General features: G+C 34.5%; 1 long non-coding RNA gene across 1 annotated transcript; it reads left to right on the top strand.

The window, feature by feature from the left end:
- Positions 1-23594: 23594 nt before the first annotated feature.
- On the top strand, positions 23595-66221 carry LOC113926400. The gene is made up of 4 exons (XR_003521307.2): positions 23595-23710; positions 23783-23869; positions 35514-35616; positions 66093-66221. It is a non-coding gene; the product is annotated as an uncharacterized LOC113926400 (long non-coding RNA).
- The last annotated feature ends 5868 nt before the right edge of the window (positions 66222-72089 follow it).

The raw sequence follows: 72089 nt of genomic DNA, 5'->3' as shown, positions 1-72089 counted from the left end.
TATCACTACACTGAAACAAATCTAATCTTTATTTAGTAATGCAATAGACAGTTCAGCATATTTCCTCTTCCTCAAGATCATGTTTGTTATGAACTTCAAAATATGGCATGGTGCATAGAAATATAAATGAAGATATTTTTAATTCATTAAGTGTATAATAAACTAAATTTAAATAGAAATTTTAAAGAACACTTTTAACAATTAGCATTTATATCTGTTTACTTATCAAATATTTGGTATATTTTCCTGTTTTAAACATATGCATTATAGGCTACTTTATTGTACTTTGCAAAATATTATGCTTTGTTAAAATAAAGAAACATACAATTATTTTAAAGCTTATAATGCTTATGATGTCTTCTTGCATTGTCTCCGATGATCTCTATAAATAGTATAGCATTCTCAATGAAAAGATTTTGAAATACATACATGTAGAGATGGTACTGTATATATGTATAGCAGATGTATTCACGAGCTATCTTATTAGCACCATTTTTATGCCATTCAGTGTTAGCAAAACATAAAGATAGTCTTATGTTGAACTTCTAAAGCCCATATTAATGTCCCTTAGATATCAAAAGAATAAATGTGAAAATAAATGTGACTCAGATGAACGTGTTACTTTTACAGATTGTCCTACTGTGAGACCATCTTCTGAGTCTTTCCCACTAACGCTAATAATACATAAGGGTGATGCTGGATAGCTAACAGGAAAATTACTAATTCAGGTATGAATAGTACTTTTCTTGAACTATCTTTCTGACAGTATAAGAGTATTTACTATGGGTACAATATGTAGTTAAGTGTCTTTTCTTTGAGTGTCCTAGGTTTTGACTAGACATAACAAAGATAAAGATCCCATAGGGCAATATACCCAAGATCAATTGTTATTTTTGATTAAAGATTTGATGCAGAAAGGGAGTCAAAATAGGGATGAATGTAAGAGTCTGATACACAAATGAATACTCAATATTTCATTTCCTACTTCACCTGTCTTCTAGTTAAAGCAAAGAAGGCATACTAGGAAAAGATAATGACTAATCTGACAGTAAAGGAGAATCTGGAATTAACTGGGTTTAGGAAAGAAACCAAAGCCAAAATTTTCCTTGTTTCTGACTTTTCCTCCACTGAACTGTAAGCTCCCTGAAAGCAAGGGGAAAATGAAAATAAACCTTGACTTCATCTCTAGTACAATATTCAAAGAGATATGAGCTCTACCAATTGTTTTCTCACACGTTTATGCAGCTGTGATCAATGTTTTTATTGTGGTAAAATATGTATAGCATGATATTTATAATTGTAACCACTTGTAAGTATGCAATTCAGTAGCATTAAATACATTCATGATATTGTGTACCGTCATTATTAACTATACCCAAAACTTTTTTATCATCTCCAATATAAACTCTGTACCTGTTAAATAGTCACTCTTCTGCCTCCTACCGTCTTCCCTTCCCCATATTTAGCCTCTGGTAACTTCTATTCTGCTTTCTGTCTTTGTGAATTTCCCTGTTCTAGATACCTCATATATATAAAATCATACAATATTTATCCTCTGTGTTTGACTTATTTCATATAACGCCTTAAAATTCCTTCAGGTCATAGCACATATTAAAATTTCATTCTTTTTAATAGCTCATTAATAGTCCATGCATATATATACCACATTTTGTTTATCTATTGACAGACATTCAGGTTGTTTCAGTCTTTCAGCTAGTTTGAATAATGTTACTACGACATGGGTGTAGAGATCTGTTCTCTGCTTTCAGTTCTTTTGGATATATACCTAATAGTGAAATTTCTGGGTTATATGACTGTTCTATGTTTAACTTTTTGAGAAGCCATGAAACTGTTTTCCACAGGTATTGTACCATTTTACATTTCCACCAGTCATGTACAAATGTTCTAATTTCTCCACATCCTCACCAATGTTTATTATTTTTTATCTTTTAATAATAGCCCTTCTAATAGGTTTGAAGTGTTATCTTATTGTGGTTTTGATTTGCATTTTCCTAATAACTAATGATGTTTAGAATCTTTTCATGTGCTTATTAGCCATTTGTATATCTTCTTTGGAGAACTGTCAATTCAAATCCTTTGTTCATTTTTGAATTTTGTTGTTGAGTTGTAGATGTTCTTTATAAAATCTTGATATTAATCTCTTAATACTTAAATAATTTAAAAATCTTTTTACCATTCTGAAGATTGTCTTTTTACTTTCTTAATAGTGTCCTTTGATGCAGAAAAGTTATTCATTTTGTTAAAGCCCAATTTATTTTTTTCCTGTCTTTAATTTTGGTGTCATCCATGAAATGATTGCCAAAGCCAATGTCATGGAGATTTTCCCATGTTTCCTTCTCAGAATTTTTGGTTTAGCCCTGAAGTTTAGGTCTTTGAACAACTTCAAGTTAATTTTTGTATATGATATAAAGTAAGGGTTCAAGTTCATTCTTGTACATGTGGATATCCATTTTCCCCCACAACATTTGTTGAAAGATTGCCCTTTTCTCCATTGAATGGTCATGGTACCCTTGTAAAAAAATCAGTTCACCATACATGTGAATTTATTTCTAGACTATTTTATTCCATTGGCCTATATGTTTTCTATTATGCCAGTACCATACTGGTTTCAGTATTTAGCCTTGTAAGTTGAAAGTCAAAAAATGATAGTGTTCCAACTTCATTTTTCTTTTTCAAAATTATTGGCTCTTAAAGGGCCTGCCAAAATTCCATATGAATTTTAGAAACTATTTTCTATTTCTGTGAAAAATGCTGTTGAAATTGTCAGATTGCTTTAAATCTGTAAATCACTTTGGGTAGTATGGAAATCTTAATAATATTATGTCTTCTTATCTATGAATATGAATGTCTTTTCATTTAGTTTGAGAGGAATAGGTATTGACTCTTCTTTAAATATTTGGTAGAATTCACTTGTGAAGCCATCTGGTCCTGGACTTTGGTTTGTTGGAAGTCTTTTGATTACTGATTGAATTTCATTGCTGGTAATCAGCCTGCTCAAATTTTCCATTTCACCCTGCTTCAGTTTTGGTAAGTTGTGTTTCTAGGAATTTATCCACTTCTTTTAGGTTTACAATTTGTTGTCATATAATTTCTTATACTATTCTCTTATAATCCTTTGTATATCTGTGTTGTCAGTTGTTATTTCTCCTCTTTCCTTTCTGATTTTGTTTGAGTCCTCTCCCTCTCTCTTTCTATCTCTTTCCCTTTGAGGAGTCTGGTTAAAGGGTAATCAGTTGTGTTGGTCTTTTCACAGAACCAACTCCTGGTTTCATCGATCTTCTCCACTGTGGTTTTTGTTGTGTTGTTGTTGTTCCTATTTCATTTATTTCTGTCCTAATCTTTATTATTTCCTTCCTTTTACTGGTTTGGGAGTTTGCTGTTCTTTCCTATCTCCTTTAGATGTAAGTTTAGGTTGTTTATTTGAGATTTTTCTTACTTCTTGAAGTAGGCATGCATGGCTATAAACTTCCCTCTTAGAACCACTTTAGCTGCATCCTAAAGAATTTGGACCATTGTGTTTTTACTTGCATTTGTCTCCCTGTATTTTTTTATTTACTCATTGATTTCTTGGTCGACCCATTTTTTAGTAACATGTTATTAACTTCCATGTATTTGTGCTCTCTCCAGACTTTTTCTTGTGGTTGATTCCTATTTCATAGTGGTGTGGTCAGAAAAGATGCATGGTATGACTTCAACTTTCTTGAATTTGTTGAGGCTTGTTTTGTGGCCTAATATGTGATCTGTTCTGAAGACTGTTCCATGTGCACTTGAAAAGACTGTATTCTGCTGTTTTAGAATGGGATGTTCTGAATTTATCAGATCCATCTGATCCAATGTGTCATTCAAAGCCACTCTTTCTTTGTTGATTTTCTGTTTGTATGATTTATCCACTGATGAAAGTGGGGTGTTAAAGTCCCCTACTATTATCATATTACTATCAATTACTTCTTTTATGTTTATTAACTATTTTATATATTTGAGTACTCCCATGTTGGGTGCGTACATATTTATAATTGTTATATTTTATTAGATTGTTCCCTTTGTGATTATATAGTGCCCTTTGCTGTCTCTTGGTATAATGTTTGTTTTCCAATCTATTTTATCCAATGTAAGTATTGCTACTCTGGCTTTCTTTTTACATACATTTGCTTGATAAGTGTTCTTCCATCCCTTCACTTTCAATTTACAGGTGCCTTTAGGTATGAAATGAGTCTTTTGTAAGCTGCATATATATATATGTATATATAGGTCTTGCTTTTTTATCCATTCCATCACCCTAGGTCTTTTCATTTGAGCATTTAGGCCATTTATGTTCAAAGTAATTATTAATAGGTATGTACTTATTGCCATTTGTTACTCATTTTATGGTTGTTTCTGTAGTTCTTCTATGTTCCTTTCTTCTCTTGCTTCTCTCATGGTTAGTTGTCTTTTTTTAGTGATATACTTGGATTCCTTTCTCTACTTTTGCATATTTATTAATGGTGCTTGATTTATGGTTACCATTTGGTTTGTATGTAACATCTTCTTTATGTAGCTGTCTATATTAAGTTGATGGTTGCTTATATTTGAACCCATTCTCTTTTTTTAAAGATTTTATTTATTTATTAATTAGAGAGAGAGAGAGAGAGAGATCACAAGTAGGCAGACAGGCAGGCAGAGGGAGAGGGAGAAGCAGGCTCCCTGCTGAGCACAGAGCCCAATGTGGGGCTCGATCCCAGGATGCTGGGATCATGACCTGAGCTGAAGGCAGATGCTTAACCGACTGAGTCTCTCAGGCACCCCTGAACCTATTCTTTACTCTCATCCCCCTACCTGTGTTTTAGGGACATGATGTCATACCTTACAACATTCTTTTATTTTTTGAGTCCCTTGTCTGATAGTTATAGATATATCTCTATTGCTTTTGTGCTTCCTACTTTTCTTACTCCTGCTTCTGATCTGTTCTTTCCATTCTTAGAATCCCTTTTAACATTTCTTATAGGGCTGGTTTAGTGCTCATGAATTCCTTTAACTTTTATTTGTCTAGGAAACTCTTTAACTCTCCTTCTATTCTGAATTATAGCCTTGATGGATAGAGTATTCTTGGCTTGAGTTTGTTTGTTTTTGTTTTGTTTTGTTTTGTTTTGTTTTCCTTTCAGTACTTTCAATGTATCATACCATTCCCTTCTGGCCTGTAAAGTTCTGCTGAAAAATCAGCTCTTAACCTTATGCGGTTTCCTTTGTATGTAACTTCTTTCTTTTCTCTTGCTGCTTTTAAAATTTTCTCTTTATCACTAGTTTTTGCTATTTTAATTACTATGTCTTGATGTGGACCTTCTTGGGTTGATTTTATTGGGGGCTCTATATGTCTTGTAGATATGAATTTCTATTTTCATATTATTCTCTTACAGTTGTTTGTATTTTTGTGGTGTTGGTTATCTGACCTCTCTTATTTGTGATTTTATTTATTTGAGAATTTTCTGTTTTTTTCTTGGTAAGTCTGGCTAGAGGTTCATCGGTTTTATTGATTTTTTTCAAGGAACCAGCCCCTCCTTATTTAATTGCCCTCTTCTATGATTGATTTGTTTGTCTTAGTTTCTATATCATTTATATCTGCACTAATCTTTATTATTTCCTTCCTTTTATGTGTTTGGGGCTTTGTTTATTGTCTCTTTTAGGTTGTTTGAGATTTTTCATCTTGAGGTAAGCCTGAATTGCTATAAACTGCCCTCTTAGAACTGCTTTTGCTATATCCCAAAGGTCCTGGATCATTGTGTTTTCATTCTCATTATTGCCATGTACTTTTAATTACTTCTTTTATTTTCTGGTTGTCTAACTTATTGTTTAGAAGCATGTTATTTAAACTCCATGTATTTGCACTTTCAAAATCTTTTCTTATGGTTGAATTCTAGTTTCATAGTATTGTGGTCAGAAAAGATGCATAGTTTGACTTCAGTCTTTTCGAATGTATTAAGGCTTGTTTTGTGGCCTAATACATGATCTAGTCTAGAGAATGTTCCATGTGCATTTGAAAAGAATCTGTATTCTGTTTTAGGATGGAATATTCTGACTATGTCTGTTGAATCAATATGTTCCAAAGTGTCATTCTAAGTTATTGTTTTCTTGTTGATTTCTGTTTAGATGATCTCTCCATTGATGTAACTGGGGTGTTAAAGTACCGAACTATTATTGTATCATTGTTGATTAGTTCCTTTATTATTTTTTAATTGTTTTATGTCCTTGGGTGCTCCTGTGTTGGGTGTATAATTGTTATCTTCTTATTGGATTGTCCTGTATTATTATAGTGTCCTTCTTTGTGTCTTATTATAGTGTTTGTTTTAAAGTCTATTTTGTCTGATGTAAGTACTGTCACTCCAGCTTTCTTTGAACATCCATTTGCATTATAGATGTCTCCCCATCCCCTTAATTTCAATTTGCAGGTGCTTTTAGGTTTAAAATGAGTCCCTTGTAGGCAGCATATAGATGGGTCTTGTTTTTTTTTTTAATTTTTATTTATTTGACAGAGAGAGAGAGACAGCGAGAGAGGGAACACCAAGCAGGGGGAGAGGGAGAGGACAGGCTTCCCATGGAGCAGGGGGCCCAATGCGGGGCTTGAACCCAGGACCCTGGGAACATGACCTGAGCCGAAGGCAGATGCTTAACGATTGAGCCACCAAGGCGCCCCTTGCTTTGTTTTGTTTTGTTTTTAATCAATTCTGTCACCCTATGTCCTTTGATTGGAGCGTTTAGTCCATTTATATGCATAGTAATTAATAGTAATTATTGATATGTATTGCCATTTTATTACTTGTTTTATAGTTGTTTTTCTGAAAATTTTCTCTGATCCTTTTTTGTTTTCTCTCTTTTATGTTTTGCTGGTTTCCTTTAGTGATATATTTGGATTTCTTTCATTATTCTTTGCATGAAGAATAGTGGTTTCTGATAAGTAGTTACCATTCAGTTTGTATATAACCTCTTCTACATATAGCAGTCTATATTAAGTTGATGGTCATTTAAGTTTGAACCCCTTGTTTTCTCCTCTCCTCCCCACATTTTAGGTCCTTTTTTGTGAGTTCCTTGACTGATTTTTTACAGAAATATTCATTTTTACAGCTTTTGTATTTCTTTTTTTTTTTTTTCAGCTTTTGTATTTCTTACCTTCATACTGTCACGTTTGATCTCTCCTCTCCACTTAATGTGGCCCCTTTAACATTTCCTGCAGGGCTGATTTAGTGGTCATGAACTCTTCTAGTTGCTGTTTGGCTGGGAAAATATCTCTCCTATTCTGAATGATAGCTTTACTGGATAGAGTATTCTTGGCTACAGATTTTTTTCCCTTCAGGGAAAATTTTGAATTTATCATGCCACTCCCTCTGACTTGCAAAGTTTCCATTGAAAACTCTCCAGCTAGCCCTAGGTGTTTTCCTTTATAAGCTATTGACTTTTTTTCTTCTTTTTAAAAATTTATTTATTATTATGTTTTGGCAATTTGATTACAATATGTCTTGGTGTAGGTCTGCCTTTGTTGATTTTGATGCAAGTTCTCTATGCCCCCTGCATCTGGATATCTGTTTCCTTCCCCAGATTAGGGATGTTTTCAGCTATTATTACTTCAAATAAGTTTTCTATCCTCTTTTCTCACTCTTCTTCTTCCAGGACTCTTATAATACAAATGTTCTTATATTTGATGGAGTCACTACTTTCCCTAAGTCTATTCTTATTTTGCATAATTCTTTTTTCATTCTTTTTTTCAGCTTGACTGCTTTCCATCAATCTGTCTTCTAGGTCATTAATTCATTCCTCTGCTTCTTCCAACTTGATGTTCATGCATCAAGCATGTTTCTAATCTTTATTGTCCTCTTCATCTCTGACTGGTCCTTTTTTTATCTGTGTTAAGGGTCTCACCAATGTTTTCCACTCTTCTCAAGACCAGTGAAAATCCTTATGATCATTGCTTTAAATATTCCATCAAGCATGTTACTTATATCTGTTTCACTTAGATCTCTGGCCATGACCTTGTTCTGTTCCTTAATTTGGGACAAATTTCTCTGTCTTCTCCCTTTGTCTAGGTCTCTGTACCTCTTTCTGTGTGTAAAGAAAGTCAGCTATGTCTCCTGTTCTTGAGGGTAATAGCCTCATGAAGAAAAGATCGAGTAGTGCCCTGCTATGTAGTGTCCCCTCTTCCTCAGGGCCTGGTGCTTCTGTGGGTGACCCCATGTGTGCTGCCTGTGCTCTGCTATTTTGTCCTGGCTGATTTATCCTTCAGGCCAGTTGCCTGCAGGGGCTCTCTCTGCCTGTCATGGGCATTGTTTGGTCCCTTGTCTGAATGTGGCATGTTTTAACTAGATGCACTCTGGTTTGCTCATGAAATAAGATCTGTCACCACCACTGCTGGAACCAAGGCTCCACAAAACTCCTGGATGGGAGACATGGTATTGGCAGGGGTTTGGGCCAGTTTTCTAGGGTAGGTGGCCTGACACACTGGGACTAAGGCAAGCATGACTGAGAAGGGTGGCTCCACCTGAGCATTGTGGAGTGGTGCTTGGTGTAAGCAAGTTAGGTAGCATATATAGGTGCTGCATTAGCTCCTACAGGTGGCTCTGTTTATGCTGAGGGGCGGGGCAGGAAAATGCTACCTTCCAGTTCCTCTGTTCCCAGAGGGGTCACTCTATGAATGCTTCCTGTCTGGGACATGCTCTGAGAGGAGTAAATCACCTCCCCAATGTGTGCCCCAGGCACTCTTCAGATCACTGTTTCCACCCTCTGCGTCTGTGGGTTGTTTGCCTGCCTTCTCTCCAGGAGCAGCACAGTGACCTCCAGGCTTTATCTAAGCCAAGCCTGACAACCTTTAGAACTCCAGGCTTTAAACTCTGCTCATTGCCAGAACTCACAAAATTCACCCACTCTTGCTTTCCAAACCAGTTGCTATAGGGATTTGGTTTCCCTGTGCACTCTGCTATGTTAGTCTGTCTTGCACCCTTCTCAGTGACTGTGTCTCCCTCCCCACCAGAGTGGCCATGATTCATTTTTCTTCCAAACCACGTCTCTGCACTTCCTGACTTCTTCAATGTGGCCTCTTCTCTACCTTTAGTTGTGGAGTTTGTTCTATCAGTTTTCAGGTCACTTCTGGAATATTTAGGATGATTTGATAGTTACCTAGTTGTATTTGTGGGACAAGGTGAGCCCAGGGTTTTCCAACTCCACTGCCATCTTCTAAGAAGACGTTTTTCTGTTGTTCTTTGTAAACCTACCTGAAAATTTGTCACTTTTGTTGATTTCTTTTCAAAAACTAACTTTTGGCTTCATTGATTTTTTTTTCTCTATTGTTTTTCTATTCTCTGTCTTCTTTATCTCCACACTAATTTTTTATTGTTGGTTTCTTTTTTCTCCTTTAGCTAGATTCGGGTCTATTCTTTTCCTCTTTTTCTAATTCCTTAAGGTATAAAAGTAAGGTATTGATTTGAGACTTTTTTCTTTAACATAGGTATATGCCACTATGTGAATCTTTGAGTAAGCTACAAAGGTAGATTTAAAAGAAAATAAAAAGATTTCAAGAATTTTAAAGGAAAATATTTTAGAGAGTTTCCTCAAAGAGCATTGTGTAATATTAATATAAGATATTTTGAAAAGTTGCTTTTCTGCTTGAATTTTCTGTAAATATATCATTTTGAGTCACTTTTATGGTTCATGAAGTTATTTTGAAAATAAAAACTTAGATCTAAAATCAGCTGAGGAATGTATAAATATCATCATTATCATTACCCATTCAGTCAAAATGTCAAGGAAGGTACCCTTTTTGGGCTTAGCATGCTGTAAAATTTATTATAGTGAGTGAATGAAAATCAAGGCAAGGATGTGCCAATCACAGAAATTAGAGTTTGAATGGATTGAATTACTGATGGTACTGAGAAACAACACTGATGAAGGGATGAGATTTGGTTGTTGAGGAGCATCAAGTTAGGGACTGAGTGATTAATAAACTGGAGTATGTTTATATTTGGAACCATAACTAGTTCCATAACCTATTTGCATGGGTTGAAAGTGTTCATGCTTTATTGAGGCTGTGATGCACTTTTCTTTTTTTTTTAAGATTTTATTTATTTATTTGACAGAGAGAGCACAAGCAGGAGGAGCAGAGGTAGAGGGAGAAGCAGGCTCTCTCTCGACGCTCGATCCCAGGACCCCAAGATCATGACCTGAGCTGAAGGCAGATGCTTAACCAACTGAGCCACCCAAGTGCCCCTGTGATGCACTTTTCTGAAAAAACAACAACAAAAACAAACAAACAAAAACGAGTATGATGCCATACTGAAAAAAAAGCCATTAGGACCCTGCCAGGAATTAGCCATTTGACCCCATACAAAAATTAAACCTTAAGATTAATTAATGACTACTGTGACTACAATCACTCATCTCAGCTGTTTCCTTTTTCTTTGTCAGTGACTACATCTTTTCCAAATCATTTAATGAGTCAAAGTCACAGGAGGCTTATGACACAGTGAAAAAGTCAGCTGCTCTTAACCATAATCAATGTTCAGAGAATATTTACCTGTGGGGCTCCTGAGTGGCTCAGATGGTTAAGCATCTGCTATTGGCTCAGGTCATGATCCCAGGTTCCTGGGATCGAGCCCCACATCAGTCTCCTGGCTCAGCGGGGGAGCCTGCTTCTCCCTATCCCTCTGCCTCTCCCTCTGCTCGTGCTCTCTCTCTCTCTGTATCTCTGTGTCTCAGATAAATAAACAAAATTTAAAAAAACAATATTTACCTGTTTTCAAGATTAATACCATAATGCCCAGTTAAAATACCTAAGAAGGACGGTGTTATCACAGAATTCTGATGTCTGATATGCATGCTAAGTCTGAAAATGGTATCAACATTAACCTATTACCTTCCTCATCCATGGTTACCCAGTGACCTCTGATATTAGAGTCACTGTTTAAAATCATCACTCGTCTTTTCCACTTCCCAAGTACCTGTCTGCAAAAGAAATGCATTTTGTAAACAAGTCATCCTTTTGTCATTTTCTTAATATGGCAAACTGCCGTACGTAGAGCCAGTTCAATAGCCAAAGCTTCAGAAAGCCACTTGACATGTAAACATATTAAAAATCCTCTAATCTTTGAAATTTCTACATTTTAAGGAGAAACTTCATATATTTCTGCTACTTTGTCACCTTCAAGCAAACACATGATGCATTGTTCCTCAGTTTCCTCCTCTATAAAATGAAGGGTTTAGATTTTATAACATGCTAGACCCCCTTAAATCCTGTATGTTGATGGTTCTTCTCTTTTCTAGTTTCACTGAAGTTTTATTGTTGACTTTGTAAACAAGGAAAGTGATTTAGGACCTAGGCAGCTACTTCAGTTGCTCACATTCACTGAAGAAACAGATTTCCTTAGGTACATACCATAGTTTGGATTTCTGCCTTCCAAAGTTGGTTGAAAAACAATGTATATTTAATATTAAGTATATTCCCAAGGCATCAGACTTACTGATCATGATGTTCTCTTGGTATCAAATTGTTACAAGGCTATTTAAAAAGAAAATACAATGGAATATTATTTAGACTAATTTGAGGAGAAATAAAGGCACCACTTTTAATTAGAAAACTAGCAATTCAACTATGTCATTAAGAAAGATTATAAGCATGGCTTATTGCAATGAGTGGGGATTTAGATTTAGAATGACTATGAAATTTATCTCTGTCTTTTAACGGCTATATAAACTTGAATAGTTTTTTTAAAGATTTTATTTATTTATTTGACAGAGAGAAACACAGGGAGAGAGGGAACACAAGCAGGGGGAGTGGGAGAGGTAGAAGCAGCCTTCCCGCCCAGCAGGGAGCCTGATGTGGGGTTCCATCCCAGGACCCTGGGACTATGACCTGAGCCACCCAGGTGCCCCAGTAGTTTTTTTTTTTTTAATTTGTCTTCTCTAAGCTTTAAATAACTTATCTGTAAAAATGTATAATAATGACTAACATAATGTTTCACACTTTACATAAAAAGATATGTTTATCAATGAGTTTTTGGGGCAAAATCCCAAACAACTCTGAAATCACAATGGCTTAGAAAAACATACCTTGTTCAGGTTACATGAGGGATATAAATCAGCTGTGGCTCTAGTGGACATTGCTGGGCTTCATATATCTCCTCAATCCTGGCCCCATATTGAATGAGTAGCCACTGACAAAGGTAGGTTTTTCTCATGGAGAGGTCAGAAGCAAGAGAGAGAAAATCAACCACATGCACTCCTGCTGGGAGCTGGCATACATCCCACTGCTCACATTTATTGTCCAAAGCAAGATTCATGGCCAAGGACAACGAGGCAGGGATGAGCAGTCAATGTACATAGAAGCATGGCAAGGGTAAAGAAGATTAAATAATTATTAACAAATAATAAATTCTACCATAGGCTACATTCTTGATTATAAAGGTTTACCTTCCTCTCTCACACACACAAAAAATATATTCATCTTCTTCATAAGACACCTCAAAAATGTTATCAAACCAGTGCTTGACTCTCAAAGTCTAGGATCTTGATCTATATAATATTCATAAAATTCAGGTCCTCTTAATTTATGGTGCCCTACATACCCTATATGCAATAGTAGAACAGTAACATAAACAAACAACAACAACAAAACAAGCACTCATTCAGCAAAAGAGGTAATTATTGGTCCTTAGGAGTTCTGAAATCCTATAGTATTGGTTAAAATGACTCCCTATTTTGGCTAAGGGATAATCCTTGATTATACCTCTGACAGTGACTCCCCAGTTCATTGTTCTCTATGGATCTTGCCCTGTCTCTGGGAGGGCCTTCCTTTTCTACTAGCATCTTAGTCCACCTCTATAAATATCTTTGGAGAATATGCCCTCTTTGGTCACTGAGTAGCTTTCACAGCCTGCCTCGTGTCCTTAGAAAGTTGGATGTTCAAGGGTTGTTTTAAATCTCTGTTACATCTTTTAAATCCAAGCTGGCAGTACTTAGGTACTTTTGAAATATTTATTTAATCGATTGCAGTCACCTCAAGGTGTCAATAGCTATACCAATAATTTCCGAGACACATTTGTCTTCCTGGACTATGGCACACATCTTTGAAACTTATCAAGGTTCTGGAAGACACCACCTTGTTCTTTACCCTGAGCTATTTTGTCCAACTATTTTCTGGAGCTACATTAATTTTAGACCTTAATAAAGAATTTGGAGGTTACATCCTTGATTGAACTGTTGCCCTCTAAACATGCCCATAGTTTGGTTTTGTCCTGAGACTATATCACTGAAATTTTTGCTAACTGGGGATGAAAAATAGATGCATCTTTCAAGTCTGAAAAGTCATATAAATTCTAGATTTTCTTTGTGTGTTTCTATTACTGCTTGTAAACAAGCCAATTCTTTTCCTACTAATATCTTTCTTGTAGAAGTATATCAAATTCAACTAATGAGAACCAACTCATTGTAACATTTTTTTCAAGAAAACTGTGTGTTCAAGGCTATAGTTTCATTAGATATATTTTCTATCTTTCAGTTTATTATAGTTTTATCACCATTATACAACATTTACCTCAATTGTCAGTCCAAATCCAGAGATACATATTTTAGATATTTTTATTACATCATCATCCAACTTCCAGTATAAATTTCTATGTTGTTTAGCTTTTTCTGGAACAATAATCAATCCAAATACCAGAGACTTAAAATAAATAGATATTTATTAGTCAGTTTAGATGAGGTCTAATACTTAGCTGAACTCAGCTGAGCCCCATTCATCATCTTACTTTAGAACTCAGGCTTACTGAGGAGTCATCATTATCTAAGACATAACGTTCTCATAGTGGAGAACAGAGGCAAAAGAATTGGAGAAAAAAAACCCACAAATGCATTGTATTCCTCTGTTGGGACATTCATATTGTCATGTTTGGTCCTATTCAATTAGCCAAGCAAGTCATAAGGCAAAGCCCAAGTCATTGAGTAAGAAGGTATATTCTACCAATCGGAAAACATAGCAACAAAGAGGAAGAATTAATAACTGTGATGAATCAAAACAATCTACCACAATGTGCAGTGTAAACCATCTTACTGAAGGGCAGATAACAAGTGTCTAATAAAGGTAACTATTATATTATTAACATTACATTAAGTTTTAATTATTGGTAAAAATGTGGCAAACATACCAAATTCTCAGCAATTACACACTACCCTTGAATCTATAACGTAGAAGTTATTAGTGAAATAACTTGGTATTTAATAAAATATTATTTGGAATGGCTTACTATCAATCTTAAGTACAATCTTTTTCTGTAAATGAATTCATCTTTAAAGATATGGGGCTTAAGAAGTAATCCCTGTACTTTTTAAATTTAAAGAATAACATTCTGGTAACTGTTGGTAATACTTTATTTAGAGGGAATACAATAGAAGGCAGAGAGCAATAACTTTAGGTTTTACATAAGAAATCGGTGCCTCTTTCTTTAAATGCATCAGTAGTCCCCCAACTTATATTTGTGTTTGAGAGATAAGCCAAATGCCATTACTCTGACCTATAGTGGTTTGTATTTTTAGAGAAGATAAAATAACCAACACTTGCATTTTCACATCTATGATATGAACCAATAACCCCATGAAATTGGATGAGCACTAACTTTCTATAAAAAATGATTAGTCTCATGTTCTAAGAAAAAAATAATAAAATATGAAAATATTTGAAGGAAAAGATTTCCTTCTTCTAAGCTGTGAATTAAATTTCTTTGAGAAAATGTTGAAAGGCACACATTTTCCACCAGAAGATGAAAAACTGAAGTTGTCTTATTTATTGTTTTGAACTTAGTAGGGAGTGTTAAAAAATGTTATTACATATTTCCTCCTATAAACAATTGGCTCCCTAGCATTTTATCCCAACCTCTTTCATTGCTATGTACAAAGCCAATAATAGTGCAGAGGCTGAGTGTGCCAATGGTCATGTCAACTACACAGTATGGGTTGATTTAGAAGTGTAGGTGGCATACAAGTCACTGAATTCTAAGAATTGTTGAAACCCAAATCAAATCTGATTTTTCCGAAGCAGTATGTTTCTTTGCCTGAGGAATCAAACATTACAGCATCACATTATTTCCAAAAAGAACATTTGAGGAGAAATATTTTTGAACTTTAATAATGAATGCATGCTCAGAAATTTTAACATAGAAATTCTAATCCTCATGTGTCACAATGTGTAGATGTAGTTTATAATCAAATTTTTCATTCTCATCAAACATATTAATGAATGCTATGACACCTGTTTACTAAGTTAATTTTATGTTGATAAATACAAGACATATGCTCATGAAAGTTTTTAAAAATCCATATCTTCCTATGCTATATACCTCCTGTTCTATTGTGATAGCAGATTATTACAACAAAAATGAGGATGATGCCATAACTATTATGATTTTAGAAATTCTCACTTTTAGAATTTATTTGGCCTCTTGGCTTGTGCAGAAAAATTACTGGACAAAATGTGAAGAAATAATGCTGCAAATTAAGATTATGCAAAATCGCCCCTAGACTCCATAACTTTGGAAAGTGTTTAATGAAATTGTAAATAATATGGCAATATGTCTTATATGTTGGCTTTTTAAGAGCCAAAGTAAAATATAGACAGATTAATAGCTTAATAAAATGTTTAAAATTTCCAATTAAATAGATTAAATACATTTAGTTTATTTATGATGATATAACTATATGCTTAAATGACAAGAATGCTTCTTGAGGAGCCAGCAATATGATTTAAATTTATCAACTCTAAAATGTTGGTCTGAGAGCTTTATTTCTTCTACCTTTTATTAGCTCAAAGGTATTATTCAAGGCTAAGGCCAACATTGGATTTGAGGGCTGGGGATGAATCATACGTAAGAAGAACAAAGAAATCGCAAGCTGTTGTGTTTATGACGCTTTCACAAGGTGTCCCTCAGTGCACCTTTTCAGAGATAGTCTGTGTCTTCCAGCCTTTTTTAGCTGTAATCCACTCTTTTTTTTTTTTTTGCTGCCATAGTGTCTTGCACATACTTTATTTTTTTTTCTTTTCTTTTATTATGTTATGTTAATCACCATACATTACATCATTAATTTTTGATGTATCGTTCCATGATTCACTGTTTGCGTATAACCCCCAGTGCTCCATTCAGTATGTGCCCTTTTTTTAAAATTTTTTATTGTTATGTTAATCACCATACATTACATCATTAGTTTTGGATGTAGTGTTCCATGATTCATTGTTTGCATATAACACCCAGTGCTCCATGCAGAACATGCCCTCTTTAATACCCATCACCAGGCTAACCCATTCCCCCACCCCCTCCCCTCTAGAACCCTCAGTTTGTTTCTCAGAGTCCACAGTCTCTCATGGTTCGTCTCCCCCTCCGATTTCCCCCCTTCATTTTTCCCTTCCTACTTTTTTTTTTTAACATATAATGTATTATTTTTTTCAGAGGTACAGGTCTGTGATTCAGCAGTCTTACACAGTTCACAGCTGTAATCCACTCTTTCTGTACTAGAACCCTGTAAATGACAAGGTGTGTTAGAGAAGAAACACTCTCTAGCCTTTCAATTAAATCTCAAATTTTTTCATTTCTTGTGTTTTGCAAGTGTTTCTTCTTGTATACAGTCCTCCATTCAGTAACACAGACAAGGGGCTGGAGTAAGAGGAAGGCCCTTTCCTCACAGCTCTAAGACAGGGTGCTGGAGAGTAGGCTATTGTTAAGGAGAATGTTTTGAGTGTATTTGATAAGGACTGTTCTTATCTCCCCAGTGCCAGAGCACAAAGAACTCTTTCCTGGATATTTACTTTGAGAATCTAGTGGGATTACTGGAAACTGTGCTTCTCCTAAGACTACATCCACCAGGAGTTTCTCACTGTCACACTAGTCCAGCTTAATTTCCAGTAATTCATCAAAATTATTATATTAGAAAAAAAATTATTATATTAGTGTTCATACCAGTTTACAGCTACAGAGGCTTCTGTTTCAGAAAAGCAAATCTTTGCTTGTGGCTCTCTGGATTCATCTGTCTCACCAAATTTTTGGGTAATTTTTTCTCCTAAAATTCTAGTTCTCTGACACATCAAAAAAAAAAAAAAAGTCATTGATTTCTCAGTATGTCCAGCTTTTTCTTTATGTAAGAATGGGATTTCAACTTCTAAGCTCTTTATATACTGGAGCTGAAGCCAGAGCCACCTCAAAATATCATTTTGAAACTTTAAAAATAATATTTTTTTAGAAACACATGTATGTCTAAATAATATTTGGAAGAATATACATTCACTACACTAGGGTGCATATTATTGCGGTAAGGAAAATAGGTTTAGATGATATAGTATGAAGAGTGAAAATAATAAAGCATGTCATACTTTTTGTTAACTATGGGCTTTAAAGAATGTGGAATTATGATCTTACAAGCATATATTGGAATTGGTTGATACTTGAATTCAAAAAAGTCACTAAAGGTATGGCATTTTAGGTCCCTCCTCTCTGCCATCCTTAGTTCTGGCTCCATACAAAGGCTGGTTTGAACTCTTTATTATTATAAAATATTGCCATTATTAGCACTACACACTCAGAAACATACAGAACACCTCCACTTTATTTTCTTGGCCAGATTTGGTCTCATGGAAATACGTGATACTGAATTATGCAGGAAGAAAAAAAATTAACCTCAATAATTCCCTTAGTGTGTACCAAATAAAAGACATGTACAGAAAAACCCAGGGACTTTATGTATGACATGCTCACTTTTATGCTGTACTATAGTTTCAAACTCATCCTGTTAAGTCTAAACTTATCATCTGATTCCTTAACAAGGTGCCCATGATCCAGTATTTATTTCTGGTACTACTTTTTTTTTTTTAAGATTTAATTTATTTATTTGAGAGAGCACAAGTGAGAGCAGGACTGTGGGGGAGGGGCAGAGGAAGAGGGAGAAGCAGACTCCCCACTGTGTGTGGGGGGGGGCGGCTTGATCCCAGGACCCTGGGATAATGACCTAAGCAGAAGACAGACACTTAACCAACTGAGCCACCCAGGTGCCCCTGGTACTACCTATTTTTCACTCTCTCTTAGCTTTTATTCTATACTGTTTCCACTCTTTCTCATCTTCTATATCCAAAATGTATACATTTTTAATATTTCTCTTAGATGTCCCCCCGACTATTTCCTTTTTATTTTCCTACACCAGACCAGGTCTGCTTTATCTTAATTATAGACCACCATTGCAGTCTCCTAGTAGGTCATGCTTCACATACATTTTACCCTATAATTTCCTCTTTAATTTATCATTTCCTTTTCAAGAGCCTAAAACAACCTCTGATTGCCCCAGTAGCTGGCACAAAGTCCTTTCCTAGCTTTTAACTAATTTTCTACCCTTTCTCAGCATGCAATCCCATAGTATCCCACTACATTTGAAGACAACTTGCTTAATTCTACATTCTGTTCTAGGGTCTTTTGAATGCTTTGCCCCCAGAAGTAATCATGTTTTCATTTTTATCAATCAAAAGCCCACTTTTGTTTAAAAAAAAATCCAAATATTACTTATTTATAAAGATATTTTTGATAGTTCATTATCTTTGCACCTCTCATCTCCTCTTTGTTTACATATAATTGTACTTATAGCCACAGAGAAGGACTGAGATGGGGAGGGGACAGATTTTTATGGATCACAGTTCTAGAATTTACATGTTATCTTATTTAGTCTTAAAAACAGCCTTACATGACATTATGATTATTTTGTATATGAACAAACTACATGATTGTATAGCAAGTAAACATCAGAACCAGGATTCAAATTGTGGTCTGACAGATTCTAAAACTTATCTCTTTCCAAAAAGGAAGGAAGGAAAGAAGGAAGGAAGGGAGGGCAGGAAGGAGGGAGGGGTAGGGAGGAAGAAAGGAAGAAAGAAACTTCTTAGCATATCTTTCTTTCAGTAAAATCTGGTTTCAATTTTAAGTGGTCTCGGGTAATTTCTTCATGTTAGTCTTACTCCTTCAACTAGATTAAGAGGAAGGACATGAAGAACATACCTGATTAATTATACATATCTGATTAATATTCATCATTCTATTTGACAACTAGTTACTTAAATGTCTGCCTCCTCTTCTTGACTGTGATTTCTTTAAGAAATGAACCATAGGGGCGCCTGGGTGGCTCAGTTGTTAAGCATCTGCCTTCGGCTCAGCTCATGATCCCAGGATCCTGGGATCAAGCCCCGCGTCAGGCTGCCTGCTCGGTGGAAAGCCTGCTTCTCCCTCCCCCACTCCCCCTTTGTGTTCCTGCTCTCACTGTCTATCTCTGTCAAATAAATAAAATCTTAAAAAAAAAAAAAAAAGAAATGAACCATAAGTGGGGCACCTGGTTGGCTCAGTCAGTTGAGCATCTGACTTCAGCTCAGGTCATGGTGATGGGGTTCTGGGATTGGCCCCATATGGGGGTCCCCACTGGGTGGGGGGTCTGCTTGTCCCTCTCCCTTTGCCCCCCCGTCCTTGCTCTCTCTCTCTCTCTCTCTCTCAGACAACTAAAAAAAAATCTTAAAGTAAATGTTTTTTCTTTCTCCATTGGTTCTATAAATGAATAAATTTAGCCAAATAATTAAATAATTAATAAAGGATATAATCTTGGGACCGTGAGTGGGTTTTAGAAAAGTACTATTAGCCCGGTGATGGGTATTAAAGAGGGCACGTACTGCATGGAGCACTGGGTGTTATGCACAAACAATGAATCATGGAACACTATATCAAAAACTAATGATATACGGTATGGTGACTAACATAAAAAAAATGCTATTGACCTAGTATTAGGCAATAAATACAGTTAATCATGACTTGGTAGATAAAAATGTAGATACAAAATTAGGTCATATAAGCTAGATGCATTTTTTTTACACTTTAAAAAGTGCTGATAATATTTTAAAATTAAATTCCCATTTTTTAATGTGCCCTTGTATTTACTCCATTCACCTTTCTAACTCCTTTTGAATTTTTGTACTTAATACCTGTCTGCTATAGAAAAGTTATTTGATAAATTTCATGTCATAAAGCTGTTCTGAACTTACCAGCAGCTCACTTAAGAATAATAGCTTATTTTTTTCTTATCACTGCTTATACATACAAGTAGCATCTATAAATACTAGCTCTTTTAAACCAGATTCCAGAATGTATCACCTGATCTCACTGACTGATGACAGTGTAGCATAATATTTCTTTATCCAAACATTGAGAAATAAACCCTTATGTCTCCCTAATATTGATTTCAGAAAAAGTGGCAGACTCAAATTTATGGTAAACTCCTCTCAATCTTGGGAGTTTTGGTTTTAAATCCTCATATTTAGTGAATGGCCACAGTGAGTTTCAGAGGATATTTCTCTGTATGATCCAAATCCATTATTGAAATACGGCATTGCAAAATTTTAAGACTATACAGAAAAAATTAATTCTCTAAAATTACATACTTTCACTACTAGTAATAACATAATAAAACAATATTATTGCAATAGCATGGTTAATATACTTGCATACCAAGGGAAATTAATGACTAATTTTCAAAATGTGTTTTCTTTTTATTAACATAAAGAAGATTTAAAATTGTTCTTAACTTTACCACTTGTGAAGCTGAGTGATAAAGTAACAGTGAAATTATACAACATACACAATCTTAATAACTCCTCCTGAGGCTCAAGGTGACCACCAACCAGCTGTTATTTTGGAAAAAATAAAACACTATATAATAAGAGCAAAAACACACTTTGTTCCATGTCCAGGAATGTATTTGTGCTGTCCTTTGTGAAGACTGCATTAAGGAAACGAAATAATTGTACATATAATATCTAAAGGCCAACATAAATTTTATCATGTACCCCAGAAATATAAAACTATCTTTTCAGTCTTATATTTAAAGTCAAACTTCTTTTGGATTTGAGTAACTTGTGAAAAAATGTTCTTGAATCCTTAATGTTACTTGTTGACATTTAAAGAATTGATATGACTGAAGTTGATAAGGTATACATGTTAAATGGAGAATGTGACTCTAGGTAGCATTTTATCGGTATTAAAGAATAAAAAGTAAAAATTAACTTGTGTGGGACTTTTGGCATTCCACTTGAAATATGCCAGTCTGGAAAGAGCATTGTTCTCACTCTAACAAAGAAAAAAGCAAATAATCTCCAAAGTATAACTTCTCTTGAACCCAATACAGGGTAGGAAACTATGGAATTTTGACCAAAAAGAGTTTTCAGGTAAATTGGACAATTAACATTTGTCACAGCTGGTAAATAGGAACATGAATATTTGTTCAAATATTTGCTATTCTTTTTATATGTTTAAAATAGTTCATGAATAGGGGCGCCTGGGTGACTCAGTCGTTAAGCGTCTGCATTCGGCTCAGGTCATGGTCCCGGGGTCCTGGGATCGAGCCCCGCATCGGGCTCCCTGCTCTGCAGGGAGCCTGCTTCTCCCTCTCCCACTCCCCCTGCTTGTGTTCCCTCTCTTGCTGTGTCTCTCTCTGTCAAATAAATAAATAAAATCTTTAAAAAATAAAAATAAAAAATAGTTCATGAATAAATAAAAATCCTAGGGTTCATTATGACCAGGAATGATTATCAATAGACCCAGAGATGGGACGTTTTGGTCCAGAGTCTGTTATAGGTATGACCTTAGGCATCTTACTTCATTTGTACCACCTTCAGTTAGTTTCCTCTTAGGTCACTTCTCTTTGCTTTGGCAAGTTTTCCATGCTTTCTCTAACTTTTCCTGTTGCTTGAAGATGGCTATAGCAGAAGAAATGTTACCCTGGAATTTAATTTTTATCTTCTTTGTGAAATGTTGATATAACCCTAATTGACGCCTACATCTGAGTGCAATATATTCCAGTTTGAATAACTACTGAATGAAAGGCTTTGGATTTTATAACAGTGTGTTGTATTTGAGGCTTATGTGGAAAATGTACACCTATATATCTTTGTCCAAGTTATACTGACCATATGAGAAAGATATAATAATTAGTATTTAATTGGTAGGGTCAGCCCACATATGAGTATGCATTTTAGCTTATTCTTGTGATGATTCCTCACTGATTTTCACAGAACACTAAACCAATAAAATGTCCCATTGCATGCAATTTTTTAAAAGGAAACAAAGGAAAAAGGAATGTGAATAGAAGTATTGAGCATTTCCTTATGAGGAGCAAGGAAATAGCAATCTGATTAGGAACTATGATGTTGTATACAGCTGCTAGATAATCTGACTTCCTTAAAATACTTTGAAAGTTCTCTTGAATATCCGTATAATTAAGATATAAGTTTTCTCAACTTACATATTTCTTGAAGTTTGCAGGCAGTTTGCCTCAATAGGCAAAGTTTACAACAATCCTTTTATTTTCATAAATTCTAGGCTTGCTTGGGATGAATACTTTTTCTTCAAAACCTGTTTCCTTCTAATAGCTATAAAATATTTGTAGGATTTCACCATTCTCTGTTTGTTCAATAACATTAACCAAAAAGAAAGTGAAACAAGTGCAGCCTCTAAATGCCATTTTTGTTTGTAGGCCACATTTGGAACACTGTCAAAAATTGTAATTCCAACAAACAGCATTCTTTTAAAATAATTCTGCAAACCACTGGGCCAATTGGTGCTTTCATAAAGAATAAATGGATAATAACGCTACTTTATCTGGGAGTTTTCATATTGGAAAATAAGAGAGAGGCTGAAATTACCCCAAAAGTTAAATTCTAAAAAATGTTGATGAAGCCATGTATTTCTAGGGGGTTCTTCCAACCAGCCAGCTATTTCCTGAAGAGAGAATATTCTCTAAACTCTTTCAAATATTCAGTCAACTCTCTATTACTCCAGCAGTGATATTTAATTGATGGACCATTGAAAATTCTAAAAATCACCTTTGCCTCCTACCCCTGATAGTTTTGACTTTTTAGCCATTAGTCCTTTAGAGAGTGTATACGGAACATTGTGTTGGCTTGTTTCTACATATAAAACATAATAGGGCAGGTAAAAATTTCTGAAACGGAATTCAAAAAGCACAAATTATAAAGAAATGATTGAAAAAATTTGACTATGCCAAAATCAAAATTTTTGGCATAATAAAAAAGCCACTTAGAAGAACATTCTGCAATACATAAAAATGGCAGATTATTTATTATAAAATTTCATGGCAAAGCTATACCCCTCCCTTCTAGCATTTTGGTAGGTTTTTTACCTAGCACTTCATCCCACTCCACTTTAGTGTCTCCATTGTAAAGGCTGATGTTAATTTTAAAAATAAAACTGTCAGTTATTTTACCATGAAAAATAGGTTTATTTGGAGAACTGTAATCTGGGTCCAGCACGCTATAGGAAAACAAAAAACAAAACCAAAAAAATAGGCAAGTCTACAGAACAAAGAAGAAGTATACTCTTTTATAGAGGAAAGTGTGAAGTTGGAAAGGCTGTTAGGAACATAAAGCCCATTGGAGTAAACTGGGAGTTTGAGTAAGTATAGTGGCTTTCCATTGGCTGAGTTGTGGCTGTTTCTCATTGGCTGTGCTGTTGCCGTGGTGATGAAGAAAGCCTCTCTTCCTTCTGCTGGGGTAGCAAAATAGTATCCTGTGCAGTGTGCAGCTGTTCCTGTTGGATTTGCAAATAAGGAGGAGTGGTAGGGTAGCGGAACTCCCCCTCTTGAACCTCCTGACTCCATTTTAGTGAGTTTTCTCTTTATTATTTTCCCACTGGCCTTCAACCAGCAATTCACAGTGTTTTTCTTTTGGTTATAGGAAGACGTCACAGAGTCCCAAGCCCAGAGCTGGCTTAGCCCAGGTCTGGCTTCAGAGATGTTTGCTTTTTCCAGCACTTGAACCTAGGTAATTGAGAACAGCTTTTAGGCCCACCCAGTCTCCAAGATTACAGCACTGATCCTGGTTCCAACCCACGGCTTTCAGAGGGGTGTGTGTGTGTGTGTGTGTGTGTGTGTGTGTGTGTGTGTGTGTGTGTGTGTGTGTGTGTGTGTGTGTGTGTGTGTGTGTGTGTGTGTGTGTGTGTGTGTGTGTGTGTGTGTGTGTGTGTGTGTGTGTGTGTGTGTGTGTGTGTGTGTGTGTGTGTGTGTGTGTGTGTGTGTGTAGAGCAGGCCAATTTTAATTTCCATTACCTCTCCAGAAGTTGCATCCCATGATTAGATTAGAATCCATAGTGTGCAACTTTTGATGAAAATATTAAGCTGTTGAGTGTGGTTATGTTATTTATCTTTTAACTTTTTCTTAGTATCTTTGCTATATGTTTTCCTATATATATTTAGAATTTTTTCAGAGGGTATATTGATACTTAATGAGATGTTTACTAAAACTTCAGTCCTTGACGTTTTCCCAAACCATTTCATATCTTAGAAAAAAAAATCATGTCATTATTATTTAGAACATGAACAATTTTAGTGAAAAGACTAACCCTTAATTATAATATTCTTTTAAACTAATATTGAAATAGAAATTTTCAACAGTCTTACCCTCCTTCATTGTCTTCATTTTTTTGAATAAGCATTTGTAGTACTCAGCATGAATTGGCATTTAAAGTGAATAATTTTACTGGGTGTTATGATTCTACTGCTATTTAAAGTAAACAAGTCTTTGTGTCAATGGAATGCAGACCAGAAATCTGTTTGATATTTCTAGCAGGAAACTCTATAGGAAATTTAACATAAAATAATTGATAGTTTCATAAACAGAAAAGGTTTAAGAAACAAAAAGGTTTTGGCTTATTGATTCTGCCTCTTCCACTATACTGTACCAATAATTATAATTCTGTGTTTGACTTTGTAACATTTACAGTAAATATATTTTACAGTGTGCTCATATTTATCACTATTTAGAATCAATGGCATCTTTTGATATTCCTACTATTATCTACTAAGGTATTGGAAAATTTAGTTTTCATCAGTAAATAATATAATATTAAGCTCTCTATATGTAGGGATAGAGGCAATACAACACACTGGTGAAAACTCAATTTAAATCCTGCCTCTATCAATGATCAGCTGCATGGCTTGAGCAAATAACATTACCCTTCCTAACCTATGAAGATCCTTGAGGTAGGCTTAGGGCTCTTTGAGAAGGAAATTCTGGGGTCTCAGATATGCCCACTTAGAGCCTGCACCCCTCCCTATATTAACCATGCTCTGCATATCTCTTTGACCCCATAGGGCACATGCCCTACAGGAAGGGCACAGCCAGAAGAAAGCCAGAAGAGAGATTTCTACAGCTTGGGCCCATGGCAGGAACCCCTCTAGCCCACATCCCAGGGAGGTACTAGATGGAAGGAAGTAGGCAAGTTCATACACTGGTTATTTCAAATAAATTTGAGGAAAGGGGGAGCAATTTGGAAATATTTTCCAGAATCCAACCTGTCAGTTCAACTTCTAGAAATGTATCATCTATATTTAGTTGTAGAAGTGCCCAATGGTGTATGCATAATTACATTCTCTATACACTATAAAATCAAAAAGCTGCAAACAATATGAATATCGACCACGTGAAGAATGGGTAACTAAATTATGGTACACTCATGCACTGAAATATATTTTGCAGCCATTAAATAGGATAGGCTGGTGTGAAATGATCTTCAATATGTATTTTTAAAGATGTATTTATTTTAGAGAGAGGGTGCAAACAGAGGGAGGGGCAGAGGGAGAGAGAGAATCTCCAGCAGACTCCCTGCTGAGTGCAGAGCCCAAAGTGGGAGTGGGGGGGGGGTGGGGGGATTGTAGCTAGGATCAATCTCACGACCCTGGGATCATGACTTGAGCCAATGCTTAACTGACTAAGCCACACAGGGGCCCTTTCAATATATATTTTTTAAGTGAGAAAAGCAAATTAATGATCTGAGGCATAATATGACCTACTGTGTGTGTATGTGTGTGTATTATGCTTATATTTGCTAAAAATTTTTCTAGAAGAAATTACAAGGAACTATGAGGTTACTGCCTCTGGTTAGTAAGAGCAGGGGTTGATGGGGACAGTTTTTACTTTACACCTCCGTCCGTCGAATTTTTTTGTCATAGCAGTTAATATTTTCATAATTAAACAATAACAAAAAAATAACATTACCCTTTCCAGAACTATGTCAGAGAATTAAGTATGAGAGATAAATGTAAAGCACTAGAAAAATATCTTGCACATAGTATGTACGTTATATATAATAGCCATCATTTTTATGGAAATTGTATTTTTAAATTCCCAAATGATCTATTGCACTCCCTTACATATTACAATTGTTCATTAGATTTTATGTCATTAGGTCTTTTTAAACAAATGTTACGACCTTAGACTTTTTCACTTTTGGGTTCTCAAAAATTTCAAATGAAAACTAGAGTAAGACAATCATTAAAATATTATAAAAAGGATACCAATTGTGTTGGAATGGACCTTCTTTTAAAGATGGTGGTACTATGACTATAAGGTGTACAAGTGGTGATAGTTAACATATCTAAAAGTGTGAGCAGCAAATGTCTCTCTTTTGCACTGTGTGCACATAAAACTTTTTTGGTTCTGTTTATTTTGAAATAATTTGAGGGTTTAGTGGTTTGTTTGCTTTCTTCCTTGATTGTTTCTAAGACTCAATATTAGCCAGGATGAATCTTATTTTCTAAGTAGTGAAATAGCGTGACTGTGTTTATTTAGTTCAGTCTTTAAAGAAACCTTTCAACAGTACGTAGAGAAACAGAAAGTTTAAGTAACTTGACAGCTTAAGTTAAGTAACTTCTGAAGAGTACTGCTTCCTTTTCTCGGAATGAATACAAAAATGTTCAGTCACTACAGAAGAAAATGATTTCTATTTTAAAACAGATGAAAGTTCACAAGAACATTAGAATCAGTGTCTATACTTTGCTCTTATCTTGTCTACTTTACCTGAAATTTCAACATTTTAAAAGGAGGTTAATTGAGAGGTTTATTTTCCTGTGATTTTTATCATACTTTCTATAGATATTTTCAGAAACAATTAATTACCTCTTAAAATCAGGTATTTGGGAACTAAATTACTCCCACCTCTGGGGGACTGATTTTTCAGAGTATAGTCATGAGAGTTTTAAAGAAATTATCTTTCAAATCCCTTCTGTCTGTACATATTCTTCCCAAAGATTACTCCCTTTAAAAATATACTTGCAGTCTCATATTTGCTTTGCATGTTTCCATCATTATCTTACTTCACTTTGCAAAAGGATATATACTTCTCACCTCTCTCAAGCCTAAGGAAAATGTACTATTCTATTGGGATATACAATTCTATGGCACTAACAAAGGCACAGATTGGGATACATCATGCTAGAGAGAGTTTAACAAGGTTTGAAAAACAGGGAGGTCTTTTTTTGTGAATTAATAAAGGAGCAACCCCTTATTTATCTGAGGCTTGCTGTATACTCACAGCTAGTCTTCTTGTCTTTCCAATCCATCTATATGACTGTATGTCTCTCTCCATCTCTCAGTGCACATGCTGGAATTAGATTTCAGAAGTGAGATGTCTGTCATTGTGACTCATGAACATGCTTATTTGAATAAAAAAAAAGTAAGCCTAATTTTCCTGAATTCTCTGACAATGAGAACTGGCCTAGCCTACTAGTTATATGGTAGCATTTTCTTTAAATTGAGTGAGTTAAATCCACAATTCCAAAGTCCTAAGGAATATATATATTTAAAATGTGTGTATGTAACTTATCATTTATATATTGATATATATTTATTTCAATCTTTTTAAGGCACTATATATTAGAAAAATCAATATTTCTTATTTATGGTCAATTAGGCCTTTTTTTTTTTTTTTTTGCTGTAAAGCACCATAAACATCCTTGTATATATCCCCCCGTGTACAAATTGAATATAGGGAATACACTTGGAAGAATGCCACAGCATAGTGTTTGAACTTTTCCAATTTATACTAGATATTTCAAATTTGTTTTCAAGCATGGTTATTATCAAGTTATACTGCCACTCCACTAGGGTTTCAGAGTTTCTATTTATTTATGCCCACTTGATGTTTAGTATGCTGGTCATTATGGTTTTGTAGCTCCAAATCCACCTTGTGATGCTGTAGCTGGGACCAACGTCGCATTTCTGCTTTGGTTAAGGGATCCCTGGTAGGCTCTGCTGGCAGGATGTACTAGAAGTAACTGCAAGGATGGAGAAGGAAAGGGCCTTGCTCCTAGTGTGCTACTTGTTTCTGTGGGCATCAAAAAGTGTACCCTGGTGACAGCAACTGGTTCCCATTTAATGTTGATTTTCTAGTCCCCAAACCAGCTGTATCATGCTCCTGTGGTAATAACAGTGCATCAGGAGGTCTGAATGCCAGGTGCTCGGAGCCTCCCTCTGAGATCCTGAAGTCCAGAATCAGCCAGCCTCCTCCCGAGAGGCCTAGGTTCTAGTGCTACCGGAGCCTACCTTCGTGGACACCAAACAGGAGACAGTCCCTCTTCAGAGATTATTCCAGTTTTTTGAAGCTGCCTGCTTCAAATATTAGGTTCTAATACCCTGAAAGTGTTCCATTTGTTTCTCCTATCCTGGAGTGGCAACTGCTTCCAGAAGTTGTTACTTCTATGAAAACTTAATATTTTCCTCTTGCCTTTTAAGCCCTCCAATATCTAACTAACCAAACTTTTATATTAAAATATCTCTGTTAAAGTAATCAGCATATTTTTCTGTGTTTATGATTGGACACTGATAAAAATGATATATTAAAAGCATTCTAATTTCATTTTTAAGTACATCTCTTAAATAATGCAGTTGAGGAAATTTTCATATGAGAATTACTTAATCTGATTTCCTTTTCTATGAATCTCTTGACCAGTTCCTTGCTCATATTTCCTACCGATTTGTTGATCAACTTTATTTGATGGATTCTTTACATTGTGGGAAACCTATCCTTTTTCTTGTATAAATGCTTCACCTGCTGCTTGTTTTTTGAGGCATTGTGAGGAGACAGCATTCTCTGTTTTCATTTTAATGTAGTCAAATTTTGTGTTACTTTCTTTTGTAATTTCTGCTTCTTATTCTTTCTTTCAATATCCTTCCTGAAAATGAATGGTTCTAGTGGGGTGGCAAACCAAGATAATGTAAAAATTCTGGTAGTATAAACATACAGATGCTAAATAATCTATAACAAAAATTATTTTCAATGCATGGTTGAATCCACAAGAAAGAAAAATCTCCAAGATTTAATAACTTAAAAAGAACACAAGGTAGAAAGCTAAGCATGTGGGTTGAAGCTGGGTCCCAAAACAGGCTGTGTTAAACCTGAAAAGATTGTTTTTATATTTTCATTTTAAAACATTATAAAATATTTTAAATAAGTAAAAAGAACAAAATGAATCCCTATGTTCCTATCACCCGGATCAAGAATCATTAGATTTTTTCCACTTTTATTTAATCTCTTTTAAAGAGCAATTTCCAGACATAATGTCATTTCATCCTTCATTCTTCAATAATAATCTCTCAAAAAAGGACAAAGTTCTTGACAGCAAATGTAGAAGCAAAACAGGTGATGGTGAATAAGAGGTACAAACTTGCAGTTGTAAAATAAGTCACAGAGATGAAAAAGTGCAGCATAGGGAATATAGTCAATAATATTGTAATAACATTGTATGGTATAGATGATAACTACACTTATCCTGGCAAGCACAGCATAATGTATAGAATTACACCTGAAACTAATATAATGTTGTATGTCAATTATACTGCAATAAAAAAAAAGAGTAGAGGAAACACAATGGAAAAATAATTTATAACATCTGAGAGAATATAACTATCAGTCTAGAATTTTATAATCAGATTAGCAATTACCTAAGAAAAAGTGAGAAAGACATTTCAGACAGATTTAACACTAAACCACTAACAGACCCTTACTAATAGAAGTCCTATTAAACAATATACATCAAGAAGAAAATAGGAGTTAATTCTTGTTATTTGTAGTAGTTATAGTCTATAAAGTTGCCAGGAACACTGAATGAGCAAAGACTGAATTCTTGCTCCCAGAAGAAATAGAGACTTGGGTTCCTTTGGGCCTCCAGGCACATTATTTTTGTTAATGAAAATGCTGTTTTGGTCATGTAGGTTTATATGTCAATGTCCTCCTGAAACAAGCCATCTCCTGCATATCTTCCATACAACCCTTTCCTGTACAACACGTAGCAGGTATTTTTAAAATTCTTCTGTAGTCTCCTGGTCTGCAGAACCTGCACTACATGCAAGTTTAGTATCTTTCATTCTTCTCATCTTTTGACACAAGAAATGTTTAACATATTTTACCCTCGGTGATGTGGACCTAAATTTTTTTGGCTTTTAGCCTAATAATAGTGCTGTCCACTCTGTTTTTTCATCATCCATCATCCCATGAAACCACACAATGAGCTGTTTCTCATCTTGCCCATAGCTTTATCATGCACCATAGAGGTGACTTTAGCACTTTCTGTAGTGGGCAAACATCCTCCTCCTCCTTCTGGATGGATGGTGTTGTTGATTTATTACCATTGAACTCACATTGGCACTGTAATTCATGCCTAAGGGAAGCTTATCTAATGCAAGTATTTTATCCATGAGGCACAGCACAGCCTTCTAATGCTAAGGAACACCATACAGCACGTCAGCACTATGCTTAGGGGCCATTTTAAACAGTGACACCACCAAAATAATTGCACAAAAATGTAAAAAACAGACCACAAAAAAGAGAGTATGAGAGCGGAACTAAGAAGGCAGAGCATTCCCTTGTCCACCCTCACCTGGGAATGTGTGTGCTGGCAGTTTTGTTTTGTTTTTTTTTAACCACACTGAATCTGCTCATGAATGATTGGAAAAATGCTGTGTTAATTTTGGTATTACAAATTAATTTCAACAAGGAGGCAAATATTGAGGATATATTTGTCTGAAGGGAGGATGTTAAGGAAGGAAAATGTTAACTGAACAATGCAGTTGGTAAATCTAACAAAGCATTGGTTATATTGAACCATAACAATTATGAATAATTTTATATTAAGAAAAAGTTGTAATTAAGATATTGTGAAACAATAGCATATACATGTAATGGGGGAATCAAAATTAATATTTGGTATATTTTCTCGTAGGGTAGTGACATTTAAATAAGAATGTTGAAGTACTGTAATTCCAAAAAAAGGGATACAGAATATTTTACATCCAAAGAATATAGGAAATAAAGGGAAAATAAAACATAATCAACTAATGATAGAAGGGAAAAAGTATGGTAAAGAGAAAGCATAAATAACAAGGTAAAAAATGAATACAAATATAATAAAAGGTTGGAAAATCTATGTGCTATTTATAAATAAATGGCACAAAAGTTAAGAAATAAGGCAAAAAATTATATCAGATAAATTCTAATTAAAAGAAAGCTGGACAACAATATTAATACCAGGCAAAATGAAATGCATAGCAAAATGAATTAATAGTGATATATAATTAAGTCCACCAAGAAGATTAATCATGAACTTGTATTCTCTTAATATAATCTCAGAATTTTTTAATTGACAATGAACTGTTTTTTATTACAAGCTATTGCATGTTTAAAGATAGTTCTGGTTTACAGAAGTAAATAACCTAACCATTCAGTGATTATTTGGTTCAATTGAGGAGGTATTGATGTAAATAAAAAAAGTAGTTATTGTAAGTCTTTAGATTTTTAACAGACCAATAACAGCAATTAAATATCTTGGGTTAATATAAACATTCAATTGTGGCAACAGTGTTTTAAAACTGGACTAATAGTTTTAAAACTCTATTAATGGCATGTATGTGATTAGAGGTAATAACCTGTACATGCATGGGGAATGGAGAAACTAATAGGGAAGAGAACAAATTATTTTAAAATAATTTAAACTGACATAACACTTTCAGATATACAATATAATGATTCAACATTTGTATGCATTGCAAAATGATCACCCACAATAAATCTGTTAACATTCATCACCACACATAAAAATTATTTTTCTTGTGCTGAGAACTTTTATGATTTACTTCCTTAGCAACTTTCGAAGATGCAATACAGTTTTATAAACTGTAGTCACCATGTTGTACATTACATCCCATGACATTTCTTTCATAACTGGAAGTTTGTACCTTTTGACACCATCCATTTTGCTCCCCTTCCCTTGCCTCTTGCACCCATCAATTTGTTCTCTGTATCAATTAGTTCTTTTTTTATTTTATTTTCACATATAAGTGAGATCATATGGCATTTGTCTTTCTCTGACCTATTTCATTTAGCATAATGCCCTCAAGGTCCATCCATGTTGTTGTAAATGACAGGATTTCCTTCTATTATGGCTGCAGAATATTCCATTGTATATATATACCACTTTTTCTCTATACATTTACCCATTGATGCCACTTAAGTTGCTTCTCTGTCAACTCTTGAAAATAACAGTGCAGTGGGAGTGCATGTATCTTTTCAATTCATGTTTTTGCTTCCTATAATCTCAATTTATATAGCAAAGCAACAGAATTTCAAGGGAAAAACAGCAATTTTTTAATACACCTTTACCAGAAGCTGACCTATCAAGCAGACCAAACAAAAACTTGTAGGAAATAGAAGATATGGATAACATGCTAAAAAAGCCATATAAAATATTATATGAAGACCTCTTTACACAACAGTAAGTCAGTATACATTCTGCTCAAACATATGTGGAACTTTTATAATTGATTATATTTCAATTAATTTAGAATTGATAGCAAAAGCTAATTGTTAAATCTTTTTTCTATAAACTTTATTCTAAATTTTATAATTTTACACTTACAGAAAAAATTACAAATACCATATAAAGAACTTTTTCCTATTTTTCTTGTAACAGTTGAGAGCAAGTTGCCAATCTGATGCCACATCACACATGTATATTTTATTGTGTATTTCCTACAAACAATGGTCTCTTACAATACAACCATGGAAATCATGAATTTATGTTAGTACATTATTAATCTGAATTGAGTTTTGCCAGTTGTTACAATAATCTCCTTTAAAGGAAAGGGATCGGGTCTGGAATTATACATGGCATTTAGTCATCATGTCATTATAGTCTTCAATTTTAACAATTATTTTATGACTTTGGCATTTTTGAAGATTTTTAGTTAATTACTTTGTACACTGTCTCTCAGTTTGGTATGTCTGATGTTTCCACATAATTAGATATGGGCTCTACATATTTGACGGGAATATCACAACAATGACGCTATGTTCTCATCACAAACTACTAGGTGGCTAAAGATTTTGTTTGATCACATTACTAATTATTACTTGGATCACTTGATCAATGTGGTGTCAACCAGTCTTCTCCCCCATGAAGCTGCTCTTTTTCCCTTTCATAATTAATAAGCATTTTGTAGGGAAGTAATTTAAATCTCAGAAGGAGTTCATTCTTAGTCAAACTCAATTTATTCATATGTTAACCTATATTGATATGGACTTATATTCCTACTGCCTAAATTCAGTAGATTATATTAGTATCATTGTTTATTTGGATGCTCAAATTCTCTGAAATTTGGTCAGTCGGGGCCCATTCAAGCTGGCTTTTATGCCCTTCTGACATGACCCCATCATTTCCTTGCTTTCTGGTATAGCAAGATGTCCAGGCTCATCTTTGTCTTTTCCCTGATATTGGCTTGAATTCAGTCATTTGAAAGAAACCTGGTTGGTTTTGGAGGATAATGGTATTTATAAGCCATGTTCTGGGAATGGGTTGTTTATTGGTACTTGTCATTTGCTCCTCTGAGGCACTCTTCATGAACAGAGCTGGGAAATATATGTACATATGTGTGTATGCATATATAGCTGACCATAGCGCAAGACAGATTTGAACCGTGAAGGTCCATTAATATGTGGGTTTTTTTAAATAAATACAGAACAATACAGTAAATGTATTTTCTCTTATGATTTTATTTTTTTTTTTTTAATTTTTTATTGTTATGTTAATCACCATATATTACATCATTAGTTTTTGGTGCAGTGTTCCATGATTCATTGTTTGTTCATAACACCCAGTGCTCCATGCAGAACGTGCCCTCCTCAATACCCATCACCAGGCTAACCCATCCCCCTACCCCCCTCCCCTCTAGAACCCTCAGTTTGTTTTTCAGAGTCCATCATCTCTCATGGTTCGTCTCCCCCTCTGACATACTCCCCTTTTCTTCCTCTCCTGTTATCTTCTTCTTTTTCTTTTTTCTTAAAATATGTTGCATTATTTGTTTCAGAAGTACAGATCTGTGATTCAACAGTCTTGCACAATTCACAGCGCTCACCGTAGCACATACCCTCCCCAATGTCCATCACCCAGCCACCCCATCCCTCCCACCCCCCAACCACTCCAGTAACACTCAGTTTCTTTCCTGAGATTAAGAATTCCTCATATCAGTGAGGTCATGTGATACATGTCTTTCTCTGATTGACTTATTTCACTCAGCATAACACCCTCCAGTTCCATCCACGTCGTTGCAAATGGCAAGTTCTCTTATGATTTTAAATAACATTTTCTTTAGCTTTTAAGAATATAGTATATAATATAACATAAAAATATATGTTGGGACACCTGGGTGGCTCAATCGGTTAAGCATCTGCTTTCGGCTCAGGCCATGATCCCAGGGTTCTGGGATCAAGTCCCGAGTCAAGCTCCTTGCTCAGTGGGGAGAGCCTGCTTCTCCCTCTGCCTGCAGCTTCCTCTGCTTGTGCACACGCTCTCTCTCTCAAATAAATAAATAATTTTTTAAAAATGTGTTGACCGACTATTTATGTCAGTATGTCTCCAAGTGAACAGGTTGTTAGTAGTTAACTTTTGGGGAGTCACAAGTTATTAATGGATTTCTCACTGCATAGGGAGTTCAGTGCCCCAACCTCTGTATTATTCAAGGGTCAACTGTTTATATTTAAATCTGTATTTCCAAATCTATTTAGCATCCGTGTCTCCAATTCTAATTCAACATCAGAGGGTTCATTTTAGACTTTTGTGTTTGTAAATACCTTCTTCAAAAGAGAGAAAACTGGATATTCCCTTGTAAAACTACTGATATAATCAATCTCTCTCTATGCAACCAATCTCTGATTACAACTGCCTCCTTATGCTGCCTCTCTATGTGGGCATTCTGCTCAGGCTCTGATACCTGTGCCGGGCTGCCAGAAAGAATAGGCATGTTCTCAGATCTTTGGAGCACTGATTGTTTACATCAGGTCACTCTCATGCAAAAACACCCTACTGCGTCTCCTTGGACTCTGATAGCCTATGGTAACTATCCTCTGAGATGGCTTCAAATGATCTCTGCCTCCTGGTACTTACAGATTTATGTAATCCCTAGTGACATTGTACCAGTGTTAGTATATGTGATGCACAAGTGATGGAATGTCATCTTTTAATATAAGGTTATACAAATTGGGGCATTCTCTGTTAGGAGTATATATTCCTGGTTAATTAGACTACTCTAGGAGAAAGAAAGCTTGCATGTTGTGAGTAGCTATATGCTGATACCCACATAGGGAGGAACTAAAGCCTCTGGCCAACACACAGTGAAGAACAGAGGCCTGCCAACAGCCACATCAGCGAATCTGAAAGTGGACTCTCCAGCTCCAGAGTCTCCAGGTAAGAAGACTCAATGTCAAGTTCATGATTGACTCTAAGTAACAAACACCCACATAAGTTGTTCCAGATTCCTGACTCTCAGAAACTGCATGAAATAATAAGTATGTGTAGTTTTACGATGTAAGTTTTGGGCTAATTTGTTGCATAGGAATGGATAACTGGTAAACATCCCATGTTGGGTGCTACCCTCCAGCCTCCACATGACACCGTTTCTACCTGTCGGGGCTCTGAAACATTACACCAGTCATTAACACATAAGGATAACTTCCTCATCACACTTGGGCTCTGACACACCAGGCTAAGTTGCCCCTTGGCACAGATATTTTACTGGCTGTGCCCCCACCTAAATGCTTTAGAAATGAAAAGATCAAAAATGGAATTAAAGAGGAAAGAGGGAATGGGAGGAAAACAAAAATTTTAATGTATATGGACATTTAAAATAAAAACTAGAAAATACAACAAAGAAACAACAAAATCTCTCCTGTCAAAACCTGTGGTAAGTAAAGTATGTGTGTATAGATATTGTATAGATATATAGAGAGATTTATCCAATAAGTAAAATACAAATGGAAAGGATAAACCCAAATAAAGTAAATGAAAAAATGTTTTTAAAGCCATGCTTTAATGAAGTACAGGGCAAATCAATAAATATAATCAACAAAGCTAAGAGATGGCTCTGTGAAAACACTAATAAAGTGCATTTACTTCAGACAAAGTAGATTAAAAAAGAGAAAGATACAAAACAATAAGAATTTAAATGAGGATTACAGAATTTTTATCCAAGCACAAAAATATAGAAGGTGTGTTACATAGAAACTGAAAATTAATAATTATTAAATTTCAGTAACTTATAAATCTGTATCTCAGAAATGTATACATTTATATATTTTACATAAATGTATTGGTATTTACCAAAGTGATTTAGGAAAATTTGTAAAATTCAAATATATCTATGAAAATAAATTAAAATGATATTTCAGTATCTGTTATACATATATACCACACACACACACCCTTAAAATACCTTGGTGGATTTAAAACTTACAGGCTTTTTTTTCTTACTTTTTTGCAGCTTTGAGGTATAATTGACAAAATTGTGTATATTTGAACGTGAAGATTTTATATGTTGTATACATGGTAATAAATCCATCATCTCACATAGTTACCTTTTTTGTGGTAAACACTATCTTAGCAAATTTTAAGTACACATACAATATTATTAACTAGTACCATGCTGTACACTAGATCTCTAGAAATTATTCATTTTATAAATGGAAGTACATACCCATTGACCAACAAATCCCCATTTCCCCTAACTCCCAGTCCTTAGCAACCACCATTCTACTCTGTTCCTGTGAGTTTGGGTTTTTTTTCTTTAGATTCTACATCACACAGTATTTATCTTTCTCTGACTTATTTCACTTATGTCATATGCCCTCAAGGCTCATCCATGCTGTCACAATGCTTTCCTTCCCTCTTATGGCTGAATACTATTTCATTGTATATATATCTTTACTATTGTGAGTAATGCTGCAATGAACATGAGAGTGTAAATATCTATTGGTGATATTGATTTCATTTCCTTTAGATAAAGACACAAAAGTGGAATTGACAGATCATAGGGTAGCTGTATTGATCCATTCTGGTTCCTATAACAATATGCCACAGACAGGTAGCTTGCAAACAGGAAACATTTATTTCTCACAGTTCTGAAGGCTGGAAGTCTGAGATCAAAGTGCCAACATGGTCAGGTGAGAGCCCTCTTTGGGGATGTAGACTTCTTGTTGTATGCACACAAGGCAGAAGGGGCAAGGGAGCGCTGTGGGGCCTCTTTTATAAGAATACTAATTTCGTTCATGAGGTCTCCACCCTCATGACTTAACTACCTCCTAAAGGCCCCACTTCTGTGTCATCACATTAGAATTAGGATGGATTTGAACATATGAATTTGGGGTGTGGGAGACATGAATCTCTACAAAATAGTTCTATTTTTAATATATTGAGGAATCCCAATATTGTTTTCCATAATACCTGTACCAATTTATGTTCCTACCAGCATTGCACGAGGATTCTCTTCTCTCCATGTCCTCCCTGACGTTTGTTATCTCTTGACTTTTTGATAACAGCCATCCTGACTGATGTGTCAGGTAATAAATATCTCATCGTGGCTTTTATTTGCTTTTCCCCCATGAATATTGAATACCTTTCTTGTACCTGTTGGCCATTTGTAGGTCTTCTTTGGAAAAAATGTTTATTCAGGTCCTCTGACCATTTTTAATTGGATTATTTATTTTCTTGCTATTAACTTGTATGATTTCTTTATATATTTTAGATAATAACCCCTTACCAGATATAAAGTTTGCAAATATTTTCTCCCATTTCACCCTGTTGTTTCCCTCTTTGTGCAGAAGCTTTTTAGTTTGATGTAGTCCCACTTGTCTGTTTTTGCTTTTGTTGTTCATGCTTTCAGTTTCACATCAGAAAATCATTGTGAAACCAATGTTGAAGAGATTTTTTTCCCTATGTTTTATTCTAGTTTTATGGTTTTTAGGTCTTTTTTTTTTTTGTATAGTTTTTAGGTCTTACATTTAAGTCTTTAATCCATTTGAATTAGTTTTTGTGAATTGTATAAGACAGGGGTCCAGATTCATTCTTTTGTACATGGATATCCAGTTTTCCCAACACCATTTATTGAAGAGACTACCCTTTCTCCATTGTGTGTTCTTGAACTCTTATCAAAGATTAGTTTACCATAGATGTGTGGGTTTATTTCTGGGTTTTCTATCTGTTCCTTTAGCCTATATCTGTTTTTATGCAAATACTATGCTGCTTTCATGACTACAGCTTTGTGATATAGTTTGAAATTAGAAATTAGGATGTCTCTAGATTTCTTCTTTCTCAAATTCTCTGTGGCCATGTGGGATCTTTTGTGGTTCTATGCAATTTTACGGTTGTTATTTCTATTTATCTGAAAAATATACCACTGAAATTTCAATAGAGATTGCAGTGAATCTATAGATTGCTTTGGCAAGTATGGAGATGTTAACAGTGCTTCTTCAATTTATGAACATGGAATATCTTTCCATGTATTTGTATCTTCACCAATAGCTTACATATTTTAGTGTAGAGGTCTTTAACCTCATTGGTTGTATATATTCTTAACTATTTTATTGTCTTTGATGCTGTTGTAAATGGGATTGTTTTCTTAATTTTCTTTCAAATAGTCTGTTGTTAGTGTATAAAAATGCAACTAATTCTGTATACTGATTTTGTAGCCTACAAATTTTTTCATTTGTTTATTAGTTATAACAGTTTTTTGGTGAAATCTTTGGGGTTTTCTATATCACATTATCTACAAACAGAGAAAATTCTACTTCTTCCTTTCTGATTTGGATGCTTTTGTTTTTCTTGCCTAATTGATCTGGCTAGGACTTCCCATACTATGTTGAACAAAAGTGGCAAGAGTAGCTATTCTTCTCTTGTTTCTGATCTTAGAGTAAAAGCTTCCTGATTTTTACTGTTGAGTATGATGTTAGTTGTGAGCTGTCATATATGGTCTTTATTATGTTGAGGTACATCCTGTATCAAATTTGTTGAGTTTTTGTTATGAAAGGTTATTAAATTTTGATAAGTGCTTTTTCTGCATCTATTGAAATAATTACATAACTTATTTTTCTTTCTTTTAATGTGATATATTACATCAATTGATGTGCATATGTTGAACCATCCTTGCATCCCAGGAGGAAATTCTCACTTGGTCGTGGTATATAATCTTTTTAATGTCCTGTTAATTTCAGTTTCTTAACATTTTATTGAGGATTTTTGTATTTGTAATCATTAGGAAAAATGGCCTGTAATTTTATTTTCTTATAATGTCTTTATCTGCTTTTGGTATCAGGCGTAATGCTGCCCTCATAAAATGAGTTTGGTAGTGTTTCCTACTCTTCTATTTTTGGAGGATTTTGAGAAGAATTGGTATTAATTCTTCTTTAAGTGTTGGTAAAATTCACCCATGAATCTGTCTGGTCCTAGACTTTTTTTGTTGGCAAGTTTTTGATTACCAATTTATTCTTGTTATTGGTCTGTTTAGATTTTCTATTTCTTCATGGTTGAGTCTTTGTAAATTGTATGATTCTAATAACCTACCTATTTCTTCTAAGTATTCAACTTATTGGCATAATTGTTTATAGTAGTCTTATGATATTTATATTTCTGCAGAATTAGTTATTATGTCTTTCTGATTTTATTTGAATCTTCTCTTTTTTATTGTTAGTCTAACTAATGTTTATAATTTTATTTATCTTTTTAAAAAACAAACTCTTAGGTATAGTGATCTTTTCTACTGTTTTCTAGTCTAATTTATTTCTTCATTGTTCTTTGTTTCCTTCATTCTGCTAATTTGATTCAGAGATTGTTGTTATTTTTCTGGTTCCATGAGGTGTACAGCTAGGTTATTTACCTGAAATCTGTCTTTTTTTTCCCCGCTAATATAAGCATACATCATTATAAACTTCCATCTTAGAACAGTTTTTGCTGCATCTCATAAATTTTTGTACATATATTTCCTTTTCCACTTGTCTCAAAATACTTTTTGTTTTTCCTTTTATGTTTCCAATTTTCCTACAGGAATTAATTTCTAGTTTTATAACATTGTGGTTGAAAAAGATACTTGAGATGATATCATTTTTCTTAAATTTGTTAGAACTTCTTTGTTAAATTTGGTTAGAACCAAATATATGCTTTGTCCTGGAGAATGTTCCAGTTGCACTTGAGAAGAATGTATTTTTCTGCTGCTGTTGAATGGAACAGTCTGTACGTGTTTGTTAAGTACATTCAGTCTTTCATGTTATTCAAGTTTATTTCCTTATTGATTTACTGTTTGGATGTTCTATCTGTTGTTGAAAGTGGGATATTAAAATCCCCTATTATTTTATTGTATATCTCTCCCTTCTTACTCATTAATATTTGCTTAATATATTAGGTGCACCAATGTTTGGTTCATATATGACTATTATATCCTCTTGATGAATTGACCCCTCTATCATTATATAATGATCTATTTTTTTTCTCTTGTTATAGTTTTAGACTTAAGGTCTATTTTTTTTCATATAACTACACCTACCCTGTTTTACATTTCAATTTACATGAGATATCTTTTTCCTCACTTCAATTTTCAACTTAAATGTGTCTTTAGAGCTAAAATGAATCTCTTCTAGGCAGTGTATAGTTGGGTCTTGTTTAATCCATTCAGCCACTATGTCTTTTGATTGGAGTAATTAATACATTTACACTAAAGTAATTATCACTAGGTGAGAGCATAGTATTACCATATTATCTGGCTTAAAAATTTTTTTCATTATTCTTTTCTTCCTCTTTTGCTATCTTTCTTGGTAATTTGATGATTTCTAATGTTAATATGCTTTGACTCTTTTCTCTATCTGCTGTGTACCTCCTATATTATTTGTGGTTACCGTGAGGCTAACATAAAACATTTTATAGTTATAACAGTCTATTTTAACCTGATAACCTCAATTGAAGACAAAATCTATATTCTTCAACCCACATTTTGTTTTTGATGTTACAATTTATATCTTTTTATATAGTTTATTAAAGTAATATAATTATTTTTAATAATTTTGTCTTTTAACCATCTATTAGAATTAAATATATACCAACACTGCAGTATTATTCTGACTATATACTTAGCTCTATATGTGAGTTTTAAAAGTGCTTATATTTTCATGTTCCTAATTAGTGTCCTTTTATATCAACTAAAGAATTCTTGTAGCATTTCTTTTTTTTTTTAAGATTTTATTTATTTATTTGAGAGAGAGAGAATGAGAGATAGAGAGCATGAGAGGGAAGAGGGTCAGAGGGAGAAGCAGACTCCCCGCTGAGCAGGGAGCCCGATGCGGGACTTGATCCCGGGACTCCAGGATCATGACCTGAGCCGAAGGCAGTCGCTTAACCAACTGAGCCACCCAGGCGCCCTCTTGTAGCATTTCTTATAAGGTAGTTCCAGTGATGATGAACTCTCTCAGTTTTGTTTGGGCTAGTATCTCTCCTTCATTTCTGAAGTACAGCTTTGCCAGAAAAACTATTCTTGGTCAGCAGGGTATTTTTTCAACACTTTGAATGTATGTTCCCACCTTCTCCTGGGCTATAAGATATCTGCTGAAAAAAAAATTCATATATAGCATTATGATATTTCTCATGTATGTGATGAGTTTCTCTTGCTGCTGCTTTCAAAATTCTCTCTTTTATTTTTATCTTGGGTTGAATCTGTTTAGAGACTTATGTGCTTCATAAACCTGGATGATCATATTTTCCCCAGATATGAGAAATTAGTCATTTTTTTTAAATAAGCTTTCAATCCCATTCTCTTTCTCTCTTCTCCTTTGAGAAGTTCCATAATACATCTATTACATAGTTTGGGCTGTCTTATAATTCACCTAAGCTTTCTTTGCTCGTTTTTCATTCTTTTTTCACCTTTGATTAGATACTTTTTAAATGACTTGTCTTCAAGTTCACAAATTCTTTTTCTGCTTCATCAAGTCTGTTCTCAATGCTCTCTATTGCAGTTTCTACTTCATTCATTGTATTCCTCAGCTTCAGAATTTCCTTTGGGTTCTTATTCCCTCTTTGGAATGAATTCTTGTAATTTTATGCTTTTTTCTAAATTCTGTAAAGCCAGGCCAGGTGCTCAGAACTTCCAATTTGTCTTCCCTAGCATGATGCCCTGAAATGTTTAAGTTTATTAGCTTTCTCTTAGTTCTACAGATTCAAGTCTGTATGCTCACTAGCCATTGCAAAGGCTTCCGCTTGATGTCTGTGGGAGCATATGCCAAAAGTTGGCCAGAAGTTGGGGATTGAGACACTTGCAGCATTGGGGCTGCCCATGAGCCAGTTGGGAAACTCCGCAGGAGAGGTATCCCCAGAAATTTGTGGGTGAGCTTTCTGATGGAGTCCACAAAGCAATTAATAGTATGAGCTGCAAAGTATATTAGTTACATCCCTTTAATGAGTTCTGAGTCCTGGTTACTGTGTTCCCAGACTCTGCTAACCCTTCAACTGTGCAGATAACCTAAGTATTCTGGGTAGAACAAGAAAGAAGTGGGCTTACTGATTTTCTTGATCTTTTAAAGAGGACAATTTTGGTTTTATTAATTTTCTCTACTGTTTTTCTATTTTTCTTTAATTAGTTTCTGCTATTCTTTTCTGGCTAATTTTTTTTTTCTAATTTCTAAAGATGAAAATGTACCTATTGATTCTACAAAGTTTTTCTAATACAAGCACTGATTTGGTAACTTTTTACAAGTTACATTTTTATTGTTATTTAAACTAGTTTCTTATTTCCTTTGTGGTTTATTCTATATCCATAGAATATAAGTATATTGTTTAATTTAGAACTCTTCAGTGTTTTTCTTGCCACTTCAGCATTTTTATGCTTATTGTTGGCACAGTATATTAGTTTGCTAGAATTGCCATAACAAAATACTCTAGATTGTGACTTAAACAAACAACAGAAATTTATTTTTCTCACAGTGCTAGATGCTGGAAGTCCAAGACAAATGTGGTTGGGTTGGTTTCCTCTAAGACCTCTCTCATTGGCTTGTAGGTGGCTACTCTTTTGCTGCTTCCTCGCTTGAACTTTACTCTGCATTTATTTCCCTGGTGTCCCTTCCTCTTCTTACAAGGACACCAGTTATACAGGATTAAGGCTCCACCCTAAAAATATCATTTTAAGTTAATCACCCCTTTGAAGACCTTATCCCCAAATAGGATTACATTTTTAGGTAGTGGATATTAGAACTTCAACATAGGAATTTGAAAGGCATACAATTCAGTAGGTAAGACATTTTACACTTTTTCACGTTTACTTTGAACTATGTCTTTATAGTTTGAGTGCAAACTACAAACAACATATACTTTGTATTTTTTTTAATGCATTATATTTTTAACTTAATTGCAGTGTTTACTTTCAATTAATGCAATCATTGATATGGTTGGATTTAATCTTCCAATTTTATTAGTTTTCCACTTTTGTATTATTTGATCTTGTATTTCACTATTTCTGATCTTATATGATTTTTTGGGTTCCAGTTTTGATTTTTCTATTTTATTAATTATACAGTTTTTTTTTGTTGCTTAGTGATTAGGAATACAACATCCATCTTTAATTTTTCAGAATTTACTTACAATTCATATTGTACCAATTCACATGAATTATTGAAATCTTGGAAAAGTATAAAGTATAGGTTTTTATCTTCCCATTCTTTATGGAGCTGTGATATAAGTGCTACAAAATTTGGTGTTAAAGAATTAGTTTATAAAACAAGAGGGAAAAACAAAAAATTAGCATCTTTTATATTAACTAGACATTTACTATTTCTGATGTTCTTTATTGTTTTTGGAAAATCTGAGATTCCATTTGTGTCATTTCTCTTAATCCTGAAGAATTGTCTTTCTCAATACTTGTGTATATCTTATTACAAGGAATTCTCCTAGTTTTCCTTCACCTGAAAATATTTTTATTACACTTTCATTTTTGAAGGATATTTTTGCTGGACATCAAATTCTGGTTTTACACTTTTTATTCTTTTTCAGCATTATAAGAATGATCCATTTTATTCTGGTCTTTATGGTTTCTGATAAAAATCCCAGATATTAATTTGATTACTCCTTTTCTTCCTGTAATGTGTCACCTTTCTCTTATAGTTTTCAAGATTAGCTCATAATACTTAGCTTTCAACAATTTGACTTGATGGGGGTTTGTTTTTATTGTACTTGTGTTAAGTATTTTGTATTCTTAAAATTTGATTTTTATCATATTTGGATTACTAAATATTACTACAAATATTTTCTTCCCCATTCTTTCCCTCATCTACTTCTAGGATCCATTTATGTGTATGTTAAACAATGGGATACTATATAACAGGTCCTGAAATCTCTGTTCATTTTCTCAAAATACTATTTTCTTTGCTTCACTTTTAATTCCTCCTGATGATGTATGTTCAAGTTCACTAATTCTTCTATTTTGCAGTTAAGTCAATGGCATTTGTTTTTTATATTTTTAGTGAATATATGTGCTGGTTCTAAGATTTAATTTGATCTTTTTACTTGTTTACATTCTCTATGGAAAGCTTCTCTCTTTTCATTCATTGTGAACATATTTTACCTAGTTTATTTAAACATAATTGCCACTTGAAAATTCTATTTTGCAGGCCTATCATTTAACTAATATCAGTGTTCAATTTTTTTTTGAGAATGTGTCCATTTATAACACTTGAATACTGTGCAAATTTGGATGAAGTTTTGGACAATAAGTTGTGGATAATTGAATTCTGTTTGCTTATTTAATGAGAATTGATTGTTTAGTTTGACTGGACTTGAATTGCAAAACTTTCATAGACAGCAACTCTATTCTCAGGGTCTCTTTAGCTTCTGCATCTATATCTCTGATTCACCTCCAAGGTGAATACATAATTTAGAGATGTCTTCTCTACATCATTCCCTCTTGTAATTCTACTACTCTCTTCAGCATTCATGGTTTCTTTGGCTTTCATTTTCTGGTTCCTTAGGATGGGAAGATTACTGTTTACCCACCATCATTACTGACATGCTTTTCATCAATGCTATTTCTGTCACTGACATGTCATACCAACTATGATTCACTCAGGTTAAAAACTGCCAAGATGAGAATGTATTTGTCTTTCCTCTCAGGGAGTCTGGACTTCCCACCAGAATTTGTCAGTTTCTATTCACTCTCTAATACCTTCAGATAATAGATTTATATTCCAGTTTTGCAGTTTTTTCTGCAGACTGAATGGTTATTTTTAAGGCCTGAGTCCATCATTCTCAAGAGTAGGTGTGTTTAGTATCTACCTTATTTAGATCTTTATTTTCTAGTGACTCTTATTTTTCCCTTATTCTCTTTTAATTATAAGCTAAAAATTTCATAGTTACCACTAAAAAATTAAAAATACATGACTAGCATCTTTGCATGCTTTAATCATTCACTGACTCATACAATCCTGTTTTTTTGATGGTACATAGTTATTTACCAAAACTTTTGCTCACTTTTTTTTGTTGTTATATTATCTTCTTTTCATCTATGTTAATTTCTTCTAGTGGAGGTTTATTCTTTAGGAATTATTTCATTGAGATGGTAAATTCCCTTAGCTTTTATTTCCTCATACTCTGTTTTGATGATAGTTTAACTACTGAAGTCTAGAATGAGAAGTATTTCCCATAAACTCTACTTTTTTAATTAAAAGGAGTTGAATACCAATTTCTGAATTTGCACCATATTTCAATCCCTACTTACTTTGAAATTGGGAACTTAGAGATATTGTTGTATTTTCACTAGAACTCTAGGTTTGTATTTACCTTAAAACTGAGAAGTGAGTATGAAGCATGACAACATAGAGAATTTTTGACTCAAAATGATCTTTGTAAGTCTGCTTTAGTCATACTATATAGGGTGACCATGTGGACATTAATGGAATTTACTTTCCTCTACTGGTTTTCAGACTCCTCTTTCTCAGCTGACTTGGTTTCTTAATGGAGCTGCTCTGGCCCAGTAGATAATAATTCCCTTCCCTAGTTATGCTCTTTTACCCAGTATAACCCATGGGACAGGGTAGGAAATGGTATTGAAAATAAAAAGGAGTTATACATTCATAGGCCTTCTCCTAAGCTCCAGTGTAGCTAATTGATAGAGCCTTCTTACAGTTCCCAAACAAAAGGATTCAATCATGCATTCAGACCCAAGAGCCACCATCCAAGAAGGTAGTTTCCATTAGATTTAATATGTAAAAGTTCCTCAGCTGAAATGAGCCAGCATACATTTAATGGCCACATATACTTTATAAAATCATGTATATGTATTTGGAAACACAAAAAGGTTATTATCACCCAATATTTAAACAAAATAAAATGTCTTTAAAAGACATTTTAATTAAGGTATTTAACTTATTCATAATATTTTTATTGAACAAACTTTTTTGTAGTTATTTCCATTATATATTATGAAAAGGGGAAATATTATATCCCTTTTTCTATCATGAAGAATGACACACACACCTTACTTAACATGTATATTAGCACCTGCATTGACAAAAACCTAAAAAGTAAAATATTTGCTTAGCAAAGAAACATATTTGCAGGAGGCTTACTTTCCTAAATATTATTTTATTTGAAGACACTTGTTTTGATGTCAAACACTACCTAAATTAAAATGTTTATTTTAATCATAACTACAAACAAATCTTTGTTTTTGGCCCTGTCTAAATGCACAAATGTTCATGCAAATGTTCCATAGGCCAGCTGCTACTAACAGTCCTTTGTAAACTTTCTTCACCAGGAATTTTGTCTACATTGGTTACATATTTTAAGACATTTATAAAATGTATAAAAATTTTATCTGTAGGATACCTGATTATTGGTTGAAATTATTTAAAAAATAAAAGGCAAAGATGATATGTTTACCGATTCCTGAAAAAAGAATGAAAATGAATAAAATTACATACCTGACAAACAGCAATAAGAAGACTAGCATGTAAATCATGACATCATTCCCTGTAGTAGTTGGTTATCTGATATATATGTGTGTATGTATATATGTATTTCATATATATATATATGAAATGATTAAACCTAATGTACTAGGGAAGAGATTTAATATAGATTATTAGATACCTAAAAATACTTTGAAATGGCTGCTGATAAAGGCTCCAGACTGAACTTATTCCCAGACTACCACCATAGATCCATCCTTTCATCCAGAAGCCAGGAATACAGATGCTGTAATACTAACTACTCATTCCAGTTCTACCAGGGATCAGGAAACACAACTATAATCTCTAAGATGGCAATTTCTCAGTCTTGCCATTGCCAACGAAATTTATGTTCAATGATTGCTAATCTAGGGATTGAACACTAGCTCTCCTGTTACCACTGCTACAGAAATACCACATGCATCCATGATGATGATTACAAATAAGTATGAAATCTCTGTATAATTTCCATGTTTTACATCTCAAGATTAATCAGTCTGACAAGAGATAGGCTATATGTAGAACATAAACTAAAGATTTCTAAGAATTTTAGACTTCTAGTCCATAGAATGTAGTAAGTCCTGAAATAAAGGGGTTGGAACTACATTAAATGAGCAAATCAACTGAAATATTTGCCAGAGGATTCATATAAAAAAATACCACTTGTAAACTATATAACCTCAGTTTTAGAACTTCATTTGTCATTAAGTGCAAATCTATCAACTAATGATGCAAGTTTAAATTTTGAATTGCCAAGTGCCTGATAATTCCAGCAAAAAATTTATCATGTTGATTTAAATGGTCTCACTTTGAGGACTTGTAGTACATAAGCAGCAATTTATCTTATTTTAATAAATATTTGACTTGTTTTTAATTATGAAATATTTCCAACATATACGCTCAATCAGGAAGCATGCACAATTGTAACTACTATTCTTAATGTGGACTCTTTATTGCAATGAGGCTGTACTGTTTCTTGTATCTGATGTATTACTCCAAAAGTGGCAGCTATACTGTTACTTTTTTACCTTTATAAAACCTGCATATTTTCTTATCTGACCACCTTGAATTAGGTTACATAAATTCTTCCTCCCTGTGTCAAAATATCCCCCATGGCATCCCACTGATTCATAGGTCTCGTACAGCAGGAAATAGTGGGACATAAGCCTCACAAAATCAATCAGGGGTGCTATTTCACTAAAGTATTCAGGGACTCCACTTGTTTGGAGAATGTTGTAATATTCTCTTCAAAGTGAGAAGCAAGTTGTTGTTACTCATATCTCCTTCAAATAAAACACAGCTAATGCTTGGGAGACCTTGCTGTATATTTTCTGTGTTATTGAGGTCTGTTTATTTATCAAGGAACTAGTAAAGCTGTCATCTTTGAGTTTGACCCAAAGCCTGAGAAAATTTTCTACCTGGCTCAGCATGCTATGCAAAGAAAGCTCTCTCTGCCTTTATGACCCAGATGACCCATTTGTGATGATATGGTTGGAACTAGAGGGTATGATGCTAAGCAAAATAGGTCAGTTGGAGAAAGACAAATACCACATGATTTCACTCATATGTGGAACTTAAGAAACAAAACAGATGAACATAGGGGAAGGGAAGGAAAAATAAAATGAACATTGAGAGGGAGGCAAACCATAAGAGATGCTAAACTCTAGGAAACAAACTGAGGGTTGCTGGTGGGGAGATGGGTATTAAGGAGTGTACTTGATGTAATGAGCATTGATGAATGTTGATGAATCACTAAATTCTACCTCTGAAACTAAAAAAAAAAAACAAACTACCCCTGGTACAGAGAACCCCAAATCCCAGAGTTTCTCCCCAAGGAGCAAAGGGTTTGATCTATACATTGGACACCCCAACTTTTAAGACCTGCCACTGAGAGACAAGCCCTTAAAACATTTAGCTTTGAAAGCCAACAGAGCTCACAGCCATGGGACTCATAAGGCTATTGCAAACTGAGAAACAGTAAAGGGCTTCTGCACACACATATACACACATGGCCCAAGGGTCCAGCACAGAGTCATTTGAAAAGCATCCAGAATCTCTGTGAAACAGGTTTATTTATCTTAGCGTGTGGGCCTTAGTGGCAGGCATATAATTTAACACATATCTAGGAGCCTCCTGGAAGGCTAGTGGGCACCATCTCTCCACTTTCCCTCTGCCACACTCCCAATGCCAGTTTCTGCCACAGTTGAGCCTTTACAGGTGTCTGGGCCCACCATATTTATGTCTAGTATTCCCATTATTATGGCTCCCACCCAAGGGACATCCCTTGATCATCTGGCTCTGGTGGCTAGCAGGGTTAACATCCCTGGGTCCCACAGTTCTTGGTTGGTTACCACCACCACAGCACTGCACAGACAGCAACTGAAATATATCCTAGTTTTTCTGTGAAAAAGGTGTATTTTCTTATCCTGGAGCTTCTGCCTGAGGAGCATTCTTCTGGTTTGGCACACATCTAGAGGCTATGGAGGGCTCTCAGAGAACAGAGGCCAAGGGATACAATCATCTTTGCATTCTCCCTCTGCCTTTGTCACAGAAAGGCACTCATGCTGGCCATCTGGTATCCCAATTTTGGTGGCTGTTTCAGGGGACACTTCCAGACCACTTAGCACTGGTGGCCAAGAGGACATATGCTAAGGGACTGGACTGACTGGAGTGGACTGGACTGTAATCAAAGGAGAAAGAACTTTTAACAGGTTACTACCCACAGGGTATAGCAAGAGGCAACTTACCTGGGGAAGGAAACAGACTTCTAAATCCAGAAGTACTAGAGAGTTCCAAGTAAGATGAACCCAAAACATATTGCCATTAAAATGTCAAAAGTTAAAAACAAGGAGAGGATCTTAAAAGCAACAAGAGAGAAACAACTTCACAGGTCACAGGAAGTGGTACAATATATTCAAAGTGCTGAAAGAAACAAAAATTCCAACCAAGAATATTTTACCCAGCAAAAATGTTACTCAGAATTGAAAGAGTGATAAAAAGTTTTCCAGAGAAGCAAAATGTAAGGAATTCTTCACATAGTTTGCCTTATAAGAGAAGTTAAAGGGACATGTTTTGGTTGAAATGAAAAGGTACTGGTTAATACAGAAAAATAATGAAAGTATTGTCATGAAAAATATGAAAGTATGTATCTCACAGAAAAAGGTAAATACTTGGCAAATTTCAGAACAATAAAGAATCACTTAGGAATCCAGTTTAAAGGCTAAAAAAAAGGTAATAAAAAATAACTACATTAATTTGTTAAGGTATACACAAGATAAAAAGATACAAATTGTGACATCAAAAACACAAGACATGCTTTAGAATGCAGTCAAATTTAAGTTGTTATCAACTTGAAATAGACTTCATAAATGTTTTTATATGTATGCCTTCTGTGAAAGAGGAAGTAATGCTTCAAAACTCACTTTACAAAAACCAATAGTCACTTTACAAAGCCAGCATTACTCTGATACCAAAATCAGACAAGGAACTATAAGAAAAGTATAAGCCAATATCACTGAAAAACATAGCTGCAAAAATCCTTAATAAAATGTTAGCTAATTAAAAGGATTATACAAACAAATAATCCTAAAATTTGTATGGAACCAGAAAAGACCCTGAATAGCCAGAGGAATGTTGAAAAAGAAAAGCAAACCTGGTGACATCCCAACTCTGGACTTCAAGCTTTATTACAAAGCTGTAATCATCAAGACAGTATGGGACTGGCACAAAAACAGACACATAGATCAATGGAACAGAATAGAGAGCCCAAAAATGGACCCTCAACTCTATGGTCAACTCTATGGTAATCTTTGAAAGAACGTCCAATGGAAAAAGGACAGTCTCTTCAACAAATGGTGTTGGGAAAATTGGACAGCCACATGCAGAAGAAGGAAACTGGACCATTTCCGTACACCACACACAAAAATAGAAAAAAGAAAAAGAAGAAGATAGCAGGAGGGGAAGAATGAAGGGGAGTAAGTCAGAGGGGGAGACGAACCATGAGAGACGATGGACTCTGAAAAACAAACTGAGGGTTCTAGAGGGGAGGAGGGTAGGGGGATGGGTTAGCCTGGTGATGGGTATTAAAGAGGGCATATTCTGCATGGAGCACTGGGTGTTATGCACAAACAATGAATCATGGAACACTACATCAAAAACTAATGATGTAATATATGGTGATTAACATAACAATAAAACAATTTAAAAAAATAGACTCAAAATGGATAAAAGACCTAAATGTGAGACAGGAGTCCTTCAAAATCCTAGAAGAGAACACAGGCAGGAACCTCAGCCGCAGCAACTTCTTCCTAGAAACATCACCAAAGGCAAGGGAAGCAAGGGCAAAAATGAACTATTGGGGCTTCATCAAGATAAAAAGCTTTTGCACAATAAAGGAAACAGTCAACAACATCAAAAGACAACTGACAGAATGGGAGAAGATATTTGCAAATGACATATCAGATAAAGGGCTAGTATCCAAAATCTATAGGAACCTATCAAACTCGACACCCAAAGAACAACTAATCCAATCAAGAAATGGGCAGATGTGAACAGACATTTTTCCAAAGAAGACATCCAAATGGCCAACAGACACATGAAAAAGTGTTCAACATCACTCGACATCAGGGAAATCCAAATCAAAACCTCAATGAGATATCACCTCACACCAGTCAGACTGGCTAAAATTAACAAGTCAGGAAATGACAGATGTTGGAGAAGATGTGGAGAAAGGGGAACCTTCATACACTGCTGGTGGGAATGCAAGCTGGTACAGCCACTCTGGAAAACAGTATGGAGGTTCCTCAAAAAGTTGAAAATAGAGCTACCCTATGACCCAGCAATTGTACTACTGGGTATTTACCCCAAAGATACAAATGTAGTGATCTGAAGGGGTATGTGCACCCCAATGTTTATAGCAGCAATGTCCATAATGGCCAAACTATGGAAAGAGCCTAGATGTCCATCAACAGATGAGTCAATAAAGAAGATGTGATACACACACACACACACACACACACACACACACACACACACACACACACACACATATATACATACAGTGGAATATTATGCAGCCATCAAAAAACCCCGAAATCTGGCCACTTGCAACGATGTGGATGGAACTGGATGGTATTATGCTAAGCAAAATAAGTCAATCAGAGAAAGACAAGTATCATATGATCTCACTGATATGAGGAATTCTTAATCTCAGGAAACAAACTGAGGGTTGCTGGAGTGGTAGGGGGTGGGAGGGATGGGGTGGCTGGGTGACAGACATCGGGGAGGGTATGTGCTATGGTGAGTGCTGTGAATTGTGTAAGACTGATGAATCACAGACCTGTACCTCTGAAACAAATAATACATTTTATGTTAAAAAAAAAAGTAGGAAGGGGAAAATGAAGGGGGGGAAATCAGAGGGGGAGATGAACCATGAGAGACTATGGACTCTGAGAAACAAACTGAGGGTTTTGAAGGGAGGATGGGTTAGCCCAGTGATGGGTATTAAGGAGGGCACGTATTGAATGGAGCACTGGGTGTTATACACAAACAATGAATCATGGAACACTACATCAAAAACTAATGATGTAATGAATGGTGACTAACAGAACAAAATAAAATTAAAAAAATAAATAACTAAAAAGATTATACATCATGATCAGTGAGATTTAGTTCAGCCATGGATGAATGGTACAACATCCACAAATAAATCAATGTAATACACCACAATAACAAATGAAGAATAAATTATATAGTCATCTTAATAGATGCAGGTGAAGCATTTAACTAAAGTCAACATACATTAATGGTAAAAATTCTCAACAAAGTGGATATAGAGAGATCATAGTTCAACATAATGAAGGTCAATATAACAAGCCCACAGCTAACATTATACTCAACACAGAGAAGCTGAAAGCTTTTCCTTATTGTCAGGAACAAGCAAGGTATGTCCACTCTTGCTGCTTTCACAGAACATGGTATTTGAAGTCATAATCAGAGCAACTAGGGAGGAAAAATAAATAAAAGGCATCCAAATCAGAAAAGAAGTAAAACTATCAGTAGTTGCAGATGACATAATGTTATATACAGAAAATCTAAAGATTTTACTAAAAACTATTAAAACTAATCAACATTCAGTAAAATTTCAGGATACAAAATCAATATACAAAATCTGTTGCATTTCTATACACTAATAACAAACTATCAAAAAGAGAAATTAAGAAAGCAATCTCATATACAATTGCATTAAAATAATAAAATACCTAGGAATAAATTACCAAGGAGGTGAAAGATGTGTACACTGAAAACTATAAGACATTGAAAAAACTGAAGATGACACACATAAATGGAAATATATTCCATTGTATATATGTGCCATATATTTGAACCTTGGCAAGAGATCTTAAAAGTTCTCATCACAAGAAAAATAATTGTGACTTATATATAGTGATGCAAGTTAACTAGTCTTATTGTGGTGATCATTTCACAATATATACAAATATGGAACTACTATGTCATACAGCTGGTACTATAATGTTATATGTCAATTATATCTCAGTACAAAAAGAATTGCATATTTGTCTACTACTCTTGGAGGGAATAAAATGTGCCCTTATCATTCACATTATTAGTGAGATACGTTTAATTCATATTTAATGATTGCTGTTTGTAATGCCTAGAGTCCAAACTCTGGTTTTGAGTTTGGATTTGATATAGTTTATACCTGGGCAAATAAACATTAGTTTCATCATCTACATAATGGGGATGATAAGAGTTGTCTCACTCAAGCTTAGAGGATATTTGAGTTAGAAAGTCAATGATGTCCAGGGTATGAAACTATAGGAAACTATATAGAAGATTCCCCTCTTGGAGGGCTCACCTACAGTTTTGCTCACCCTGAGACCCAGTGAAGAAATAGCAGTTTGAAAAGGATAAACCCCCATAACATATGGCTTTGAAAACCAGTAGGGCCTAGCTCTGGGAGCTTTGAAAATCAGTGATAGTTATCTCTGGGAGTGCCAGAGGGCTATAGGAAACTGAGACTCTGCTTTTAAAGGGCCCTCACACAATCTTTCTTGGTTTGGGACCCATCAAATAGGCAGCAGTTATAAAAGCACCTGGGCCATATATGAAAGAGACATCTCATTTTAGGGCATATGCCAGAAGGCTCTATCGGAACTTTCTCCAGGAACAAAAGCACTGGTGGGTGCCATTTTCCTTGCCTTGCTGCCTATCTAGTCTGACTTTGGAGAGCACCAGTTGTGACACTCTTCGTCTACCTTGCTAGCACTGTTACCCCACCCCAGTGTTCCCTCTGAATCTACCCTTCCTAACCTACCCACTGGGCAGTTACCCCTCCAAAGTGTCTCCTTCCCTGAGGAGGGGAGCTAGCCCTACCCACCAGCATACCCACCTCATAGCCAGCCATACCAGGGGCTAACACCACCCACCAACACAATGGTTACAGTTGCAGCCAGTTGCAGCCAGACCTAGCAGCCAACCACATGGGTGTTATTCCCACATAACAGGATTCTCACACCAGCTGGTGGAATCAGCCCCACCCACCACTGCACCTACTTGGATCTTGACCCAGTCACAACAGGAAGGTAGACATAGTCCACATAGTGGACTTCCCTGAAATGCTTGGTTCTGGTGACCAGGGAGAATTATGCTTCTGGTTCCCCTCAGTTTGCCTTTCACGTAAAACCATTTTGTTTAAGACCAGGAGATGTAGCTGATCAAAAAGAGTCAGACAAAATAAGGAAAGAGAACTATGTTCAAACAAAAGAAAAGATAAAAGAGTTCAAAGTAATGATCACAAAATGCTCACTGAACATGGGAGAAGAGTGGATAAATTCAGTAAGAATTCAACAAAGAGATTGAAAATATGAAAAATAAGCAATCAGAACTCAAGAATATAATAATTAAAATGAAAAATACACTAGAGGAAATCGACAGCAGATTAGAGGATACAGAAGAATCAATAAGCAATCTAGAAGACAGGGTAGTAGAAATCATCCAAACTGAATAGAAAAAAAAAGAATTTTAAAAAATGAAAACAGATTAAGGGACCTTTAGGATAACATCAAGCATATTATATTTATATTATAGAGGTACCAGAAGGAGAAGAGAGAGAGAGAAAGGGGCAGAAAACTTATTTGAAGAAATAATAGCTGAAAACTTTCCTAACATGGAGAAAGAAACAAGCATACAAGTGCAGGAAGCACAGAGAAGCCCAAAAAGAACCTGAAGATGTCAATACACATAATTACAATAGCAAAATTTAAAGAAAAAATTGTCTTAAAAGCAGCAAGAGAAAAGTAACTAATTACATACAAGGGAACACCCATAAGCTTGTTAGCTGATTTTTCAGCAGAAACTACAAGCCAGAATGGAGTGGCATAATATATTCGAAGTGCTGAAAGAAAAAAAGAAAACCTACAGCCAAGAATAATTTAGCAAGAAGGGTTATCATTCAGAATTGAAGGACATAAAGAGTTTCCCAGAAAAATGAAGTTAAGGAGTTCATCATCACTAAACTGGCCTTACAAGAAATGTTAAAGAAACTTCTTTAAGTACGAAAGAAAAGGCTGTAAGTAGAAGAAAACTATGAAAGAACAAATTTTATTGGCAAAAGCAAACATATAGTAAAAGTAGTAAATCAATCTCTTATAAAGTTAATGTGAAGGGTAAAAGAGAAAAGATCAACTTTATCCACAATAATTAGTTAATGGATACCCAAAATAAAAAGAATAAAATATGACTTCAAGTAAAGAGAAGTAAAAATGTAGTGTTTTTAGATGTGTTTGAACTTAAGCAACCATCAACTTAAAACAGATCGCTATATATATATATACATAAATGTTATATGTGAACCTCATGGTAACCAACCAAAAAGCTAAAATAGATACACAAAAATTTAAAAGAAAGTAATCTGAGCATAACAAAGTCATCAAATTACAATGGAAAGGAGCAAAAGAAGAAAGGAACAGAGAAGAACTAAAAAAAAATTAACAAAATGGCAATACATACATGCTGATCAGTAATTGCTTTAAATGTAGACTAAATACTCCAATCAAAAACCATAAAATGATGCAATAGATTAAAAAAAAAGACCCATCTTTACTTGCCTACAAGAGACTCACTTCAAACTTAAAGACACATACAAAGTGAAGGAAAAACATATACCATGGAAAGAACAACAACAAAAAGCCAGGGTAGCAATACTTAGACTGAATATACTTTAAAACAAAGACTGTAGCAAGAGATAAAGAAAGGTACTACATAATGGTAAATAGATCAATCCAACAAAAGAATATAACAAGTATCTAAGTACCCAACAGAGGAACACCTAAAAACAACAACAAAAAATATTAACAGACATAAAGGGAAAAATTGACAGTAATGCAATAGTAGAGGGGAATTACAACACCCCACTTACATCTATAGATCGATCCTCCAGGCAGAAAGTCAATAAGGAAATGGTGGCTTTGAATGACACATTAGACCAGATGGACTTACTAGATCTATACAAAACATTCCATTCCCAAACAGCAGAATACACATTCTTTTCAAGTGCACTTGAAGTATTCTCCAGAATAGATCCCATGTTAGGTCACAAAACAAGTCTCACTAAATTTAGCAGGATTGAAATCATTTTAAGTACCTTTTCTGACAAAGATGGCATGGAACTAGAAATCAATTACAAGAAAAACTGGATAAAACATGAATACATGGAGGCTAAACAACATGTTACTAAATAACCAATGGGTCAATAAAGAAATAAAAGAGGAAATAAATATTTTGAGACAAAGGAGCATGAAAACACAACATTTCAATATCTTTGAGACACAACTAAAACAGTTCAAAGAGAGAAATTTATAGTGATCCAGGCCTACCTCAAAAAACAAGAGCAATCTCAAACAGTCTAACTTCACACCTTAAAGGAACTAGAAAAAGTAAAACAAAGTCTAATGTTATTAGAAATAAGAAAATTTATTCCATGAAAACTAAAGATCAGAACAGAAAAACATAGAGGCAAAGAAAAAACAAACAGATCAATGAAACAAAGAGCTGGTTCTATGGAAAGATAAACAAAATTGATAAATCTTTAGCCAAATTCATCCAGAAAAAAAGACTGGAGACTCAAAATCAAAAATGAAAGAAAAGTTACAACTGACTCCACAGAAATAGAAAGGATTAGGAGAAAAAAATAGAGAGCTCAGAAATAAACCCTTATATAGTCAATTAATCTACGACAAAGGCAAGAATACACAATGGGGAAAAGATAGTCTCTTCAATAAATGATGCTGGGAAATTGAACAAAGTTGAAGCTCAATCACTTTTGTACTCTTTATGTACATAAAAAAAAAACCCTCAAAATGGATTAAAAACCTAAATGTAAAACGTGAAAACATAAGACCCCTGAAAGAAAAAATAGGCAGTAAACTTTTGGACATGTCTTTTTTGGATCTGTCTCCTCAAGCAAAGGCAATGGAAGTAAACAACTGGGACTATATCAAACTAAAAAGCTTTTGCATAGCAAAGGAAACCATCAACAAAACAAAAAGGCAACCTACTGAATGGCAGAAGATACATGCAAATGATATATCCAGGAAGGGGTTAATATCCAAAATATATCATGAGCTAATACAACTCAACACCAATCAATCAGTCAATCAATAACCAACCAACCAACCACCTGATTAAACAATGGGAAAAAGGGAAGAGACATGAATAGACACTTTTCCAAAGAGTCATATAAATGGCAAACAGATACATCAAAAGATGCTCAACATCACTCATTATCAGGGAAATGCAAATCAAAACCAAAATGATATATCACCTCACACCTGTCAAAATGGGTATTATCAAAAAGACAAGAAATAAACAACTGTTGGTGAAGATATGGAGAAAAGGGAAACCTTGTTTACTGTTAGTGGGAATGTAAATTGTTATAGCCATTATGGAAAACAATATAGAGTGTCCTCAAAATGTTAAAAATAGCAATACCATATGATCCATCAATTCCACTTCCAGGTATTTATTCCATGAAAACTAAAACACTAATTTGAATGATGTATGTACTCCTATGTTCACTGCAACAATATGCAAAATAGCAAAAATACAGAAGCAATCTAAGTATCCATCAATAAATGAATGGATAAAGAAGACGTGTTACATATATGCAATGGAATATTATCCAGCCATAACAACAAATGAAATTTTGACCTTTGTGACAACATGGATGGACCTAGAGATTATTATGTTAAGTGAAATAAATCAGAGAAAGCCAAATACCAGATGATTTCACTTAAAAGTGGAACTTATAAAAGCAAAACAAATGAATAAACAATACTACACAGAAATAGACTCACAAATACAGGGGAAAAAACGTGGTTGCTAGAGAGGAAAGGGGTAAGGTGATGGGATCAACAGGTAGAAGCTTCCAATTATAAAACAAATAATAAATATCTCATGGGGTATAAAATACGGCATAGGGAATATAGTCAATAATATGCTAATAATTTTGTATGGTGACAGATGGTGACTATACTTATAGTGAGCATTTTATAATGTATATAAATGTTGAATTACTGTTGTATATTTCCATTAAAAATAAAAATAATTGTCTCACAGATTTTAAAGATAGCAAAAGAATAGTTTCTAAAGCTTTTGCTTTCACATAGTAGGCCCTCGATAAGCGTTATTTTTCTTCTAACTATACGAATGATCTTTTTGCACTTACCACAGTTTAGTTTGTTTTTGTTTTGATATTTAAAGTTATGTTTAGGGCAGTGGGATGATGGGTAGAGTCCTATTCCGGTGCTTTGAATATAACTTGCAGTAGGTTTCTGATAACTATCACCACTAGCGTCACCCCTCTGTGCTCTGGTCTTACTTCACATACCAAATCACTTGCCATACCTCTCAGTATGGCTTCCTTCTAACTACTGGTTGGCAGGTGCAGGAAGAATTATGCAGTTTCAATTTTACTTCAAATCCCCAACCACTATGAAAAAAATACTTATAAGGCATACCCAATTTCCTAACTTCTAATATATTGTTACCTACATGTGAAAGATGTTCAAAAGACTGTTAAAACTGCTATTTTCCTTTAACCATTTTACATTTCTTTTTGCAGGAGAACAATTTCAGTCAATTAAACTTGCAAGCAACTCTCACTCAGACTTTCCTGTGACTGTCATAAGTGAGAAATGTTTTTAAAAAATGAATAGTTGTAAGGATTGAGTCTTCTGATGGGAGCTATTACCTGTCTGACATTTTTGGGGACTTGATTAACTACCTCGGTTCATCTGAGATAACTATTCAGAAAGCCTTGAACTGTTTTTTCACTTACTAAATGAATTTAAGTCACTCCCTGTTTGTGTCCTAATTACACATGGCATTTCCAAGTTTGTTGCAAATGACAACTATGACTCAAAAGTGTCTTGAAAGTGGAAATATCCTTGACATGAGTTTAAAAGTAGCATTTAATAATCTTTTCATGCCCTTGGAATTAGATACAATTTTTATTTTCACACTTTAAGTGTGAAGTAGGCAACTTTAGTGGATCATTTCTTCTCTCTGTTCTCCTGCCCAATCCCTTTAGTACTTGCCCCACAATTCACAAATTACAACATTCTAAAATAGTTTTTTATAGTTAGGTATTTATATATGAGTTTTTAAAAATAAGTTTGACAACTCTGTGGTGAAGTTATAAAATTTGTCCTGCAGAAATACTTGCATTCAAAATTACTAATAAAAGTATTCAAAAATTGATGATATCAGAATATTAAAATAGGTTAAGTATATTCCAGTAGATCACGGATTCAATAAATTACTGTCTTTCCATTTAATGGAGCATTATAGAGCAGATAAAAGTAATATATTGATACGAAATGCTCTCCAAGTACAAAAATTATAGTATAAAATGTACTCTAGATATGTATCTTATATAAATACCCCTACACTTTTACCCCTACAGTAGTACACCTAGACATCTTCTTTGTACTATATTTTTGTACTTAATATTCTTTATATATATATTCCTTTTACCTATTAGCTTAATATTTTTATAATATTATATGCTTATAACTTCAGTGACTCTCTCGAAGGATACATAAGGAACTTATAATTAGTTACCTCTTTGAAGAAGAACTGAGTGACTTTGGAACAGAGGTTAGGGCAATTGGGTTGAAACAGGAAAACTAACAAACTTGCATAGTTCACCTTTTTAACTTAATTGTTTATGATTCAGGGTGTGGAGTGAGAGCTATTAGGGAATGTTAAAAGTCTTTCCTCAAGCTTTCACTTAATGCTATAAATGTGGCAAAGGTATTTTTATTTTACTCCCTTCCTCTAACACTCACTAATGATAACCAAATAGAGAAGTAAATATCCTCAACTTCAAATCACAATCAATAAACAGTATCTGTCAAATAAAATAAAATTTGTGTCAAAATCAAGATGTTTATATAGAACTGATACACACCTTCTTGGCTTCAGGCAGCATGCAGATTTTTCTAAACATAGTCTTAAAGGCTTATCAAAAATACCTTGATCTAAATGCTGTAGTAAGCTGCGCAAGAAGCCAGGCAGGAATACCCTTTCATGACCTCAATTCAGTATAGCAAAAGACGAAGAAAAGCTGAAGGAGGTAAAGGAAATGTCTAATATGCTTTAGCGGTGCTGCCCAGAGACAGATAAGTAAATATAGATAACAAATCATTACACATATGCAGGTTATATAAAACTTCACCATGAGCCACACCAATCTTTTATTGCCCCAGTGGGCAATAATCCCTATCTCAATTCTTCTGCAAAGTATTCACTTAGATGGATCTGCCCCCCTTGAAAAAGAAATAACCTGAAAAGAACCAACAGTATACCAACACAAAAATATGTTTTTAACTAAATTATAAACATTACCAGTGGAATTAACTTTCCCAAATCTTCAGACATATGGTTCTCCATACCCAAAGAAATTGATGATCACAAGGCAGCTCTATGAAAAAAATAATTTTTTCAAAGACAGAGTGCAGGATATTAAAGAGGAAATGATAAGCAATATAAGGAGACTGGACGTGATCTGACAAAAAAATAATTAGAAAGAAAAAATCATTAATAAAACCAAAAATAAGAGAAATATTGGGGTGCCTGGGTGGCACAGTCAGTTAAAAGTCCAGCTCTTGATTTCAGCTCAGGTCATGATCTCAGGGTCATAAGATTGAGCCCCACATTGGGCTCTGCACTTGGGTGGGGTCTGCTTGTCCCTCTCTCCCCTCCTCAAATAAATAAAATCTTTTTTTAAAAAAAGAGCAATATTACCAAAGGCACATAGTCTTTTAAAAGTTCTACAAAACAGAATGAAATTTAAGAAATAAAAAAGATCAGAAAAATGATGCTAGGTGTAGAAGGAAAAGGAGATCCAAACAAGTATAATTTACATTCCTAAAAAGACAAAAGAACCAGAAACAAATAGAAAGATGAAAAGTATAATTTATACACACATATAAATGTAAATAAATAACTGATGCTACAGATTAAAAGAAACTGTCCTAGGATAAACTGGTAAAACATAATTCACTACTAAACATATCTTGACACAGTTACTAAACCTCAAATATAATTAAAGGATCCTCTGGAAAAATGTCACTTACTCACTTTTCGGTATCCACAATTCAATGTCAAAATAAGGTGAACCATTATAGAAAAATTTCTGAATACCATGATATATGATCAAGAAAATTGTCATTCATATATTAAAAAAAACAAAGTTGTCATTCATATATCATTTCAAATATGCAAGAACTCAGATAAAATATAGGGTGGTCCTATTTCATAGTTTCCCAAAATCCACTGATGCCTATAGATCAATATTGGTATTAAGAGTTCTCTCTTCATCTTTAAACATGTCCTGATTTGGACAATAGATTTTATAGTCATACTAATAATAAACCCTACTTGAAAGAAAAATAAAACATACAAATAAAAAATTCAGAAATGGCAACACAGAACTTTATTTCAGCTCTGAAATGTAAGGAATTTGAAATCCTTACTTGAATCCTAAGAAAAAATCTGAACAAACTGAAAACCAATGACTTTTCTTGGACTCATCAGAGAACTGTGCTTACAAAGCAAGTTACCATCCTGGACTCTGTATAGACACGTGAATACAATGAATCATAGCCAGCAGCCTATCTGGAACAGAAGCTGGTGGAGCCATAAACTGGTGGGCACATTTAAACAGTAACTTCCCAGAGTGTGGATTAGCATGAGAGAACCTCTGGGTGTAGGGGCTGCGGTTTTAGTGGGGCCCCCACGTTTTTGTGGGCTTTGTCTCCGAAAATGCCCACCAGGTTCTCAATGTGTAAAGTCAAGAAAAATCCTCCTGTTTTGGCAGAAGTGTGAGAAAAGTAATTTTTTCAGAAATAATTGCAGTACCTTCTCTAAAATAAAGGCTTATGTAGGGGACAAGACCTTTGCAAAGCCTTATCCAAAATAGGGAAAGGAAATGATCCAACCCCATCTCTCTCTTTAGCCTTCCTGTCTCATCTAAAGGAGGAATAAAATCTGAGAAACTTTTGTGGAGGTCACAGTCCAGAGACAGAAAACCCCTGAAAGATTAAAATTTAATCATGAGATTATAGATTTCCTCCACCTGTCACATCAGCAGGGCTCCAGAATATAATAATGGGTTACACCTGAAAGAACTGGAAGTTACAGATTCGACTTAAGAAGATTTTTAGGGAAACTCAAAAACAATAAGGGAGAAAAAAAAAAGGACACTAGAGAAAACTGACATATAAAGCTATAGTAAACATTAAACAGTCCCCTACTCTAAGTCGGATAAACACAAAACTTTATAGTAAAGACCTATCTGTCACATTTCCTATTACTTGATATATCATGACCAGCTTTCAACAAGAAATTACAATGCATGTTAAAAGGCAAGAAAAAGTCTGAAGAGACAAAGTAAGCGTTAGAATGAGACACAGATATGGAATTATCAGAGAATTTCATATAACTATGACTAAATTTTTAAGGACTCTAAATGGTAAAAGTAAGCAACAAGCAAGAACACCTGGGTAATATAAATAGAGAGATGGAAACTCTAATAAAAGAAGAAATGCTCACTCTAAATACTATAAGATGTTAAATCTAAGAAGACTATCACAAATAAAGAAGGGATTTAATGGGCTCATCAGTAAACAGGACACAATTGAGGAAAAAAATCAGCGAGCTTGAAGATAGGTCAATAGAAACTTCTCAAGTTGAAATGCAAGGAGAAAAAATAATGGAAAAAAACAAAATAGAATATCAAAGAACTGTGGTATTATTTCAAAAGGTGTAACATGCATACCTAGAATACCAGAATGAGAATAGAGAAGGGAATAGAAGAAATATTTAAAGTAATAATGGCTGAATTTTTTCAAAATTAATAATAGATATCAAAACACAAATCCACAAAGCTCAGAGCACACAAAGCAAAATACATACCAAAAAATGTATACCTAGGTATATCATACAGTGCAGAAAACCTAAGACAAGGAGGAAATCTTGAAATAAGCTAGAGGGAAAAAAGTCATGTTATATAGAGAGGAAAATTTTAAGAATTATAATGGATTTCTCATCAAAAAATATGAAAGCAAGAAAAGAGTGAAATAATTAAAACAGTGAAAGAAAAACCAAACTAGAATATCTAGAGATACACAAGAAAACATGTGGGAATAAACTACTATATTCAGATTGCTCAGCAAATTCCTTCTATTTTGTGTAGTTCTTATCTTCTTAAAGCAAAAACCATTTTTCTAGGGTGCCTGGGTGGCTCAGTTGGTTAAGCGACTGCCTTCGGCTCAGGTCATGATCCTCATGAATATCTTAAAAAAAAAAGATTATTTGAGAGAGAGAGAATGAGAAATAGAGAGCACGAGAGGGAAGAGGGTCAGAGGGAGAAGCAGACTCCCCGCCGAGCAGGGAGCCCGATGTGGGACTCGATCCCGGGACTCCAGGATCATGACCTGAGCCGAAGGCAGTCGCTTAACCAACTGAGCCACCCAGGCGCCCTCAAATAAATAAAATCTTAAAAAAAAACATTTTTCTACTCCAAAAAACTCATATTTTCACTCATATATGATCATTTCAAAAACTTTAAATTCTGATCACCTGGGAGTCATTCATTATTGAGTCAGAATATTCCATAAGTTTGTAAGGTATATAAATGCATAAAATCTATCATTCATTCATTCAATCATTTTATGCCCTATGATAGAGGAACAATAATAAGAATTTTAGATTTCTCAGCAGAAATCATGCAGGCTATAGAGAGAGATATTCATTGAATGATTGATTAGAGGGAAGCCACTCACGTATGATTACTGAGGCTTCAAAGTCCCTATTTTTCAGAGCAAATATTCTAGTTTGAGTCCAAATTTTGGCAGGCTGATGTAGAACCAGGAAATTGAAAGGCCATCAGGAAGAAGAATTCTCCTTTATTGGGTGGGGGAGAGTCAGACTTTTGTTCTATTCAGACCTTCATCTGATTAGATGGCGTTCATCCACATTATGGAGGACAATCTGCTTTATTCAGTCTACCAATATAAATGTTCATCCTATCCAAGAACACCTTCACAGAAACACCCAGAATAATGTATGATCAAATATCTCAATTAAGATAGTTTATGTATGGATTTTATATTCATTTTATCTATATCAGAAACCAGTATCCGGTATATATCACAAAAGGAAAGGAAAGAGTTTGACTTTTGCTAGAGAAATTTGATAGCCATCAGCAAGATTTAAAGTAATGAATAAATAATATTGGCTTTTTAAAAAATGAGTCCTTGTTATCCTAGATATCATATTTTATATACTCCAAATAAATTATAACAATGGTAATAATATAAAATAAAATATTTTGGAAAATATGTCAAAAGAACTCATATACTTTCTTATAGTCATACTTATTACAGGATAGAGCAAAATAAAAGAATCAAATAATAGATACCCATGAAAATCCTGTTCATTTTTCATGCTATCACAGAAACAGTTAACAAGTGCTGGAATATGGGTAATCCTCTTCACCAAGATAGCATTCACTGTGTGCCAATAGATGTCATCCTATTTAATTTTCACAGCAACTTTATGGGGTAGTTATCCCTTGTTTTATTTTAGTGATGAGGAAACTAGGGCTCAGAGTAGTAGTATGCAATTGCCACCATCAGCAAGAGATAGAATTTAATACAGGTCTCATTGTCTCTGAAACCTCCTATTTTCAGTTTACATTAATTCCTTCCCTCATAAGTAGTGTTACGTTATTTTTTTTAAAAAGGGTTAATCGATTTGTTCATCTGGCATTGGCATCAAATGATATTTTATAGAATATTAAAAATCTCATGGCATCAGATTTCCCAAAGTTCAAAGTTGAGCTTATAAATAACACCTTCATAAATTTAGCCAAATTTACACTGAGTCACTCAGTTTTCAACAACTTCGACTAAATCTCCCATATTTCTTAATATATATTATATATCAAATCTTATCAGATTTCCTTTCAGAATTAATTTGGAAGGATAAAGTTTGTTCATTTCTGTTTTTTGAAGACCTTATCAATTAACACCACTAGCATGGGTTTACGGATAGAATGTGTGTTGATACTACTTTGGGAGGAAAATAAAATACTAAATCAGTCCTAGTTCAAAGTACCAAAGAATTATGCTGTCTACTACTATGTATTTTATCTCAGTGGAATTTAGCATCACATGCCACACTCAAGAGAGAGTCATCTCATGGGCCTCCTTGCCAAGGATTAACAATGAGAATCTAGTACCAGATGTCATTTAGGTGTCCCTGCATGTCTAGGAGACTATGATCTCATTTTATGCACTAGTCTAATATCTTTGTTTTCTTGTTGTTCAGCAATGAATCCTGTGGAGAACTGGAAAGCAGTATTATTTCCTGTAGTTCACCATCTGTGGACCAAGCTTTTTCTTTCCTTGTGATGCAATTCAATGCCTATACTACCCAACTGCAGCCTAGCTCTACATCAAGTATTTTGTTTCATCTTTAATTTGTAATTTGTTCAATGTACAGGTGAAAATAAATATAAATTTACAAGAGGTGCATAAGGAAGAAAGTCAAATTATATGAAACGAATACTAAAAAGTTTCAGTTACTGAAGTAAAAGGATTATCATACAGTTTTTCTTTGTGGGTCAAAGTATCTAACAACAAAAGAAAGGACTTGCAAGATACATGGAAGAAATTAACATGGGTATGTAACAACATGTCAGTAATACTGTTCATTATTCTATATTCACATTGAGAAAATACAAGGGAGGGATTTAACATGAGCATAAATGGACTTAAAAAAATAAACACAAAACCGAAAATGCCAAAGCAATTTGTCGTGTGAAACTACCTGGGGACCTGCATTTCAGGTGCAGCAAGTCACATGGCTGCACACACCATGCCCAAAATGACTTTATGTCAAAAGCTATTTATCAAATGTGGGAGCATGTGGCAAGCATTGGGAATGAATCACTGTTTCCTTTGTGGTATGCTGACTTGTGCATTTACCTTGTTACATTGTTCTATGTTATATCATTTTCAAAAAATGCCCCCTGCCGCATTCAAAGCCCTTGTCTGATTCTATAACAGTAAAGGAAAGCATTTAAGAAGTTTTGCCTAGGTGGCTCAGTCGTTAGGCATCTGCCTTCGACTTGGGTCATGATCCCAGGGTCCTGAGATCGAGCCCCGCATCGGTCTCCCTGCTTGGCGGGAAGCCTGCTTCTCCCTCTCCCACTTCCCTTGCTTGTGTTCCCTCTCTCGCTGTCTCTCTCTCTGTCAAATAAATAAATAAAATCTCTTAAAAAAAAAAAAGTTTTGCCTATACAGAGAAATAGAGAACTTGACCAGATTTGATGAATTATTTTTATATCATATGTGCAACTTTCACCTTTATCAATATCTATAATATAAGCTACCAAGCACATTTTATAATTTACATAAATCCATAGAGGTAACTATTGAGTCAGAGCAGTATGATGCTATACTAATTTTAATGTTAATGACTGCTCACTTAAATTAGAGCAAGTGTTTGTAATAAAAAATTCACAAATATTAAGACATACTGGAAACTATTTTTATTTGATGAATATGAATTTACATGACTTTTTTTAATCCATAGAAATTTCCTTTAAATTAAGCAGTTTAGGATTTATTTAAAAACAACAGCAACAACAACCTAGAATTGCTTAATTTAGCCTGCTAGGATTTCCCCATGCAATTAGACTGCGTGGAACATGAAATGTCCTCAATAAATAACTGGTGAATTAGTGATGAATGGATAAATGAATGAGTAAATAAACTTACAAATATAGAAGGAAAGGAAGACGTTTTCAGACTTTCCTAATGTTAGGACTATGTAGGCAAGTATTAAAAAACAAACAGGGAAGTTCTAAGATACTTGATCATGTTTCATGTGGATATTTGGATACCTACTAAAGTTTACATACATGCACACAGATCCATACACACAGACTAATTGAAATTAGGAAACCATGACTCAACTGAATATATGCAAGAGCCAAGCCAAGCTAATTTTCATCTTAGATTTCATCCAAAAATCTTATTTCCACTCTAAAATATGTTCTAAAAATATGCCAGTATAGACCACCTATAAATGCTGAATATCAACATCCATTCAAATAAATAAGTACCCACAAAAGAGAGATCCTTAGAATCCAAAAAGGAAGAGGAGATGGCTACCACAGTGGTATGATGAAGCTTAGGCTACAGATAAACCTGAGCTTTTGTAGATCTTAGTAACCAAGGATCATGCACATTTAAAGATATTCAGGGAGAGGGAATAGATCTTTGAGTCTCACTTGAAGTTGTACTAACAGTATAGTAAAGGGAAACTTCAAGCTGGGAAATAGACCTGGCTTGACACTTGTCCAAAGAACTTGATGGAATAAATAAACACAGAAAGGTGCTCACTCTTGATTCAAATATCTCAAAATAACTTTGGAAAGCGCTCTATTAATCATAAGTTCACAATTCAAAGTTTAAAAATACACAGGAATAAGGTATCATAGCCAGACAGCAAGAGAAACAAACAGGAGAACTAAATTTACCACTAGCTGTAGTTACATAGGACTCCTCAAGCATGGCACATAAAATTACTATAGTAGTTAAAACAGGCTATTTAGGAATCATACAAGGAAACAAGTGAATTTGAAAGAGAACCAAAGAGACATTCTCCAAGTATAAACACTGAAATTAAGATCTTAGTGTCCTATAATGCATAGATAAACAATTAGAAAACTGAAGATAAATCTCAAGATATTACTCAAGATATACCATCAAGAGAGATTTTTTCTATCTAGAGATAGAAAATATGTCAGAGAAATTAAGAAGGATGCTATGGTAATAAAAGGCTTAACATATTTTATTCACTTTTGAGAAGACTAGAGAAAATAAATAAAACTTTTAAAAACTGACTGAGAAATTTCTAGGCCCTTAGATTCAGGAATCACAGCAAATCCCAGAAAGAGTATGTTAAAAAGAAAAGGGGAAACCAAATGTAGGCTTATTAGTTGATGCCAAAACCCCCAAATATTGGTGGCTTAAACAAGCCCAAAATCTTATTTTACAAAGTTGTCTATCTTATTTGATATCCCCGAGGGGATGTCCTCATTCACATGATTGAAGATGACTCAGCTATCCACATTCTAACTAGTTCTAAAGAGGAAAAATATATATATATACCTTCCTTTAAAGGGCACAATCTGGAAGTTGTGTACACTGAGGGGTTTTTTTGCATCCCTTTAGCATCTCAGCCTACCTGATCACAGCCAAACCTAGGCAAAGGGAATTAGGAAATAGTAGTCTTTCACTCAATAGCCACATGCCCAGAAAAAAAAAAATCCATTACTCTAATATTGTCTTATCTGATATAGTAGCCACTATTCACATTTAATTAAAATTAAAAATTCAGTTCATTTCCACCAGCCACACTTCAAGTGTTCAGTAGCCACATGTGGTTAATGTTGGAAAGTACAACCCAAGAACGTTTTCATAACTCAGTGCACAGTGTCTCCTGCTGCTCAAAAAGTGGGTAGAATACAGACTGGAAGAAGGCTAGCATTCAATGTCATCAGTTTCTCCTTTTATTACACAAATATGTGCATTTATGTGAGCCCTTATTTCTATACTTGAAACACATTTTCACTTCAAGTGACGATCCCCAGTCCAAGGTTTTCAGTATAGCTGCCTCTAACAAGCTCAGCCATGCCTACTAATTCTGTATATCTCCATAATAAAAGATAATTGATATATCTATGATTCCTCCCTCCATACACAGTGGTAGAGCAGGAATAGGAAAACTACATTAAAGGCACAGATTTAAGCAAAGGAGAAAGGGAAGCGCACAATAGTCATTGACCCAAAATAATTATCAAATTCCCCTGAGCAGGAGCTGTTGAATACTCAAACTGGATTCAGTTTTACTAAGCTAATTCAGCAGTCCTGGGTCTGCTTTCTGGGATAAATTGTCTTGTCTTTAGATCCCTGAAAACGTCTTCCTTGGCCCACATCTGAAATGAGCAATGGAGAATATTCCTCCTGAGTATTCTGATGATTTTTGGATTACTTTAGAACTTGAACAGTCATAAGCTTTTGTGTTCCTTGAGGTCACCTGAAATAAAAATTTGTGTGGGAAGACATGATTCTTAATTCATTGCCACTGGGCTGATTCCTAGTTTTCCAGTCTAAAATTCTTAATGGAAAATACTTGAGAGAATTACATGGTACTAAGAGTTGAATCTCCTGCTAAGGCTGCCTCTTCAAAGATACTTGTTAAAATTGCTTCTGTTTGGGGCACAGAAATAAATGGATTTCTAAAAACTCTCTATCCACTTATATTGCAGGTCATAGGTATAGAGTAACAGGACTTTCTTATCATTTAGCAATAGCAATATTAAAATATTTTTAATTATCTTCCTCTAATCTTGCTAGCCAGCGTATATTAAGGAAATGGAAGGAGTTAGGAAAACAAAATTATTGGGAAATAAATGAAGTCTAGGATATTTTTTGTAATATGATATATAAGTGAGTTAAGTCTATTTACACAATTTGAGGAGACAAACTACCTTAGTGTCTTCCGGCATTTCTGTCAGATTTGATTGAACTTGCTCAGACAGTTTTAATATTATCAGGTGAAGGGCACACTTATAGGTAGACTGATTTATAGCAGGAAGAAAGACTTTCACTATCTAGTCTATTAATCACTTATTTGTTTTGAAAAAAGTTTCAGCTGAATTTCTTAAATAAAATGACCGACAGTAACTTGTGGGTGTACAACAGCCTGGGTTCTAGTCCCAGGTTTACTGCTGTCTTAGGTGTGGCAATGCAAATCTTTTTATTTCTTGGTTGTGAGATAGCATGGGTGTTTTAGTTCTGCTATATGGAATCAAACTGACAACACGGCTTATGGGACATGCTTTCAGATAGGAAATCTCAAAGTAAGATTGAATTTTCTTTCTTAAGAGAATGATTTCCTTTAACCCAGTGAGGAAAAGCTTAGCTAAGTGTAGCCAGGTAAGAACAAGTAAACCGAAGTCTCAATAATGAGTGTAAGTGATACTATACAGTCTAGTTTCAGTAGAAGCAAATATAACAGTCACAGCATTTTAGTATTCTACCCAGCAGTGTGGGTAGGGACTATTATATTAAATTAGGGATTTTTATGTTAAATATTCTGAAGGGTACTTGGCTGAAACCTTTACCTCAAATTCCTTTAAGTGGATATCCAAAGGGCATAAATAACAGGAATATAGAAGGTTTCCTGTGCATTTTCAGGGTTTATGAAAAGCTCCTTAAAAATGGATACTTTTAGTGTACACAGAACTATACACTTAAAAATGGTTAAAATAGCAAATTTTATGTTATGTACATTTATCACAATATTTTAAAAAAGAAAATTCACCAAGTTTCAATTTTCAGAGAAAGTACTTGGAAAGTGAGTATGGAAAGTCACCTTATTTTTTCAGTTCATATGTTAAGTTAGGTGCTTTCTATTTATAATCACAGTTACTCTTCAGAAGAACTCTTACAGATATTATTCACATTTTCAGATGAGAAACTGAGGTTCAGAAAGAGCATGTATATGGATGAGACGCTGAGATTCAGAAAGAGCATCAAACCCAAAGTCACAGTAAAATAATGTCTTTGAAAGCAGAAGCAAAAAGGATAGTAGTGAGGAAAAGTTCATGGATTCCATGGACTATGGAAACAATAGAACATCTGTACCACAATCCAACTATCCTAAGAGCTTTACCATATTCCATTCCTGAACAAGTGAGCATTAAGGTAGCAAACCTAGATCCAACAATCAATGTAAGTAAAAGAGGGAACCATAAATGAGAGAATGAATGGATAATATTTAAAGTTAATAATTTTTGATTGATTGTCAGTAAGAGCTTTATGCCCTCTAAGAAAAATAAGTTTAGTGTTGGATATGACATCCTCTCCAAATATGTTTTTAATGAACCTGTCTCAAGTTTTCTCTCAAGGAAAACTAACTTTAAAAAGGAAATTTCAAAATATTTCATCAGAGAAGGAGTATTCATTCAAACAATTATAAAAAACAAAAATTGTCAGTATGAAAGATGAAGATATAAAAATAGTTCCAAATACACACACAGGAAAACGTAACTTCAAAAATAGAATGCAATTATGTTTTCACTACTCTTTGCAATTGTTCCCTTTGTTCACCCTCTCTCAACTTTATAGCCAGCAGTACACAGGAAATATGAACTATATGAATCTTAATCTTAAAACCAGATTATCTAAAACCCCAAAAATAAATCAATAGCAGAAGTCTGTCTATAGCACTTACTGCTTTTTATAGGAA

The sequence above is a fragment of the Zalophus californianus genome, chromosome 4 (genome assembly GCF_009762305.2).
Source record: "Zalophus californianus isolate mZalCal1 chromosome 4, mZalCal1.pri.v2, whole genome shotgun sequence".
Lineage (NCBI taxonomy): Eukaryota > Metazoa > Chordata > Mammalia > Carnivora > Otariidae > Zalophus > Zalophus californianus.
The sequence above is the reverse complement of the archived record's forward strand: the minus strand, read 5'-3'. Positions and strand labels throughout refer to the sequence as shown.